General features: G+C 41.4%; 4 protein-coding genes and 1 non-coding gene across 7 annotated transcripts in view; 3 read left to right on the top strand and 2 right to left on the bottom strand.

Annotated features, from left to right (window-relative positions):
- dapk1 (death-associated protein kinase 1) overlaps positions 1–10680 on the top strand; it is an 88383-nt gene extending 77703 nt beyond the window's left edge. For both annotated transcript variants that reach the window (XM_071903629.2, XM_078285325.1), the window contains exons 22-26: positions 432–629; positions 1771–1909; positions 2436–2556; positions 3321–3509; positions 6008–10680. In XM_071903629.2, the coding sequence (XP_071759730.2) occupies positions 432–629; positions 1771–1909; positions 2436–2556; positions 3321–3509; positions 6008–7306 (1946 nt within the window). In that variant the 3' untranslated portion in view covers positions 7307–10680. The remainder of the gene's footprint in view (positions 1–431; positions 630–1770; positions 1910–2435; positions 2557–3320; positions 3510–6007) is intronic.
- Positions 1106–1240, top strand: LOC139915145 (small nucleolar RNA SNORA17). The gene has a single exon (XR_011784804.2). It is a non-coding gene; the product is annotated as a small nucleolar RNA SNORA17 (small nucleolar RNA).
- Positions 10681–16384: 5704 nt separating the features above from the next.
- On the top strand, positions 16385–22721 carry ctsla (cathepsin La). 2 transcript variants are annotated; one of them, XM_071903622.2, is made up of 8 exons: positions 16385–16480; positions 17857–17997; positions 18105–18227; positions 18691–18843; positions 20239–20463; positions 21255–21423; positions 21634–21751; positions 22265–22721. In XM_071903622.2, exons 2-8 carry the CDS (start codon positions 17866–17868, stop codon positions 22362–22364), a joined length of 1020 nt encoding a protein of 339 aa, XP_071759723.1. In that variant the 5' UTR covers positions 16385–16480; positions 17857–17865; the 3' UTR covers positions 22365–22721. The 2 variants fall into 2 exon arrangements, with proteins under 2 accessions (XP_071759723.1, XP_071759724.1); XM_071903623.2 differs by having other exon boundaries at positions 16401–16480; positions 17860–17997.
- Positions 22722–25991: 3270 nt separating this feature from the next.
- Positions 25992–44451, bottom strand: fbp2 (fructose-1,6-bisphosphatase 2). Its single transcript, XM_071903628.2, has 7 exons — positions 44231–44451; positions 40934–41096; positions 38006–38098; positions 36041–36181; positions 34598–34735; positions 27716–27835; positions 25992–26421 (listed from the first exon to the last, which is right to left on the bottom strand). The coding sequence occupies exons 1-7, from the start codon at positions 44401–44403 to the stop codon at positions 26236–26238; spliced, it is 1014 nt and encodes a 337-aa protein (XP_071759729.1). The 5' UTR covers positions 44404–44451; the 3' UTR covers positions 25992–26235.
- Positions 44452–45804: 1353 nt separating this feature from the next.
- Positions 45805–53591, bottom strand: fbp1a (fructose-1,6-bisphosphatase 1a). The gene is made up of 7 exons (XM_071903626.2): positions 53359–53591; positions 51350–51512; positions 50912–51004; positions 49969–50109; positions 48859–48996; positions 48049–48168; positions 45805–46618 (listed from the first exon to the last, which is right to left on the bottom strand). Exons 1-7 carry the CDS (start codon positions 53526–53528, stop codon positions 46427–46429), a joined length of 1017 nt encoding a protein of 338 aa, XP_071759727.1. The 5' UTR covers positions 53529–53591; the 3' UTR covers positions 45805–46426.
- Between the last annotated feature and the right edge of the window lie 17471 nt (positions 53592–71062).

Genomic DNA, 71062 nt, shown 5'->3' with positions numbered 1-71062 from the left:
GATGCACACTCTTTGATGTGGTTTCCAGTATTTTAGTGTGAATTTATTAAAGTGTTTCTAAAGGCAAGTGATGTGAAATCCATTTGAGAAGCTAAATATGAAATTTTGTATTAAAAGTCTGTGTCTGGATTAGCTTTAGGGTGTCTGGATTTAGCCGCTGTCGAGGAGTGTCTCATCCCTCGCTGACCTGAATTTTCTTCTTGATGCTGTGGGGAAAAACAGCTTGTTAGCATTCCTCATATAAACTGAACTAGCTCATTAGCATGCAGCTAGTGGTTCCCTTTGGTATGAATAGGGAAAGCCAACCATGCCAACATGCTGTTCATTTCAGTTTATTCAAGTGCCAGCACAAAAAAAATCCCACATTGTGAGAAGTGCCTGATGGAAGACGAACTGTATTTCAGTCTTCTAACCCCCGTATTTCCCTGCAGGTGTGGGGGATTTCAGTGTGTGGGAGTTTTCGGGGAACCCGGTCTATTACTGCTCCTACGACTACTTTGCGGCCAATGACGCCACGGCTCTCCATCTGGTCCTGTTCAGCCTGGAGGAGCCGTACGAGACCCAGCTGGGCCACATCACCTACTGGCTCAACCTGCTCAAAGCCCTCACCCTGCCCCAGGACAACATCGGTAAGGAAGGAGGGAGGGAAGGAAGGATGGATGAGATCAAGCTCAGTCACATCATCAGTCATAAATAACCAAACTAGGTCTATCTTGGTGGATTGGTGGATTTATAGTCATTGATCATGTTTACACAGAGACAAAAAATGCCTCTATGGTGTCTAATTTAGATCCGTGTCATGTCTTACCCCAAAACATGCCAATTTTGACTCCTTGACTTTCACCAGACAACACCTTGAAAGTTATTGAAAAGTCATTTAATTTGATGTCCAAGTGAGTGTGTGAACCCTGTCATGTTGTTCTGTCAGGGACGACTAGTTTGACGAAACTCACAATAACCACATGTCAAATATAAACTGGATTACTATGGGAAGTGTCACTTTATAGAATCATGTAAACAGCTGAATCTGTTGGCAGTAGTCACATTGCTGTGTGCATGTAAACGCAGCCAGTGAATATCTGAAGTCGAATATAAAAAAAATGCTTATGCCCCTTGAGGCGTTGCAGCCCAACTATCAGTGTTGCGGCTGTGTCACAAGGTGGCAGAGAGAGAACGGTGTCTGTCTACACTGGGACCCGCAGCACCCTGGGGCCTCAGAGTGAAGCTGACCACCCACACTTTACACATTTACACACATTTACTCTTATCCAGAGTCAGTGGCTGTGTATACACGCACAAACAATACTCTTCTCCACTAAACAAATGTAAATGTCATAACTGGGTTAGAATAACTTGGTAAAGCTTGTACTGCGATTATGAGAAACCTGGTTAAGATGCCTGGCTTCCTCCCATATTAAACTGGTTGGAAACATCTTACTCCTTTCATTTTTGGTTTTAACCCGAACATCATGAGTACATTTTGATGTCGACAAAAAACATGGCAGTGAACAGTGCTTACTATTGAGACTATTTCTTTCCCCTGTACTAGAAGTAACTTATATTTCAGTCACAGAGGGAGGGGGGATGTCCTGTTAACTGGTTTATATATTAGATTATCCTCATTTAACTGACATTTTATTTGCAGATGAGACAATGAGAGCAGGCTTCAACTTTTGGACTAAGGAAACACTGTTCTCACACCTAATGATACTATGTGTGCGTGTGTGTGTGTGTGTGCGTGTGCGTGTGTGTGTGCTTGTCTCTCTCCAGCTTTCGGAGGCCGGATCCAGCAGCCCCTGGCGGTGGTGCTGGTGGCGACCCACGCCGACCTGGCCAACGTCCCCAGAGCTTTTTCTGGAGAGTTCAGCTACGACAAGGAGAGAGCGCTGCTGAAGGAAGTCAGGAACAGGTGTGGGCTCAGACCGCGGCACATAGATGGGTTTAAATGGGATACACTGAGTTTTGGGGTTTTTTCACAGTGAGATTTTATTCAGCCATTTTATTCACCAGAAGATGAATCAGGCTTGCTAGAGTTCCTCATTGAAACCACTGTTACCACTAGACTTAAGCTCATTAGCTTGCAGCTAGTTCCAGTCTTTCGTTTCAGTAAGGTAACAGTGCTAACAATCTGTTGTTAGGATTGCTGAAGACAAATGCTGAAGAAACTTTCCCCCACATTGCAGTGACTGTTGAAGAAAAATAAGGCTAAATTCAAAGTGTCTGGGATCCATTTAGGGTGTGTATGTCTGTGGAGGGGGAGAGCGAAAAGAGAATTTCTCCCTCGGGGATCAATAGAGTCTCTCAAACAAAAGTATTAGTATTGATATTAGCATTATAAACTATTGCACTCCTAATACTGTTACAATGGATGTTCCTCTGCTCCTGTGAAGAGGTTGTTACCTTCTTTTTTTAACATTGTATGTTTTGTTTTTTAGGTTTGGGAACGACCTGGAGATCAGTGACAAGTTGTTTGTGACAGACGCCGGAGCCTCCAACTCCAGAGACATGAAGCTGCTGAGGAGCCACCTGCAGGAGCTTCGCACCAGCATCATCTCTGTGAGCTTTCTGTCTCACTCCGTGTGTGTGTGTGTGTGTGTGTGTGTGTGTGTGTGTGTGTGGTTTCTTGTACTTCTATCCTTGTGAGAACCAGTTTGATTGTTACTCCTTCAGAGAGAGGACATTTTTGCAACGTGAGGTCATTGGTAGGATTCCTCTATCACTTCTTCTCTTCGGTCTCTTCCTCTAAGCCACTGTCTTTTACTGTCTTCCTCAATGAGTACAGTCACATGCACACCAACACTCCTATTACTCAGACCGTTTTCATTTCGTATTTCTTAGTTCTTTTTGCGATATTGCAGAACAACCTGACAGGAGCGTTCTTATTTGCAATCCTGTCCTGAAAGCAGAAGATACTGTCATGTCTGATGAGTCTGATGGACTTTGTGACATGTGCAGTTTAAAAAAAATGACTAAGGTGTTTACATGCACCGATAAATCAAAAAGATTGAGCAGAAATCTGTGATTATCTCTGATTATGACCTTACCCCGATTAAGATAATTGGTGTTTACTTGTCAATTTCTACAGCCGGAGTCTTGTCTTCATCATGTTAAGACTGAATTATTTGCGTGCATGTAAACAAACTCAATCTGTCGTGAAATGGTGGATATCCAAACAGATTCTAAACTGAATCCACAATATCTGTTCTTCTATTCAGTGCTCAGTTTAGTTTAGCTGGCTACTACAAGAGACTCACATAAATAAAGCATGTATAACACACTAAAGCCTCTTATTGATTCCCTCTGTTTCTCCGTCGGTGCAGAGGTGCAGTCCCATGACGCTGCTGTCGGAGCGCCTGCTGGCCGCCCTGCCGGCCTGGAGGAAGCTGAGCGGACCCAACCAGCTGACGTCATGGCAGCAGTTTGTGAGCGACGTGCAGGAGCACATCAACCCGCTGGTCAGCCAGGACCACCTGCGCACACTGGCTCTGCAGCTGCACAGCATGGGAGAGGTGGGTGGTTCACTGGAGAATAGGAACGTTTTCATACTACGGTCCGACCAATCGTGATTCATGAATAAAAAAAACAATTTAGATGTAGCGCGAATGCATGTTAAGTCAATGAAAGGAGGTGAACAGAGTGAGATGGACGCAGCTTTGCTCTATGTGGCGTCAATTAAGGGGAAGAGCTGTTTCACTCAAGTTGAAATGTTTAATCTTGAGCAGTAAGTTCACCTGGCGCAATGAAGTGATCAGCTTCAAACAGGACTCTATATCCAGGTGCCTGTAAATATCTCCCCCCACCATAGTATTTACACCCGGAAAAATGTCCATTCGATTGTGACCAATAACATCTGCACAAAAAGTTTGTAAAAGCTAGATTCCCCAAAGAAGATGATGATGAAGGTGATGGCAGCCAAGCCTGGTGCAAAAGGATTAAAACGCAAGCATGATGAAATAAAAAATATCATGCTGAAGCACAGTTTCAAGTAATATACATTGTCTCGTCATTCCTTGCCATTTAAAAAAAAAAAATTTGAAGAGAAGAAAGACCAAAACCACCAGTCATAACGCTGTGGCCGGAGCCCTGGCTGCTTTCTGCTGTCATGTGGCGGCATCAGACCTGCAGAACTGCCCCTCACTTCCTGTGTGAACGTACAGTCAGAGACACTTCCTGCTGTTTTCTCACATTCTGCGCTGCGGTCGGGTCTCCAGTCTACCTGTGACCCGCACCTCTTGAAATATGTCAAAGTGAAAACAGCGATGTTTTTTTTGGGCTTTTGGAGAGTCATATTCTAGGTATTGATTAACACACTTGTCACTACCTTGTATGTGTGTTTGTGCGTGTTTATATGAAGCTAATGAGTAGCTGCATCTCTGTTTAGCTACTGGAAAATATTTGAAGGAGTAGCAGCTACATTAATGAAAATGAAAAGCTTTCTTGACTCTAGAGCCCCGTAACACCTAACAGTTATCATAAAAATTCCTAGAATGATAAAAAGTTTAAAATCATTAACAAGTAAAGGGAAACAACTACCTTATATTATAATTTTTTATCTAATTGTGAGAAGTGAGAGAACTTTGTTTTCAACTTGTTTTTGTCCAAGTAACTATGGTAAGTAACCATGGTTTTCAACAAGTAGCCATGACAGTTACTAATAAAACAATGAGGATGTCTCCAGATATGACAACTGGCTCCCATTTTTATTTAAACTTACACCTTGCATTCACTCTGATGCACATCACAACAGAAATCACATAGAAGACTTTTGTTGCATTAACAGCCGCACCACTGCTGTTTATCGTTGTGAAACCTCCATGCTGGTCGGTGTCTCTCTCTCCGCCGGCAGAACAGAGGGGGTCAGGTGGACTGAGCTCGTGCATATGCATCGAAATAAACGGCGATATGATTGTTTTTGATTTAGGCTGCCTCCTGGCTAATTCTGGCATATTTACAGTATTGTTTATTAATATGCACTGTCCCTGAGAAATAAACTGAATAAATAAATAAAATAAAAATGATATAATTGTATAGATTCTACTTTAGCTTCAGTTAGCTGCAGTTAGCTTCAGCTTACATGCATGATATTGGTCAGCCTGCTTACTGTGTGGGAGAAACGGGTTCCCGATCTCAGCGGAGAAACAAGATGGCGGAGAAAACGAAACTTAAATTTCTGGCTCTGTGATCCTATGATGTGCCACGTGCCACGGCCGACCAATGGTGTAACTTCATCACTCAGTCAGTCAGTCAGTCACTCAGTCAGTCAGTCACTCAGTCAGTCAGTCAGTCAGTCAGTCAGTCAGTCACTCAGTCAGTCAGTCAGTCAGTTAGTGAGTGACAGACATTCGCGTTTATAGGGCTGGCCCCGCTGTTGCGCTCCAGCCAAAAAAAGGTTTTCACAACTCTGACTTATTTATCAAAGCTGGTCTTAAATGCCTCACTGTAAGTTCACCTGTTCTGCCACTAGAGTTCACTGTTTATTCATCAGTACTTGGCAAAACCATATCTTTTGCTTCCATCTGCTAACAATTTATAACATTCTGGATTACTTAATGGCAGGAACATGTTGTTTCCCTGTTTATTTACGAGAATGCCTCTGCTCTGGAAGGCAAGTGAATAACACTCCAAAGTTTCAAAACCATTTCTGTATGGATTTTGTGTTGTTTTGACTGATAAAGAAAACTGGGTGTTATACAACATGTTCATAGGAGGATTTCCTCTGTAATCCTTTGTTTTTTTTGGGATCTCATTTTCCCCTACAAATCTTTTTCTGTCTCAATATGTTTCACCATGCTTAACTCTCTTATGCCCTTTCCCTGTCCTCCTTCACTCTTAACACAATCTTTCTTTGATACTCACCTCTCTAACTCTGGTTACTTTTTCTCTCTCTCTCTCACTTTCTCTGGGATTTCACCGATATCTTTCTTATGACATGATTCCCTCTTTCTCTCCCACTATCCTCCCTCCTTCCTTTCCTCCTCCCCTCCCTCCTTTCCTGTCTGTCATCCAGATCAATATCATGCAGAGTGAGACGGTGCAGGATGTGGTGCTGCTGGAGCCACGCTGGCTGTGCAGCAACATCCTGGCCAAGCTGCTGTCGGTGGAGACGCCCAAGGCCATCCACCACTACAGGGGGCGCTACCGGCTGGAGGAGGTGCAGGCACTGGCGCCCGAAAACGACGTGGACGAGCTGCTGCAGATCCTGGACGCCATGGACGTGTGCGCCCGCGACCTCACCAACCCCTCCATGGTGGACGTGCCCGCCCTCATCAAGACCAACGGCCTCCACCGCTCCTGGACCGAAGAGGAAGAGGAGGAGGAGACGCTGCTCTACGGAGGGGTGCGTCTGGTTCCTGCCGAACACCTGACCCCGTTTCCCTGTGGCCTGTTTCACAAGCTGCAGGTCAACCTGTGTCGCTGGAGCCACCAGCAGAAGCCTGAAGAAGAGGGAGGGGAGGAGATAGATGGAGATATCCGCCTCTGGACCAACGGTGCCAAGGTCAGCCAGGCGGGAACCGAGGCCATGATCCTATTGGTCAACCACGGCCAGGGGGTGGAGATCCAGGTGCGTGGGCACGACTCCGAACGGGCCAAGTGCTACACCTTGTTGGACACCATCTGCAGTATAACAGAGAACCTCCTGGCCTCCACCCTGCCTGGACTGCTTACAGCCAAATACTACCTAAGTCCTCAGCAGCTGCGGGAACACCACGCCCCCATCATGATCTACCAACCCAAAGACTTCTTCCGCGCCCAGGTGCAGCGCGAGTCCTCGCTCACCAACACCATGGGCGGCTACCGGGAGAGCTTCAGCAGCATCCTGGCCTTCGGCTGCGCTGAGGTTTACCAGCAGGGGACTCTGGGGACGGACATCCACATCTCAGACGTTTGCCTGTTGGCTCGCAGGAAGCTCTGCCGCATGCTGGACCCTCCGGACGCTTTGGGGAAAGACTGGTGCCTCTTGGCCATGAACCTGGGGCTCACAGATTTAGTGGCCAAACACAGCGTCGGGACTCCCAACGGGACCGCCGAGCTGGACTCGGGCCCGGACGCAGAGCGGGCCTCGCTGCAGCCCAGCCCCACGGCGGCTCTGCTGCAGGAGTGGAGCGGGCGGGCGGACAGCACCGTGGGCGTGCTGATGGCCAAGCTGAGGGAGCTGGGCCGCCGAGACGCGGCCGACTTCCTCCTCAAAGCGTCTCCTGTTTTCCGGGTGAACATGGAAGCGCTGGGCGGGGCTGCCAACGGCTACGTCCCCACCTGTAACGGAGGCACGTCCTACAACTCCATCAGCTCGGTCATATCCCGCTGAACTAAACCGGGTTCGAGTCTGCTTACTCTCCTGGCCAAAAGTTAGAGTTGAGCTAAACTGATGTGAGATGGGGGTTTCCCCGGCACCAGGACAGGCACAGACCTCTGTGTTAACGAACATGAAGTGCAATCTTTACCAGACGGTCGAGCTGCTCGCTCCTTGATTACTCCATTAAGTTGCGATGGCCTCTGAGCCAGATGTCGTGTTCGTACTATCCATGCCTGTATTGCTGACCCTTCCCTCCACTATGAATGTTTTGGATGAGCTGACTGTCCTGAGCTCCAAAGAGGAATTCTGTGCTCGACTGGTTTTTATTATCTGTCCTTAATCTGTTGTGCTGCTTTTTACACACCCTTTACCCCAATACACACCCATTTACAACTCTTCTTACAGATAACGGTCATGAAGCAAAGAAAAGCTGAATTTTTAAGGACTTACATCAACTCTACATGCTGGAATGGGCCCGGTCCATAAAGATGGCAGCCTCGTGTTTGGATAACTTGTTTCATATCCGTCCTCCAATGCAAACTGAGGACTCAATCTAGGAGGCTGCCATCTTTAAGCGCCCCGTCCGTCACAGTTACACATATTAATATCACCTTCCTAGCTTAGATTTTACCGATGTGACAATGGCAGTTCAGTTCAACGCTTGATAAGATAACGGCTTTTTTCAGAGTGCCTTTGTGGCCTTCTACCTCCCTAAAAAAGCACAATAATCCTGTTGATATAGAATTCAGTAGTTCTTTACAACCATTTGAAGAACTGTGCCTTGTTGACACTAACAGAAAAATTTAATAAATTTCAGTGAAACTTAGCGAAGCGGGCAAGGTGTCTGCCGTTAGTGACGCTGACACGGAAAGGTATACCTGACATTATTTTACATTTTAGCCAGGTAGTTGAAAAGGAAAGGGTTAATGAAGACAGAATGAAATGAAGAAAAAACAAAAGCCCAGCTCAAATAGTTCATTTGGGGTTTTTGGGTTGGAAAACTGAATTTCACTGGCAAAAACATTAGCAATGCTGAAAAAAAAAAAATTATTAGGTTTCCAGGGTGTTCTGTTGTGTGTTTGGGTGCCAAGTCAGATGAAATCACAGGTTTCTCCCCTTTCCATTGGAACCAGTGTAGAGTAGATGTGGTGCTGTGTGGGAACTGCAGGCAAAAAACTTCATTAATTTATCATCGGTGAGTTTGTTGATTTCTACAACTAATTTCCATGGAAGCTGTTACAATACAGCACGCTTGTATGTGCAGAAGTGTTATTCCTTCTCTCAACAAAATGATCAGAAATGAAAATCTTCAATATTATATATCAATTTACACTTAAAAGCCCCTTAATCATGTTCCGTTTACACGAGGAGAACACAAGCCATTTGAGCAAAATTGTGTTTTTTTTCTACAGTAAAATGTCTTTACTGAAGACTTTTGATCTCTGCAGCACCAAAATTAAATTAGATCACATTGTTGGCTTCAGAGGGTTTGCCACACATCATTATGGAGCTAGAAAGCCAGAAAGTTTGACCTAGAAACCATCATGGCAGACAGGGTAGAGCATGGCACCAATACTGCCAAGCTGAGGCGTCCCATTCCCACTGGGACGGCCCATACTAAAACATGTATGCACTTATGGTACTGTAAGTCGCTTTGGATCGAAATAGCCGCCAAAACAGCAAATGATATAAGATAAAAACCTGAATTCCTGAGTTGTGTTGATGTTTAACATTTTTCTAATAAGAGGAGAGTGGATTTGCTGTATCCAGAGCCGTCAGCGACAGTAAAAACACGCCTGACGCTGCACCTTTTAATGCTTTCTAAAGACATTTTCAGCACGAGTGACCGGTGGCGCGTCTACAATCAAGTTACTGCCCGCAGTGTCGAGTTTGCACACCGGGCGTCAAAAAAGCTACCGCTGGGCAAAATTTGAGCTTCTGTCACTATCGCTCTCTCGGTGTCGGTCAGCCAGGTGCGGCTTCACCTTCTCTTTCACTTCTCTCCAACACCAAGCTCAGCCCGGCTCCGTCAGCAGGTTTCGGGTGGCACAAATTGAGTGTATTGTTGGTTGAAATGGCCGAAACCTTACTGACTGCAGATATCCTGAAAAAAACGTCTAATTTTGACATTTTAACTCTTTAACAATAGCTGAGGTTTTCCAATGTGTAAAACAAGTTGCCCTAACCTGGAACCACAAAACCACTTTTTCATAAATTTTTATACAATTCATGGGTGTTAATGGTGGAGAAAATGAGCCTTTTTTCCTGGAAAGTTTGACTTTTTGGATATGGATGGTCTTTTGAGGACAGTGTCAGCTTTAATAGTGATCGATATACCAGATTGGCTCTTTGCCAGCCAGTACAGTATTCCCTCCCCGCTTCCATCCCCAATGTTAACAACTGTTCAGAGAAGCAAACTGTTTTTAAAGGCTATTTCAAATGCTTCTCTCACTTCTTCTGTCTTAGCCTGAACTTGCCAATGTAAACGATGTACTTCTACCTGTGATGTAAATACCTGAAGCCTGTTTCTGTCTCTTCAGCTTCCCCTTGCTCTACCCATCATTTTGTGTTTCGTTTTCAGCTCCGTTGAAGCTTTTTGTCCAAATAGGTTGTTTTGCAACGAGGCAAAATGAATGTACTACACATCTTTTCTGGGGTTTTTGTGACGTAAAAAAAAAACGAAGCAGCGACACGGCGAGAAACTCTTCGCTAAACTCCACACTGAAGAAACGAGCATAGAAACACGATGAAATGGCCCATAATGGTCAGAGATGTGATTTCAATCCATTTTATTTTCTTATTTTATTGAAGCTGGGTTGAGTAAAGTCATTGCCAATGTTGTGTGCCTAAACACACGCGTCGTTCCTCTATTATTGCCTTGTACAGTATACAAGCCGAAAAGTGATGTTTCTGAAAGGGAAGTGAATATTATGTCGTTTTTTTTTTTTGTTTCTCTTGTTCAAAAAAGAGGCACATTGTTTTGTTTTTGTAAAAGCTGGGAATCACTATAATATTATTGAGTCTGTCTTCTTTCGGTGTCTTTTTCTGGATGATTCTGACCGAGCGGTCTCTGTTCTCACATCTGAGGGAGGAGAAAACAAGACGGTTTTGAAGGTGTAAACTTGTTCTCAAAAATCCTTTTCTGTATGTTTCAGTTCAGTTCTGTGAATCTACGCAGTTTCAGGAAAAAAAAAAAACGTACTCAACATGATTTTTGAGTGAGTTTCCCCTCGGAGACGCCGGTCCGCTCGTCGCATTGCACAAGTCTTTCTGTTGCTATTTATGTTACATTCCTTCAGCATGTCTTGGAATGCCATGTTCTTAGTACTTCTGACACTTTATAGTGTAATACATTTTTATAATAAATTCTTTACCCAATACTGTCATCTGTTGCCTTATTGAAGACATACATTTTAATTATTAGACGTTTTAAAAGTGCTTCATGTAAGGTAGCATCAATATATTATTACCATATTAATTTTGAGATGGAAAAAACGACTTAAACATGTTCATCCTCTTCAGTAAAGACAAAGACACCATGGAGGGGAAACAGGAAGCATGGGGGGCTTATGGGAAATGTAGTCTTAATTTTGAGGATCACTAACAATACCACTGGTGTGAGATCGAAGCTACTAATGGTTCCAACCGTGGTCTCATTTGTTTAATTATATTGAGGTTTCATTATTAATTTGACAAAGAGTTATTGATGCTTGAAAATGCTACATGTTGCATCTTTAAAGGAAAAAAGTTCATACATCAAGCAACATGACAGATTCTTAACATCGGGGTGCTGGTACCCTGAAGGTTAAAGAAGTGGGCTTGTGTGACGGGTTGCCAGTTTGAATCCCTCGACACGATGAGGAAGTCTGGGCACGGAAAAGAAAAGTACGAACTCTCTCCTCTCCCTCCGCTGCCCTTGAGCAAGGCACTCAACCTCCAACCTGCTGTGTGAATGTTTCTGACTGTGTGAAAGTGAAGCAGGGCGATGCTGAGAAAAAGAACATACTTAATACTTGAAACAGATGAGAACATTTGACCACCAGAGCCGGTGGTGAGCCTCGCTGCTTCATCATGATCATCATGAGATATCGTCACACTACTGATGTCTGAATTTCCCTTTTCAGAATCAGCCTGTGTGGTTTGTCTTGATGCCTCTCCGGCTTTGCTTTGTTCCCTACCAGATTCCAGGCTGTTATTCACACTTCCCTGGGCTCATTATGGGATGGCCTCAGTCTGTCCGCCCACACACACACTCACACACACACACACACACACACACACTCACATGACCTGTCTGTTAGTAGGTTGGAGCATTCAAGGTTTGTTTTAACTTGCCCTTATTGCTGAGTGCCAATCACCGTTTGCAAACATGTGCATGGAAAGAGATTAGTGCCAGCAGAGACTGCATTTGAATTGCAGAAATTTGAATTTGTCATGCTCATATTGCACTGTTGAATTCAAATAATTAATTTGTTGAGTAAATGAATTAAAAAATGTAATCTGTAAGGCACAATTCTAAATTGAATGTGACGGCTTCATGGATGGCTTGAACATCACAAGCCATCATCACATACGCTCTCTGATGTGGTTTCTGGTCTTTTGGCACAAGTTCTCCACCGAAATGTAGCGAGTGAAGGTGAAGAAACAAGATGAACTTCAACTAGCCGGTGAAAACTATTAGTAGAACCAGTTGGCTCTCTGATGTTGTTGGATTGAATCTTTGCTTGTTTTTCCTAAATCCCTGGATCTGTGTCTCTACTACTTTATCTGAATTGAGGAAAAACTAAATTTGAAATGACAGTTAAAAGTTACGTTCAATAATGATCATATTCAAATTCAAAAGATTGCATTCAATTTCAAATTGTGTCTTACAATTTTAATTTTTGATTTCATTTATTCAAAAAAATGCATTTCTTTTAAAACAATGGTTCAATATGAGCGTGACAAATTAAAACTTAAGCAATCCAAATGAATCTCTGCTGGCACTGATCTCTTTCCATACAATTAATCATTTATTCACGTCCGCATCGATAAACAGCGGCCCAAGACTTCAATATTGAGAATCCAAAACATGGATCTGTGTCACTCGACATGAACGTATGGAAATATTAAATCCACTAGATGCACATAAGCAAGTAACATGAAGCAGATCACACTGCAAAAAGCTGCAACTCCTCCATAAATAGCAACAACCAGTGACTGATGACAAACATTACGTTGCCAAATACTTCTCTCTGTTCTCTGACACTCATCACCAGCATGTGAACATTTCCTAAACTACCAGAAATATGACCTCTGGCAGCTGACCTTCTCTGTGGCAGCGTCACGAGTCTGATGAGCAGCAAGGCTTCCTCATCCAAAAAGTACAAGAACACACACAGCAGGCACCGTTAGGTCGTTCTGTATCTGTTTTTAAGGGTTAGGGTTAGAAGTTGTTTTCAATATGAGGAGTTTGAGGGAAATCTGTCTGTGTGAGGACTGTTGGCATCAATAAAAACTAAGACTTCCAGTAAGATCTTCATTAGACAGACAGTCTTGTAGTGTGAGCTTCCTTTTAAATAAACAGACACTCACTGCTGTCGACTGAACCGTCATGCTGTGTCATGGAGACATCCGCTGTCTGTCTTTGTGTGTATGGCAAGGCATGTTATTTCTATCCTAAGCTTTATTACATTGCATTACATTTATTATATTTATTTGAAAGGTTTAGCTTGTTAGATAAAACATTTAGAGTGGCATAAAGCTACAGTTCTGCATTGCTTTCAGTACATGAGATCCACTGTACTCTACTTTACACTTTTGTCCAGTCTGAGGATTACATCACATCATGTCACACTCTTTATACTAAGTGATACAGGCTCAGTCAATAAATCCTCATCAGTAAAGGGGTTTTTGGGGAACATGAACCCAGCTGTCTCTGGGTAAATGTCAGCAGTGAATCTGCTGGGACTGAGAGAGAGGACGATGCCCGCAGCTTTGACTTGATGAGCGCTCGTTTCCCAAAGGGGAGACGCTGATGAATAAGCTGCTTCTCACTGATGTAAAGTCCAGACGAGCCGCACTGAAAAGGCCAGGCATCCAGATCTATTTATCTGTTATCTCTCATGTTGAAGCGTGAGGCAACACCTACTGCTGCTGCTTGATCACAACAGAAGTCTAAACTTTTAGTAAAGGAATGTGTTATTTCAGTGTGGTTAATCTTTGACTTCCTAAAGGGTTTGTTGATGGAAAAGAGGCGTTTAGCAGCTTTGAAATCCCATTGTGATGCAAAACACGACTATAGACTGAAATAATTACCATGAATGCAAGTGTAAAAAAAAGTTATTTGTCTTCAAATTACAATAAAACTCGATTAAGCGTTTCAATTTTTTGTTTTCATTACAGCTTGCCAGTACCTTTGCTAGTAGGCGGAGAGGATTTCCTCATTTGTGTTTTTGTATTATCCAAGCAAAATACCTGACGGATCAATATGTTAACTAACCGCTGAGCTGAAGCTGTGATGTAAAAGCACTAAAACCCCACAACAACATGGAGGAGTGATCCTGACCCCGGGCTGTGTACGTGTTCGTCGATGCAGGTCTGCTAACCTTTGTCTGGGATGGGAAGACTGACATTATCCAATAAACTTTCTCAGCTGTTTCTGGTGATATGTTAGAAAATAAACATCAGGCCTTTTTACAAAAGGGAGAAATCTATTATAGCTGCTGTAAATTAAATTATACTCAAATTACAGATACTCAAATGACTGATTGGATTACGCAAACATGTTGAAAAAGGCAAGATAGTGAGATTATACACTAATTTAATTTCACACATCTTGAAACGAGTGGCTGCAGAGGATGATAGCGGCAATTCATGTTAAAATTTGTAAATAGGGATAAAATGTTCATTTATCTGCTTACTTAAAATACTCACTTTCATGAACTTGAGAAGCAACAGCTGATTTTCCCATTGAAACATTTAGATTCTGACTATTTACATCACATTTTCAATGCTTTGGCTCAATCCCAGGGGTTTGAAACGTTCTTCACAGATGCTGTAACATCATGGTCAGTAATTGTACATAAAGGGATTGCAGCTTGGAGGAGTAACATTTCTGCAGGACACCAACAACATTCAGTGGATTTTAGAGAGCTAATGCAAATGTAGGGATCTTATTACTGATTGCAGTAGCTGAACTCGTATGGATCTGTTTGGTAACCGTTCAAACTCTCACGCACATGTCAGCCTGTTCAGCAGTGAGAGAGCAGCCAGTCACCGTCATGTGTCGGCCTGATTGAGCAACAACAGGATCCGCTCAGCCGTGCGTTGTGTTGTGTGCGTTGCTGAAGCTGCAGAGTGTTTTCTGACTCGTCACTGGAAAGAAAACGATGTATTTTTGGTATATTGTAATGATGCCATGGGAACTGACCGCACTGCTGCACATACAGGCACTTTGGAAAGTCACGTATTCTGTAATAGTAGCATGTGTGAGCATAAAGCCTTGATCCACGAGTATAAGACATAGATATGATAATAAACAGATGGGGAACCGGTGTACAAGTCAGTAGAATATCAGTCAATTTAAGATTTTGTTTTATGTTTATGGTGTAATGAGGTCTAATCACTAGGCCTACTCAAAGCTGGAAACCAGAAACTTGCCCCATTGACATAGAAAGTTGCATTGTATTTGTAGCCTCACACAATGTTTGTCTGAGCAATTAGATCCAAATGAGCCTCACAGATCTAACTAACGAGTCCTTTCAGTGTTTCCCAGCTCATTCGTTAAGCAGCTGGACATCAGTGATCAGTCTTGAATGTTCAGTAGAGCAGACTGAACTATACAACAGATTTCAAGACTGAAACTTAGTGGTGTTCCTCTTAAACTCTAAATATTTCTCTTACTCTCTTTTTTTTTTTTTTACCTTGAATGATATTCTGCAATCAAATTCTGTCAATCCACATCACAAGAGATCTGTGATCCGTTTTAAAAGTGAAAACCAGGTTTCAGCTGTTACTCGTTTGCTTGGATTTGGATTAAAGATTTTGGGCCCTTTCAGAATACCAAAGGCCAAGGTCCTGACTTTTGTCTCTTCATTTTCACTCTTCACTCTCGCAAATAAGATGCAGTACAAATCAGTTATAAATTCACAAAAGAAAAAGTTGGGTTAAAAAAAAAAGCTAAATCACCGTTTCATAATCTCATCAGTCACAGGAAGGTCCAGCCTGATGAACGCAGACTTCACTAGTACCAGCACTTCCTAGGAATCCTGGCATGAATCACAGTTTTGCTGCTTAAAACATGAATCATCAACTATCACTGGGAATGTTATTCATCTCAACTGTTTTATGTAGCTCACTGTATGCAAGATACAGTCTTTGCCGACGCATGTGGGGGGAAAAAAATCATTACCTGATATCCATCATTCAATGTCTTGTTGTTAGTGTTTGCATTTTAGCAACCAAGTACCCAAGTTTCTTTTTATTTATGTGCTTTTAAACTCTTTGTTTCAGCAGTAAAATGTGAGTGCATGTGTCTTTCTATGAGCATTTTAGCACATTTTCTTTAAAACCTTGTTTCCCAAAGTGTGGTCTGGGGACACCGAGGGGTCCTTGAGAGATCCTCAGGGTTTCCCCAAGCCAGACGAGGAAACGTTTCATTTAAACTTTGAAGTATAGTAAAATCAGAAAATGTTACGGGAAGGACTGGTCAGACTCTCCCTGCTGTTATCTCCCCATCTACAGTGGCCGGTTGTGTGACAAATCACATCCAACCACAAATATTTTCCCTAGAATTCTTCTTATCTCATCAAAAATCTTATCAAATATGGATCCATGGCCTTATAATGGATCTATCAGCTGTTCCTTGCATGGGAATATTATCCATAAAAAAAAAAAAAGTAAAAAAAATAAACCCAGAGTAACTAGGCTTCCTCCTTTTCTTTAGCATGACCAGGCACTGAGAACACAACACTTTGTTCTTTTTTCAACCACACCATTCCAAAGGGAGCGAATCACGTGCTCCTGTGTCACATGTTTGATGACCGCACTCGTCGGCGGGGCGGGGCGGGGCTTCGGCGGCCATAAACAAGAGAAAGCACCAATCAGAAGGCTCCGTATGCTGCCACCGAGGCCTTTATAAACTTTGTGTACCTCGGCGAGAGGGGCTGTTTTCTTCATCGTTATCATCTTCACCAGAGGGATACAGTAAGTTTCACACTCAGCCGGATTGTTTTTTAACGTTTGTTCTTGCTTTCTTGTGCTTTTCCTTGGCGAAAACAGTAAAAATTGACGTTTAATTTGGTGTTACAAAGCAAAATCTAGAGGAATATCGGCGTTTCTTCGGGTATTTTTCAGCTACTATGCCATGAATAAACAAAGACTCCTTTCAGAAGTGTTTACTCGGGTTAATCGATTCGTTTTGTTTGTTTTTGGGGTCTAACATTACGACGATATTTTAGCGTTACACAACCCTTGTATCGTGTTTTATCCGGCTGCCTTTGTCGCCTCTCCTGAATAAATAACAGCCGTTGCTATTTTTTTCTTCTACGTTATAAATAAATCAAGAAAAGCGGTGGCATCGGCGAATAGCGGATCCGGTAGGGGAGGACCGCTATCCCAGATTTTTTAATTTTACTTTTCTTTTCGGTTTCCTTGTCGTGGTTTCGGTCCCTGTTTTTCTCTGGCTCGTGATCCCGTGACTGGAGCAGACAAAGCAGGGCGGTTTCATCAAGTTTCCACTCAACAAATCTGCAGGGAAATCTCATTGGATGGCTTAGATGCAGCTTTAGTTTTGCATACAATCTCTATTATATTAGCCATTATGTTAGTATTATCATGAGGATCCTGTGGCCTTATTTTACTGATGGGGAAAGTCTGCAAGAGGCCTGTAGCCTGTTAGTGGGAATGCTGTTTACAACAGACGGGAACTGACTGTACTGTCGGGAATGTGTACTGCAGCGTCATGCAAGTCTTCTTCTGCATGAATCATGGAAGTACAAGCTTTGAATGCACGACACTAAACATCGAGATGGTGTAAATTAAGGGAGGAGAGGAGTATTTTAAGGCAAAAAAGCATAAATTGAGAGAGTTGATGTGTTTTTATGTTAATGGGGTTTGTCTGCCTTTAGGGCTGCAAGGGTTAGGGTTAGGCTAACGATTGTTTTCATTATCGTTTCATCTAGAGATTATTTTTTCGATTAGTTGATTAATAATGTAATCTATAAATTGTAAATAAATAAATAAATAACGACAAATGCCCATCACAAGTTACTAAGTGAAGTCTTAAAATGGCTTACTTAATCTGACCAGCAGCCAAGAAAACCCCAAGTATTAGTTGTATGATTTTAAAACAGAGAAAAGCATTTGTGAAGGTATGACCAGCAAATATTTTTTACTTGATAAGTGACAAACGATTATCAAAATTATGATCAATTAATCTTCTGATCAGCTGTTGATCAACTAATCGTTTCAGCACTAGTTTGCCTCATCAATAGCAGCTGGAGACTACAGCTTCACCACTTTAACCTGCAGCATGGAGGAGAAAAGCGTCCCAACATGTCTTTGTTCCTGTCCCGTCCCAGTAGGAAGCCATGATGCTGCTGCTGCCCCTCGCTGTGCTGACGGTCTGTGTGAGCGGCGCCCTCTCGGCGCCCGGCCTCGACCCGCAGCTGAGCGAGCACTGGGACCTGTGGAAGAGCTGGCACAGCAAGACGTACCATGAGGTGAGCTCCACACATTGAGCTTCTTCCCATTTACAGCAAGTCATTTTGATCGACCCACTCGTGCAGAATTCCTGGTGCTAATGGTGACTGAATGATGGTTTCTGCAGAAGGAAGAGAGCTGGAGGCGAATGGTGTGGGAGAAGAACTTGAGGAAGATTGAAATGCACAACCTGGAGCACTCCATGGGCGAGCACTCCTACCGCCTGGGCATGAACCACTTCGGGGACATGGTAAGATCACAACAAGAGACAGCGACTCATCCTTATTTCCCCATTTGAACCACCGATCAGGGTTCCTGCAGAGCTCTGGAAAGTAGGGAAAGGTTTGGAATATAGCCACGTCTTAAAATAGACATGGACACGCACCAAAAATACTGAGGAAGTTGTGAAAAATGCAGGAAACTCACCATCACACTGTGCATTCCTTCCCCCAGACACAGGCTGTTCTAAAACTTAAGGTGCTGCATTTTCTAAAACTTAAGGTCTTGAAAAGCATGTAACTTTAAAATGGAAAGTGTGCAGGAACCCTGACATATGCTAAAATAAACCAATACACCGTGAGAGTCTGTGCCTAACAACACCTCTGTATGGAGCTTTAGATGCAAGTGTCCGCTAAATACATGAGTTATGTTATGCAGGGTCTGCTTCAAGATGGCTGACATTCACTCACCCGCATTGTGTTTACATTGCACAGACGCACGAGGAGTTCAGGCAGGTGATGAACGGCTACAAGCACAAGCAGGAGAGAAAGTTCAAGGGATCCCTGTTCATGGAGCCCAACTTCCTGGAGGCCCCGCGCTCCGTCGACTGGAGGGAGAAGGGCTACGTCACTCCCGTGAAGGACCAGGTAACACTCCCTTCCCTCCTCGGTTTATATCTGTTGTAACGTCGCCCTCGGGGCTCCGTGGAAGCCACACCTGATATGATTAACCGAGGCGCGGTAAACATGACGGGGCCTGAAGGAGAAGTGTCGTCAAAAGGTTTGACACGTGATGATACTGACAGACCAGGGAGTCTGCTGTTAAAATAACAAATAGGCAAACCTTTGTAACACCAATAATTTTATGACTTTTAGAGACAAAGATTCAGACGTTGAAGGCACAGTTACAGTTGCAGAGTCGGGTATTAAATTCATTGGCATGGTGTGGTGTGAGTAATCTGATGTCATCTAATAAAGATGATGGCAGAAAATGCACTATAGTCTTTGAAAAAACAGGGCAGTTGTTGCCATGTTATGCACTCAGGAAATGTAAATGCTCTGTTCATAAGCACAAACAGTTATTTTAGTGGCTATATTAGCATTACAAAACATTTCAGTACAGCATGCACTGATATTGGCAGTAATCAGCTGTAAAGGAACAAGGTAAACATGATTTTAATGTACAAATGTGGACAGTCCCGTCATCATAAATGTACTTATACTGTACTTTAAGCAATGAGGGCGTTCTGTCTGCAGACGTAAATGTTTGTCTTGGAACAGAAAGATAAGCTGGACATTTATGGGTTGTTTTGTTATCTGTGCTTCACACACTCCTCCTTCTCCCTGAGTGCACAGTCTGTTCCCCCCCCCCACACACACACACACACCCCCACACCCCCTCTGCATACATTAAGCCTGTTGTCTGTAAGCTGAAACCAGTCCAACCACCGCTCCATAAACCAGGCCAGGGTGCAGCAACAGTCTGTCGTATACAGTATGTTCAGTCAACTTACTGGTGCATACAATGTCCTGTAAGGAAATGGAGCCGTAAAGTACGCTTCCTTCCTGCTGTCTCCAAATGGACTTAAAATCTGTATTAAAAACTTCAACTCATACAGTTTATTTCATACAGCAGTGAACAGACATGGTTAACAACAGTTTAGGGTCGTGAAAAAGAAAGTAAATAACAGAAACAAGATAACCAACACCTGAAAGGGACATAAGAGCAGGGCAGGTAATGTTAAAGTGTGTTGGGTTTAGGTAAGGTTTAAAAAACATTCATATGACATGTAAACTCTGCAACAAACTTTCAGATTTCTATCCATTGTCAATCACTTTGTATAGTGCTGTAGTGACAAAGAATACATATTTTGGGGAAACAGTTGTTGCTGAGATTTTGAGATGGCACTGTTGTGAGATAGTTTGCTTAATGAGACAAGAACTGTCGCCCAAATGTGAAAAATGTATTTCAGTGAGCAGGTACTGTTTCTTTGTCCATCATTTGCACCATCTTAACCCGACCGTCACCGTGTGCTCCTCCAGGGCCAGTGCGGCTCCTGCTGGGCCTTCAGCACCACCGGGGCCATGGAGGGCCAGCTCTTCAGGAAGTCGGGCCAGCTGGTCTCCCTGAGCGAGCAGAACCTGGTGGACTGCTCCCGGCCCGAGGGCAACGAGGGCTGCAACGGCGGCCTGATGGACCAGGCCTTCCAGTACATCGAGGACAACCACGGCCTGGACTCCGAGGACTCCTACCCGTACCTGGGAACTGTACGTATCTCATGGGGGGCGGGGGCAGCGGAGGGCTCAGTGTACGGCAATATGGAATATCAATCTTAAATGTCTGTTGTATTTAGACAGTTGTTAAAGGGGCATGAAGCACATTAAGTAATCTATGATCTTTGTTGATCCTTATCAGCAACTAGTAGGAAGTACAAGAACATTCGGGGATTGAATCTGTGAAACAAAATGTATATATTAGGTTCAGGAATATGATTCAGTCATGCTTGTTTTTTTGTAATTAAATGTTTTTTATTTTTAAATTTCCCTTTTAGGGGGGTGAATGACATACATAGGAGCATACAAAATAGTACAGATTACATTACATTTCACCCCCCACCCCCCCCCCCCCCACCTACTGTCCCTCCCTCCAAGGGGCTCACAAAACAGAGTGATCAGGTCCTAAAAATAAAAATAAAAGTAGCAATATCCAGTTAAATGTAAAATAATCAGGCTTAGGATATTGAGTACATACAAAGTAAAATTGCAATTATACAAAGAAGAAAAAGAAAGTCATGCTTGTTGATGAGTGCTAATAATAAACAAAGCAATCGTTAAGTTACTGGTATTGATCAACAACCCTATCAACCCCCCCGCAGACATATTATGGTCACTTTGTGCTCTGGGGCAGTAAACATCGTACTCATTGACCCTCTTAAGTCTCTTCCACAGGGATTGATTATTGCTTTTTGGATCCATTAGTCTGTCTTGGCGATGGTCTGCCTGGTTTTACTTGTTGTTTACCCTCCTGCTCACCCTCTCCTCCCTCCTCCCTCCTCCAGGACGACCAGCCATGCCACTACGACCCCAAGTTCAACTCCGCCAACGACACCGGCTTCGTCGACGTCCCCAGCGGCAAGGAGCACGCTCTGATGAAGGCCGTGGCCTCCGTGGGACCCGTGTCGGTAGCCATCGACGCCGGCCACGAGTCCTTCCAGTTCTACCAATCAGGTCGGTTCTTGAGTTCTGTGAAAATGTGAAACGTCTCATAGTTTTCCCTCATAACCAATGTACCAATGCGCAAATGTTGCATGGACTAGTTAGGGATTTCTTGATTTCTTCTTCTTTCAAGTACCTCAAATATCGGTGACAAAACACATTTTCTTCTGGCATATGTCACCCATGCTTTATATGTGGCTGACTGGATTGTGGGTATTGTAGGAATCTACTATGAGAAGGAGTGCAGCAGCGAGGAGCTGGACCACGGCGTGCTGGTGGTGGGCTACGGCTTCGAGGGACAAGATGTGGACGGAAAGAAATACTGGATCGTCAAGAACAGGTTAGCCAAAAGATAAAACTCATACTGCGATATTGGAGCGTTAATACTGCATGAAATGAGCGTACTTCCACATGGGCCAATGCAAAATTCAGGAGCTTAGCAAGACCTGAGCTTTTCAAATATCCCATGGTGTTTTTATTTGACACCAGAGCGACAAGATTCAAAGTATTCTCATTACCAGGGCATCCAAGGGTCCTAAAAAAAGTCCTGAAAAGTCTTAAATTATCTAAATGTAATGTCATAGAAAGTATTAAAATGTCTTAAATCCAGTTATTAGAAGTCATAGATTATTTTCAAAACTAGAATGCATTGAACATCACACATTGATGATATATAATAGTGTAAGAGTCTCTAAGTATCTATTTTTCCTTTTTAAAGTATTAAATTTGGCTCTCTGAAACCTGCAGATACACTGATTCCAACTGTAGAATAAAGGTAGCACACGAAATTCATGAAGCACCATGTTGAGCTTTATTCTGATCGATTCTTCTTCTTCTTCTTCTACTCTTGCAGCTGGAGTGAGAAGTGGGGAGACAAGGGCTACATCTACATGGCTAAAGACAGGAAGAACCACTGTGGAATCGCGACAGCAGCCAGCTATCCTCTAGTCTAGCAGCCGCGCCGGTCCACTTTATAGAGCTATAGTGTTTTATTGCAATAGTTTGGCTGGAGATGGCCGTGCTTGTATTACAGCCTGAATGAGGCTTCAGTCGGAGCGAGACGTTGTCAGAAGGTTCTGCGATGTTTTATCGAGAAACACTGATTTTAGGGAATTAATGCCATTTTCTTTTGGCTGATTTTTATGCCACTTTATTCATTTAAAAAGATTTTAGTTTAGTGTTTTTTCTTTGTAAATATGTGTATGCTACTTGGTAAGTGGTTTCTTAACAGTTGCTTTGGTCATTGTACAAATGATTTTTTTTTTTTTTTTCTACTTTTACTGTGATCAATTAAAAGTTGTGAAACACTGGTTTGGTGTTTGGACTTTGATCTTTTAGTGTATTTACATTTAATCTTCTTCAGCTGGGCTCAGTCTGTTGGACTGTGAATGTAAAGTTAGAATTGAGTTAATCACTGAAATGCAGTCATTGTATTTCCATGGTAGTAGAACTGGATGTCTCATGACCAGCGCTCATGATAAATATTCTTTGTGTTAATCTTGACAGTCTATATGGGGTTGTTTAGACAAATTAAGACATCAGTTATTAGACAGGGATCACTCTCTCTTCCACAAACCACTCTGAGCTGTCTGTAGACGACACTGAGCTTCCCTCTGCTCTCAAATCATTCCTGGACCCGCTCAATCCTAAACACAGTTCTTGCCAAAAAGGAGAAATCAAGGAAAAAACAAGTGTAAATTTGAGCCACCATACAGAACGTTTCATGTTAATTTGGCACCAGCTCATCGGTTGAGTCTTTATCTGTGCTGCTCTGTTGTTGATCCCGACAGCGCTGCGTGTTTTTCTGCAGAACTAACATGTCTGACATGTAGAGGCAAGACCAAGTCATATGATCTCTTGTTTCTCGCATCAACACAGCCGTGCTTTCTGATGTCTGGTACGAGGAACTTAAAGGATTATTGATTCTTTCACAATGGTCTATATTCATAAGGCATCTTACACCAGGACTGTTTATGTGGGGTGACTGGAAACATAACACAACACACAACATGACCATATAACGCTGTCTGTAAAACCATAAACATGACTTGATAAACTTGTCAACACTCTGTTCCCATTCTAAAGTCCTACAGCTGTGACTGAAATATAGATAATGTACAGCTGACATCGAGGTCAGGTGCACTTCAGACATTTGAAGGCAAGATACCAATCACCAAAACATTTTATATTTTTTGCACATTTTGCTTCTATAAGATTAAAAGTTTTATGAAACTAATAGCAAAGACTAAAAGGTTCATTTGAATGATTTTTCACCTTCATACTTGATTATGAAGCAGGAAATGTTTTTTCTGGGGATATAGCTATACAATTTCACATATTGCTTCATAACATTATAGTTACTAATTTATAGAAGCTTTATGCCATTTTATATGTGTGGTAATTTAGATAATAGGTGAAAATGCATTTAAGCTCACAAAAAAAATGTTTACCTTTATTTATACTCACTGAGATTAAAAATATATTTTCAAGAGACCAGGCCAAGAAACCATCATCATGTAAACAGAAAAGTTGCAGAGATCATATAACAAGATATATACAGTATGTATATGTATAAGTAGATATACTGTGTTGAAGTGCAAAATTAAAAAATATGAGCGCTGTAAAGACAGAACTGCCTGCTGTATCAAATCATAACTCAGTCGTCTGGTGTCCCTTTCTAGAGGTTAGGTGCCTTAACATTTTCAAGTTATTTTAGGTTAGTGTGTGAGTGTGCGTGTGTTTTTGTACTATATTTACTTCCCTGAGCTCAGTCCGGGCTGATAGTCAAAGCAACTGGAGGAACATGTTGTGCAATCTGAAAAGAGACAGCTGCTGCCAGTGGGGAAAAGGAGGGAGTGTGTCTGAGGGGAGAGAGAGAGATTAAAGGAGTAGTTCACCCCAAAAATGAAATGCAGTCATTAACTACTCACCCCATCTCAGTCTAAACTCTGCTGAAGTTGGTAGGATCACCAAACACAGCGAGTTAGCCCCCATCGCTTCTTCTCAGCCTTTTCCCAAACTAGTTTGACCGACATGAAGACGAGTAGATAACGGCTGAATCTTCATTTTAGGTTCGACTGTACCTTTAAAGCTGCTCTAGGCTGCTTTAAAGTCCTTGTGTTCTTTTGAATCCTGCTTCAGCTGTTAGATATTACATCAAACGTGTCATGGAGGACAAAACAACGCAACACGAGAACACAGAGTGCATACTGAGGAAGACACCAGAATTTCATTTGGGCAAAATAATGCAAAGTGTGCGGCGTAGTGGGGAGGGGACGCTCTGCTCTGTTGCAGCACTTTGTGATTTAGATTTTTACATAAAAACCTTGCCTAGTTCAGCTTTAAGGCTGTTCATAACAGTGAGTAACGTAAGCAGTATAAACACTTTAACACGTGTAACCTTGCCATTGACTTCTGCTGCCTTCGGTCATTGATCCAAATAAGCTAGAGAGAGAGAGAGAGAGAGAGAGAGAGACCTGCCTGTTTGCTTTAGCACTACCCTATAGACTGGACTAAAAGTTAAACATTTGGCCCATTTGGGAGCATAAGTTGCATATGTTGACCATTGATCACTTCAACAAGGAAAGTCCACACAGTTAATAATGAACTTAAATCTCTTCACATCAGTATTCCTCAGATCAGTGATTTGCTTCCAGGTGCAGACGAGACACAAAATAACAAACCTAGAGTGTAAGACTAACAATGTCTGAAAACCTACTTGAGTTTTCCATAGAGCTGGTTTAGTTTTTACCAGAAGTGAACTATGTGAGGTAAACTATGGGACAAACAAATACCTCTAAGAGTGATATTCCTGTTATTTTAATCCAACATTTAAAGCAGCGGTGGACTTGTTTGCACCACAGCTGTAAAAGACAAAAACTCTGCAACGGCTGCATAACAAATTGTAGTTTTAATCCCTTTTTACACCAGAATTGGCAAAATAAAAAACAGTACAGCACAATTGGGTACAGCTTCAATCGTCAAACCATTTTTCAAACTGTAACCCTGAAACCAGTATCAGAGCATCTGCTTCATAAAGGTTAGATAAGAAGGCTTGTAACCGGAATTGAGTTCCCAGAATCCCCGGATCGATCACTGAGGAGCTCTTGAGCAAGGCACGCAACTCCCAACTGTCCCGGGATGTTCTCAGCAAAACCCTTCCCAGGATAAATAAAGATTTATGTAAATGATCAGTGAATAGGTAACTGCATTCTTTCTCTTTCTTCTTGTGAAAAATAATGGTAAATGCTTGTATTCAACATCCTTGTGCAACTGTCTGCAGTTGATCAGCTCTTTGAAGCAATGAATTCGTCCTGATTATGGTCTTATACCTTCAAAGATATTCTCATTTTACAGGACAAAACAAATTTACTGTCTTTTTTATGGGAAAATGTAATAGGGATGGGACGATATATCGAAATTCAATATATCGCGATACAAAAATGTGACAATACGCATCGTGGGGCAGAAAAATGAATCGTGATATTAGCTCCATTTTATTCTGCTGTATTAATCACAAATGAGACGGCTTGACCATCACAATTTCACAAGCTCTCCATCCAAATTATATTATTTGCACTTTGTAATGTCATTTTTAAATTGTTGTTTACATTCTAGCAGCCAATGTCATCGCTAGAAAGATTTGTGCCTCAGAAATAAACAGAATTCTGCACAGTCAGACTTTTATCATACGAATCGTATCGTGAGAAAAGCATATCGTCCCGTCCCTAATATTTAATGACTGTAAAACATCGCAGCATGGCTCCACTCTTGCTCTATAAGAAGTCCACAGACAAGCTGAGAGGGGAACTGACTTCAGAAACTTTACTGGTGCTTCTTGACGAAAGCCAGGTACTCGTTGACGTCGTCGGGGGAGCCGACCACGAAGGGCACCCGCTGGTGCAGGGCCTCGGGCTGGACGTCCAGGATCCTCTGGGTGCCCGTGGTGGCGACGCCGCCCGCCTGCTCGATGAGGAAGGCGATGGGGTTGCACTCGTACAGCAGCCGCAGCTTTTGGGGAGAGAGAGTTTAAAGGGGAACACTGGTCAGTTCAAATATACTGCTTTCCTATTGTTTCGGACAGGATTTGTGAAAGGTCGTAGGTCCAAAACGGGTCCAAGTCCTCCCGGGTTTGGCAGCCAGTCAAGTTTAGCTGGGATCCATATCAGCCATCACCCAGTCAAAGGCTGTTAGCAGGCAATAATGTTTTATCATACAGTATGTTTATGGTAGGAAGGCATGCATGCTCTTCAACGACTTTGTTTACCCAGCAGCATGACAACGACATTTTCTGTAAGCCGACTTTCTACACTTTCGCAATAGCTTTTACACAATTTAGCTGTCGGGTTGAAAACCTGGTATCTCCAAAATATAAACTTTTCAGGAACAAAGAAATGCAGCCTTATTTTTATATTGACAGCCATGCATTTTTGAGTTTATCCAAGTGGGTTTTGAAAGCGTTTCATCAGCCCAAAGGTTGGAAAATGTCTGTATCCTATAGAGGAGCATGTGATCTGTCAAGTGAAATTAAAACCTGAAAATCACCAAAAGTTGGAGTTTGTTTTCTCTCTCTCTCTCTCTCTCTCTCTCTCTCTCTCTCTCTCTCTCTCTCATTTGCAAAAGAGAAAACAGTCACTCAGATAACAAAGTGCAGTAAACCTCTGTAAAGACTGTGTCACTTGGATCTGGGTCATTATGAAACCCCATTCTGGACAAACTTGTGCTCTCTTTAAAATATACAGAGTTCACTAACGTTAGGCCACAGATAGCATAGCGTCAGTACAGTACAGTTCATCTGGTGATGTACAAGCCATGGTTCAGCAGGTGGATCAAGCTGCTGTGTTTCATAGAATTTATTTGAATGTTTTGCCAGTAATTTGAATGTATTAGTGGTGAAATACTGTTACAGCTGATAAAAGGGTCACAGAGTCAAACTTCCCAGGAGGAAGTGGCTGAGAGATTGTAGCTTATCTTCATGGCCAGGCTGGACTGTTTCTGACCGGCGTTTTATTTACCACAGGAAAGAGAAAACTCCTCCAATTTAAGGTTTTGCTATTGCGGCACTCACTGTACGTCATTCTGGGTGTGAGTGTCAAGTAAACGCCTGAAATACAAACGAAAATAATCTCAGATCTGTGTGGTACGGAGAACCGGTGCTCCATCCAGTGAAAGTTGAACAATTTCCATGGTTTGAGTTGAAAGGTTGATGGGTTACTTTGTTTTTTAGGACATTTTATGACCCTGTGGCCCGTGAAGCCCATTCAAAATATGCTGAATTTAAGCATTAAGCCCTCGATCTGGTTACCTTTCCCTTGGGGCTCTTCTCGTTGGCGGGGTACATGAAGATCCCTCCGTAGGCGATGGTGCGGTGAATGTCTGACACCATGGAGCCGACGTACCGGGCACCATAGGGGGCGCTGCCATCCTGCAAGGGGCGTGACATGGAGTGAGTCGGATTTTTGATCAGTGTTTTGTATTTTAACTCACTTCCTAAAGGATAATACCTGTGTGCTTTTTTGTTTTTTTTCTGCACACAGTCAGCATAGTTGGAGATATCAGCGCTCGTTTTCCTCCCTTCATTAGAAGCCATTTGCTGCCATTTATTCTTCACAGTAAATATGAAGCCTTCATTTGGTTTGGTCAAATGTTTGTGTCAAATGTGTCAAACGTTTCTGTTTTATCGTTATTTCATTGAGTGTTTTCATCTCAGTGTCACATCTATGACTTTTTATTTAGGGCGTCTTTGTCAGGTTTGACACCATAAAGTTTGTACTTTAAAAACAGCAAAAAAAAAAACAGCAAATTTTGCAAAATGATTCAGGGAAATGTCTTTTAAAACATGTTTTATGCAGCTTTTATTCCTGTTGCATTTCATTCTTCCATAACCCTGTTTTTACTTCATGTCTGAATTTTCTTGTTTTATTGCTAAGTACTTTCTAGGGCTTTCTAATTAAAGACTATCATTATATTACTACTGAACAGCTATAGCAGTGGTTCCATGTTAAACCTATAATAATAACAGTAATAACAGCTGATCAATGAATTCTGTTGTGGCACTGAGGAACTACAGAAACATCAACCTTGGAAGAGAAATGTCTCTTCTGGTACCAAACCTAAAGAATTTTACACCTGTAGGAAAATTTCACTGTGTGTGTTTTAAAGTGAAGATAATCCCGACCCAGCCAAAACCTTCTCATGATCCCTCTGTTTCCCTGTCAAGCCCACTGTGATAATTAATCATTAAAGTATTTCACAAAAGGACTGTTGACAATGCGGTTCCTATCTAAAGTGACTTTTTCCTCAAGAAGTAAAAACGGCGTTAGGCAAACAGTGTATTTTATATTTTCTCTGGAGCTCAGCAGGTCAGGGTCAAGTCGAGTCTGAACATATATACAGAATATATACAGACACAGAAACTGACTCCCAAAGCAAGTCCTGGAAATGTGTTCTCACCGCTTTGACAACTCGCTCCTAAGTTGCCTTTTGCGGAGGTTAATTTCCATTAAAGAAGAGCGTTAGCTGCCTGTATTGCATTTGAATGTAAAAGAGAAACCCTGCAGATTGTTTAACTGATTCAGTGAAACCCTACACACACACACACACACACACACACACACACACACACACACCAGTTTGCTCACAAAGAAATAACAGTAGCCTAGATATGGATACCCCAAATATTTAAAACTAAACAAAAGACCATTGTGTATGAGAGTATCTTGTGTATAGTATAATATTCATCCTATTTGGAACAGCTAGCTGCCCTAATCTTGAGGGAAATGACCACTCCACTGATTCTCCACTGATATGTATTTGTTATTTTTCATTGGTTGCTTATAATGTTGGCAGTGTAAGGATTTAAGTTTTTTCTACTGAACTCATTCTAAGAGTCTCTGGATCTAAATACCTGAAATGAAAGCGACTGTAAATACTCTCAGTTCTGTGTGATGTAGAGAAGTGACCCACGCAGTCACGACCCACAGAGAAACAATCCTCTGCAGACTGCAGGTTGGAGTTTTAGTTCTACAAACATTTCTCAGAGGCAGAGCTGCTCTGGAGGCAGAAATGATCTGATTGGTTGAGTTAAACCTCAGTGGGCGGAGCCAAAGAGCCACAGTTTTTCAGTTTTTCAGAGTGCAAGTTGGCTAACTGGCAAACTTGAATGGCAAAGATGAACTGGTCAAAATAAAAAAAATGGCAATGACTTATTGGTTTTTTTTTCATTCATGACCATGGCATCATGATGTTGAAGGTCAGCAGCTAGCTAAATAGCTTACCTTGATAGCTATAGTTTGCTTGAAGGTCAGCTAGTTAACTACACTGAACAAAAATATAAAAATATAAACGCAACACTTTTGTTTTTGCTCCCATTTTTCATGAGTTGAAATAAAAGATCTAAGACTTTTTCTATGCACACAAAAGGCTCAAGGCACACCTGTGCAATAATCATGCTGTTTAATCAGCATCTTGATATGCCACACCTGTCAGGAGAAGTGCTCACTAACACGGATTTAAACAAATTTGTGAACAAAATTTGAGAGAAATAAGCCTTTTGTGTGCATAGAAAAAGTCTTGATCTTTTATTTCAACTCATGAAAAATGGGAGCAAAGCCAAAAGTGTTGGGTTTATATTTTTGTTCAGTGTAGCTAACCTAGATAACTTAGTATGGCTGGATTGCAATTTTTCAGTTAGTAACAGAGCGCTAGGCTTCATAATATTAGCTTCCTCCTCTTATCTGTTGTCTCTTTCACTGGGCTTCAGTCTAATGTTACTTAGCCCCAAAAAATCTGGTTCTTTGCCTCTGCCCACTGAGGGTTAACTCCAAAAAGGTGTGAATGTGTAATTTGAGAAAGTGTCTGTTCAAGTTTTTTGTGGCTAATCTTGTGCTCGGTTTACTTCACACAGCTGGTATAAACACCCATGCATTACTTAAAGTCATTACTCATTATTGTTTTATATATTCCAGGAAACTACAGTAGTTACAGAAGCAAAATGATAATAATGGTATCTCAAAACTGGCCAAAATCACCATTTTCTCCTTAAAGTTGAAGCCACAGCAGATGTGTTGTGTTCAGAGCGATCCGACCTGATCCTGAGGGAAAACAAAACAGCCAACAGACTGATCAAAGTTCTCCTGCAGCAGCTAGAAAATAAGCCTCTCTAACGAAGAGGCCCGCTGCTTTTACATAAGCCTGCTGAAACAGGGCTGCTATTATTTGGGTCAACTGGACTGTCACAACAAGAACAGGCCAGCTTTGAAACCATTGTGGTTCCTGTATATCTTTCATTATCAAAATATCTTCTGCATTAATTTATTTCACTGGTTTTGCAACTTTTCAACACTTAAATGGAAGAGGCATCCAGGTCCTCTCTCATTGGACGAGTCTTTTATGAAACAAACAAAGTAAAGTAGAAACTGTAACTCAGGTTAGAGAGTAGAGTCTGAGTGAGCACCGTGTTTCAGACCGGCACAACGTGATGCAGAGTCATGTGCCTGCTGAGTCACGTCCCAGTCACCATAAGGGTATGTGTGTGTGTGTGTGTGTGTGTGTGTGTGTGTGTGTGTGTACATAGTAATTCCTGAAAGCAGACCCTCCCAAACTACACTACACTCACACAGACTTAAAAAAAAAAAAAAAAAAGCAACCTGGTCACACAGAGGCAACAAGAAACCTAAAAAAAGGGAACAGAAATTGAAAAGGAGTGTAGAGAGAATTAAGCTATAGAGTGTGTGTGTGTGTGTGTGTGTGTGTGTGTGTGTGTGTGTGTGTGTGTGTGTGTGTGTGTGTGTGGGTGGAGGGGAGGGGAGGGGGTGAAAATAAGTCACAGCAAATGCGTACATAAATGATATTGAAACACACTAGTCACATCCTAAAAGCTCAACTAAACATTACAGAGAAGTCAGATCCTGACTAAGAAGCAGGACTGCTGATCTAAAATCACTAGTCAGCTGATGTGACTTGACTTGACTTGACTTGACTTGACTTGACTTTGTTGGGTTTATTTCTGCAGGGGCAGTGAGTGCACCTTAATATTTCTGTAGCTGTGCCAGTTTTAACCAGACAGACAGTGTGAAGATCACTTCTGCTTTTGGCTTGAAATGGAACAAAGATAATTTTACCATTTAACTTTACCCAAGAAAGACAAAACTGATTCTGCATCCCTTCTCCTCCTCTGACAGGTGCAGTAAACCCAGTCCCGGTCCAATATTCACTTTGACTTTTTGCCTTAGAACAGTGGTTCTCAACCTGGGGCTCGGGATCCTCCAGGGGGTCACAAGAGAATTTTTTTGGGGAGAGGGTGAGATGATTTATGGGATAGGAAAACAACATATAACACACCATGTCATTTTATCATCATGTCAGGGTGTCCCGGTGGCTCGGTGATCTGAGGCGCGTATCATGTAAACATCCTGGGTTCAAATCCGGCCCGGGACCTTTGTCACATGTCATTCCCCTCTCTCTCCCAGTCTTTCCTGTCTGTCTCTGCTAAATACAGGCAAAAATGCCCCAAAAAAATATTATTATGTCTGATTTTTCTGTAATTTTTGCTTTTTTTCTTGTAAAATACTGAATAGTTTTCAGTCTCTAGGCCTCATCTGATAATCAAATGAAACAACCTGAAAGGGGAAAATCATTCTTTGGTTGAACTGTTCCACTCATCATAAGTAGACATCGCTTCATTTTAAGGGATGATAAGCCAAAAAGGTTGAGAACCACTGTCTAGGAGCATAGCCAGTCTAAATCTACATCAACACACACAGCAAACAGGCAGTGAATGCTCATCTGAAACACTGACCAGTGTGGTTTTAATGCAAAAGATGAGATAATGAAAAAGAAAAAAGATAACCACACACACACACACACACTGGATTCACACTCCTTCAGCAACATTGTGGCCCCAATTCATCCTTCTTAGGCAACTTGTTCCCATTTCATAACCCCACACACACTTGACAATGAGTAACAGAGGGATTACTGTTGCATTACTGTGCAGCGGTGTGCTGCGCTCATCATGGTTTAACTGAAGCGTAACATGGAGACTGGGGGTTATGGATTTTTGGCTGATACAGATATTTTTGTACAGAGGCTGCCAATAGCTGATATTTTGTGACAGCATTTAAATTTGTCCAATTTTCATGCCAATAAATTACATGTATTCCAAATTTTCTTTTTGTCAGGGTAGAAAAGCCTCTGAAACAGCATCTAGATCATCATGGGACACTGAAACTCTCCATTGAAACCCAGTCTATAGGGCTGGGCAATAATTCAACATTATTGTTTTTACTGTCTTTCAGTGGAATGATATCATGATGATATGGAGATATTTTGATATAGTGATATATTCTGTCGTCTAAATTGATGATAACAAGCACATTTTATTTAAAAACCCTGATTTTAAGGAATATTATTGTTTTGTTTGACAGTTCAATGCGATGAACGTGCATACATAAGCCTTATCGTAATATATATCGATATCGAAGAAAATCCTCATGGTTATTGTGATATTGATTTGAACCATATCACCATATCAGCACAAACCCAGGCTAATGACATTATTTTAGGGTTATCAACTCTGGGAAACAACCTCGACATGAAGAATTAATTTATTGCAGGTTTTCCAGACATTACTGGCTAATATTCAATATTGAATAAAAGACTAATATCAACCCGGTATATCGGCAAATCAATACATCAGTGTAACCCTAATCGAGGTGCTGACTAACAACAATACTGATGTTTGTGACAGTTCCAGAGAAGCGCTGAGTGTGCATCGTGAGATGAGTTTCCAGATGAGCGCGTCCTGTTTCCTGAGGAAGAGGCTGCTTCCTGCGGCCGTGTCGCCATCCTGCAGCTCAGCTGACCGGCTGTCCGCTCCGCACGCTCTCCTGACAGCCAATCACATGCCTGGCCTGCGGTGGTTTCACATTACGCATACGCACTTACTCTAAATTAGCTTAATCTTAATTTAAAGCAATAATCGCATCATTTTCATATAAAAGAACAAACGTGAATGGCAAAGAAGGAATATAAATAAAAATGGCAATGAAGTTTCTTTTTCATTCCTTCATGACCATGACATTCATGATGTCAGCAGCTAACTAACTAGCTTACCTAGCTAGCTTTAGGCTAGTACGGCTAGTTTAAACTTGGAAGGTCAGCTACCTAAACTAACCTAGATAACTTAGTATGGATAGATTGTATTTTTTTCACTTAGTAGCAGAGCGCTGGGCTTCATAATATTATCTTCCTCCTCTCTTAAACTTGCCTTTTTCACCAGACTTCAGTCTAATTTTACTTAGCCAGAAAAACGGTTTATTTGGCTCCGCCCACTGAGGTTTAACTCAGCCAATGAGATTATTTCTGGCTCCGGAGCAGCGCTGCCTCCGAGCGCCATGGCTGACCTGTTGTTGAAATTTAGACTCTTTTCACAAACATGGCTGACGTACTTCTGCTTCATCGCAGATCGGTTCTCACCACTGGCAGCAATTTTAAGAAGCGAACTTTCTGTCGCCTCCCTGTCTGATCACTTATGTTGTGTTTCAACATAGAATACACTGACATATCTTTCTGTTTCTGTTGTCAGGTGACTGCAAGTCAACACTATAAAAAAGTGATTTGATTGAGGGTCACAAAATGCTAACAGGCTAACCAAGGCTAACGGTCATTTCTGCGCTATTAGCATTTTGTGGCCTACAAATAAAACTCCAATTTGCTGAAGTTGGTTTTGTGCGACCAACCAAAGGTATTCATGTGAACTCATCCTACCATGGGAAACGCTTTGTCAGGACTCACATGATGAGGATGAGACGGCTGTTTGTTTGAAACTCTGCCTGAGGATTAAGCATTAATACAGCGAGTGTCAGCAGAAGTAACTAGACGCTGTATGAGGAGACGAGGCCTGTTTCAACAGAGTGCTGTTGTTGTACAGCTTTGGTTCAAGGTGTCAAATTCAAAACACAAAACAGGAAATACATGTGTGTATTTGTGTGTCAGGTGTGTGTGTGTGTGTGGGGTTAGTCCATAAATTGTTTAATTGTGTAAATGCGTCAAATCTGGTCATAGAAACAGACTTTCTTTAGGGATCTAGGGTATCCATATTCTAACAACTAGTGATTCCTTTTGAGCATATTCGCACTGATTGTGTGTATGTGTGTGTGTGTGTGTGTGTGTGTGTGTCTGTCACCTCGGGGTACTTCTTGTGCTTGAGGTACTCGTTGATGGAGGGGTGGAAGTACTTGGCGTAGCCCTCGTTCAGACTGTAGATCTTCCCCTTGGGTTTGATCGTCACGTTCCTCTCCGTCAGGATGAACTCGCCGATCGCCTGGGGAGCAAACACAACGTTTACATATGAAATAAATCTTGTAAAATCTATTAAAAATGTGTGCAGGGTAAGACGCAGTATAACATATCAGCAAGTCATGTGAGTGTAGAAGGTGATAAGGCTTGTACTCAGTGATGAAGTGGTAAATAAAAGGCGGGTGAACTCTGACCTCCAGTCAGCGATCATCATAAGGTAAACAAAAATCACTTATATCCTCTGAAAAGCATTAATGTGGGCTTATTTTTTGCCTTAAAAGACCCTATCTCCACACAACTCATCAGTTTGATACTACTTAATCTGATTTATGCTATGAATTTTACATCATAAAGTTTTATATCAGCATAAAAAAGTGGTAAACTCAATTCCGGCATATAAATGTGAGTTCAGGCGGGTTCACCCTCCGCTACAGCGCTGCTTGTCCTGCAGCATGGAAGAATGATTGACAGGATAATACAAGTTTACTCAAACAAAATAAGCTACAGGGCAATAAAACCATATAACAGGAAAAACAATAACAGAGGCAGACACTAAGGGAAGGGCAGTGATGTTATTATGAGCAGAATAATAATGATAGAGGGAGAAGCAGGCTGTGGAAGACTGAGGCAAGACAAAACACTAAAAGGTGATGAAACATGGGCAAATTTGGGAAATTAGAAATATGTTTTTACTGAAAACAATGCATGAGTTTGAAATCTAGCCAAGCTTGAGCAGAGAGCAAGCTAATCAACATCAACCAATCAGAGACAAGAAAACTAGTCAGGTGATCTGTCCTCAGGCCTAAAATATGTTCAAAATGGTCCAACTGCTACTAAATAGAAAACACAGCTAGGAAATAATAGCTGTGATTCTTTTTATATAACATTTAATCTAGCAGGCTAGCTAGCTCTTGGATGCCAAAGCTGTACATGAGCCTGTAATACACGTTATGAAATTGTTAAAATAATTAAATTATTACATTTTCAGTAGAAAAGAGGAGGCCAAGATGACAGTGATGGCAGCAGTATCTGTTATTTCATCCAATTTCACTCCTCCAACTGTCAGATCTGTCAGTTGCCATTGCCGATTGCCCTCATTGCCAATTGCCGGCAAATTTTGCACCAAATTGGCCCTAAAAAGTTGCCTGTCTATCATCACCTTCACACACATCTCTCATTTACATTTAACCTTTTCTCACTTCAACACGCAGAGTTTCCCGTCTTACCTCCTGTCATCCCATCATCACTTTTGACACACAGATCTCTACGGAACGGTAAAGATATTTCATTTCACCGAGATAAAAAAACACACACAGACTTCAGCACTCACGGGGTCGAGCATGAAGAAGTTGAGTCCGGCTCCGGTGCTGAGGGCCACCAGCGTGGCGCTGCCGTACAGAGCGTAGCCGGCACACACCATGCTGCGGCCGGGCTGCAGGGCGTCTTTCTCTGTGGGCTCGTCCTCCGACAGCTGACCGGCCGGGGGGGGGGGGGGACACAGAGAAGAAAACTGAGTGATAAACTCATCCAGAGGGCTTTAGTTTCTGAGATATGATATGATTTGAGAAATATATTTTACTGCAAAAGTGGTGGAATCAATGGACAAAGTGACGCCACAACGATTCTGAATGTGCTGAAAACAATCTTGATTTAGGAGGCAAGGGTCAGATAAGGCCTTGTAATTTAGGACTGGATGCTCAGAACTGAATGAGATTTGCAAAATCTACTGTGTAGAGTCTATTGTACAAACCCTGAGAACACCAACTTGATTTCTCTTTACTGTTATGAATTACAAGCTTCTAAGTACAGAGAAGCAACAGGCGAGAAACCCATATTTTGACTCCAATGGTAAATTCAGTCTAAATCACAGCCAGTCACCACAGTACTGGCTGTATAGGTATCTATTTATACACATTTATTTATGTATTTATTTATTGTGAAGTTTTATTTTACAATGAAAAGTCAGAACAGACATACACTTAGAGGGCAGATCTCACTGTACAACATACAAACAAAGCAAAACATAACAACAAACAAACAAAAACTATAACCTATAAAATACCTAGTTATACTCTGTCTAAACCAAACTCATGTGTTCAGCTTTTTTTGCTTCCGGTGTTCAAAACACAGAGCCCAGAGTGCAATATTTTCCCCATCTATATATTTCTGTTCCATATTGCATGAAAAAGAGACAGATTTCAGAAATGTATGTTTTCAAATCCCTCTATACATGGCTTTTATTATTTTGTGTTGTGTTATGTTTAATGAAACCAACATGAGCGAGTCGAATTCCTTATATGTGCAAACCTACTTGCCCAATAAAACTGATTCTGAAGATGTGAGTAGCAACACTTCAAGGTCTGGAGGAGTTCAATTTATCCATATAATATCTATAATACAGCATTACTGATTACTGGTCAGCATACATGACCATATAGGCCTTCAATCATCTTTTCTACACTAGGATGCTGTGTATGAACTCCTGATTGTGACTGCAGTTGAGAAGTTGATTATAAACTTGGATTAGCTGGACAGCAGCGCTCTCCTGTGTTTTTACAGTGTTACTGCACTTAGAGTCGAGCTGTGTATCTGTCTATTTATATATACATATATATTCACTTTCCCCTTTTTTACTCTCCCTACACTTTTTAATATTTAATCAATATACTTATCTCATCATTTCTTGTTATTTTCTAAAACATTGTTATATATTATACTCTATTTTATGTATGAATGTATGTATGTATGTATTTACTTACTTACTTACTTGACTTACTGTATTTACTTATTTATTTTGAATACATCCCATATACATATTTCCACCTCTTTTGTAAATGGACCTGTGGAATTTGAATTTGGAATAAATGTGAAACTGCATAAGATGTAATTAGTCCTATATTCTTATTTGAGACTTTATCATTTTATACACAAGATAATGACCGGCAACTTTGCTCCTCACGGAAATTTTAACTTTTAAAAAAGCATGAACTTGACTGTATTACTCAATGTTATGTTGACTGAAAAAGGTTTTTGTATCCTTTGCTAGTACAGTGCATGCTTTATGTGTTGGGTGAGTTTCATGACCTTTGGCTCCTTGAAACCTCTTAAAACCCTGTTGCATAATGTCCAAAATACATGGATATGAATGACAAAAAAAACGACATTCTTTTCCTCATTCCTTGAAAAACCTGCAGATATGTGGTTTTTTTTACTCAACGGCAGCAAATATGAGCACATGCTGATAGCAGCAGGCCTTTCAGCGCCTGGCTTGTGTGTCTCTGCAGGTCAGACTCACTCGTTTGTAGATGGCAAAGATGGTGCCGATGGAGGCCAAGCAGTCGATGTTACTGGAGCCGTCCAGCGGGTCGAAACACACCACATACTTTCCCTGTGAGGAAAAAAACATGAGGTAAAGGTTATTATGGAGACAGGAGCAGTGATAGAAGGCGTAAAACAAACACTTTACTGAAGAAAAAGCAGAGAAATCCTTATAGAAGTTGAAGCCTTGCCTTGAAGATTATCCTCAAGTTCAACAATATGAAGTTCTTGCTGGTAAATGCTCTCAAAAATCAAAAGTAGCCTCAAAAGGCAGAGGTGGGGACTCGAGTCACATGACTTGGACTCTAGTCAGACACGAGTCACAATTGTAATTGCATGAGATTTGACCTAATGCATAAAGAGAACACGTGAGACTTGACTTGACTTGGGTTCTGGTGACTCGGGACTTGACTCTGACTTGTACTTTGATGACTTGAAAAGGTTTCTAAAGTCTTGACTTGAGATCTTGTGTTTGTGTAAATGACTCAGATTGAAAGTGATGAGATTTGTTCCAGCAGACGACTGAATTTAAATTCTGTTTTCTGAATTTGTACGGAATGATTGAATTTATTGAAGTTGAAACTGATTATAGAAATCAAACTCATGATGCTCTTACCAAGTTTTTATCCTATTAAAACCATATTGCATTGAAAAGTCCTAGATATTTAGTTTTCTTTAAGATATTAAATTGATACTGGACTCTTGATTTGTTCTGACTTGACTTGGTGTTCTACATTTAGACTTGAGACTTGACTTGAGACTTGAGATGCGACTTGGGTCTCAAGCAAAGTTGACCTCTGACAAAAAGTGATAGAATTAAATGTTTTTCTCCACAGGTGGCTGTCTTGAACTTAAAAAGTGTTATTTTCCTACACATGTGTTGCCATAAAACCTTTTTTCTTCCAAGTAATTATCACATTTAGGTGCCAGATAGAGTTAGTGGAGAAAAAAGCAGAAATAATAATACATATAAAATGAAAATACTGAGTAATATGAACTAAGGTTTCCATCAGAAGATTTAAAAAACAAAAAACAGAGTGAGTCATCCAGTTGTTGCTGCAGGCTTGAAAGTATTACTGGACAACTCTCTCAGTCAATGCTGAATAATTTACAGCTGGGCAGCCAGGTGTGTCATCCAGTTATTCAGCATGCAATATTTATTCAGCAGACTTGAAGTCCATGAGGGCAATTTCACATTTTTTTATTTATTCAACATCAAACTGTCAGAAACGACTTGTTACCAGACTTTAAAGATAAAGATTTAGATTCCTTAAACATTTTGCAAGATCATTTGGAAGTCTTAAGAATTGTATTTACTGCAGTATGTACAGCATCATGGTGTATTTATGGAATCATAAGTAAAATTATACAGTAATAAACCATTACTCTGTAGCACAGTATGTTGTGTATTGCAGTTCTACTGCAGTAGTTACACTTAGGTTAACTTATTCTATTGTATTTACTATTGTATGTTGTAGTATTGTGGATCCTAAGGTAATTTGAGAAAGACTACAGTATACGACACTACAGTATTTACTATGTGTAGTAATTTGAAGAATACTACACTGTACTACAGTATTTACTACAGCATAGTATAGTGCAGTACAATCCATAGTGTAGTGATTGGAAGAATATTAGTTTACTGCATTATCCTATAGTATGCACTGTAGTATACTGTTGTATTAGTTTTAGTATTAGTTTTACTTTAGAATTATTTTTGGTATTATATATTATATATATGTACGCAGATATATTTGTATGATATAAGTATATGTACACTGATATATTTGTATCATATAAGTATATGTACGCTGATATATTTGTATGATATATGCATATGTAGCCTGAGTGGCACATATTCAATATTCTGGATGAATGGTACTCTATGTGACATGTACACACTGTAAAAGATGTTCTGAAACTCAAAAGCAGAATATACCTTACATTAGTTAAGTGCTACTCTATGTATTGCAGGCTTAGTATGAGGTTTCATGTGTGATCAGTTCAGACTCGTCAATCTGACCTAACAGTCCCTCCGTCCCCCCTCTGGTCTGGAGGGTTTAGAAGTGAACCCAGATGTCAGGCAGCACTGGCTGCTCTGACAGTTTCAGGACGTCCCAGTTAGTTCAACAAAAAGACTTTAGTTTCACTCTCATTTCAGTTCAGTTCAGATGTTGCCACAATGAAAATGAATAATTATTTTGGTTTGTTCACTGTTATTGCACCACCTAAAGAGCAGGGTTTTGTAATATATTATGACAAAAATCATGTCTTGTATTTGTTTTTATCTATTTTATTTTATTTTAATCTATGTAAAGCACTTTGCAACATTTGTTTTGAACATTACTATGAAAATGTTGTTTCCCTAGGACAAAAAAAAAATCGAATTTATTGGCTAATGTGAATCTTTTTGGAGGTTTTAAAGCTGCACTAAGCAGCTTTACACTTGGCGGCCTGAAGTAACTGAGAGGTAACTGTTTGAATTTCTTTAAAGTTTGAAGGACTTCATTATCCAGAAATCATTTAAGGAGATATCAGTAAACTGTACACTCCTCTGACCTAAATTTCTTCTTTTCAGCAGCTAGTGGAGGTGAAAAAAAAAAAAATCAGCAGGTTAAACCGTTGCTGATGAGTCCAGCTTTCTCTGGACGGAGCGCTCACTTTGATTTAGTTTGGATTCGTCACTTTCTGTCTGTCAGTGAGATTTCCAGTATCCATACCCAACACCAGAATTTAACTTAAATTAAACTTCATTAATCCCACAGGGACATTTGGGCAAACAGGACGAATCTACAGTGTCTCAGTAAGTGCGGATGTGACGCTCTTCTTGCCTAGAGCAGCTTTGCCATGAAAAAGCTTGGCACCCGTCACCATGCGGTGCAGTTCTCAGTTCACACCCACCCACCCTCTTCTCCTTGGGGGTGACGATGAGCTCCTTGTTCTCCTCTGACACCATGCAGCAGGTGCCGTAGGAGGCCTGCAGCATGTTGATGACCAGGTCGTTGGACAGGACGTCCAGCTTCTTCACATCGTCCCCCGTCACGTTCACCGAGCCCGCCAAGCCCTGCCTGCACGGACCAATCAACAGCCAGGATTCAGTCAGACACGCAGACACTGACAGACAAATATCAGTATTCAAAAACCCATATCGGTTGAACCCTAGTGAGCAAAATTGTACAGGGTGTATAATAAAATGCCACGGTTTTAAAAAACAAAATGGCACGTCACATCATGGTTTAAAGGTTTAGTTTAGTATTTTTCAACATGTCATATTGTTGCCCTGGCAGGTCAGTATTGGCCTGTAGAGCAAAGTTCAAGGGTTTACCTCATGTCTTAAAGTGCAAACATTAGACTCTACTAATACTGAAACACCATTGGTCGGTTTGTGTCCATCAATCATCTCCATTTAGTTTCAGACAAAGTTGATTTGAGTTTGGTTACATAATTTCAATGTGTGGCCGCTTCGGCAAATAATGATTCATTATGTCTGAGTTGGCTTGTCTTCAGTGATTCTCCTTAATGTGGACCAGTGTGTTCAGTGCTACTGTGGGAAGATCAACTTTAGACCTCTAGATTTCAGAAAGAAAATTGGATTTGTTTTGGGCGGGTTTGGTGTAATGTGGCTTTAAAGAGATGTAAAGCTGGCCTGAGTTATTTCTGTTCACCTGTAATGCCATTCCTCCTTCCTCATACATGCCTGCTGCCGGCCTTCACCTTAGCACACCAGCTGTCACACTTCACATTTATCACTGTGCACAAACTAAACAGACTGGACCTGCAACACTATAATGTTCAGGCAAGAAATAGATTACATGAAATGGAACTGCAGTGATCTTATTACAACAAAAGGCAAATTATAATCCGTAACTGTCACTGTAACAGACGCAATATCAGATTACAGATCGTTTTCATGAAAAAAACGGGTGATTATGTGTCGGATTACAGACAAACACACTGAAAGGGAAAAGGCCATTTAGACTGTAGACACTAACATCATTTGTTAATGTTCCACACATTGAAATGTTCTCGTTTTACAGTCCAACACTTTCTCTCTGTCTCTCTCTTTCTGCTGCAAAACAACACTGCAACACGAGTGCATCCTTTCTTTCTTCAGAGATGGGTTCATATTAGCCCTGTTTTAGCATCTAGACACTGTTTGCCTGTTAGTTATAGAACTGATTTTACATTTTACCTTCCACTTTTAAGGCTTAGCTAGCTCCTCTTATCCATCTCTTGCTGCATCTAAGGCCTTTAAAACACTGATACTGCCCTCTTGTTCACTCTGAGAGACAGTTTTCAGTCAGCTTGGGAAACTCAGTCTCCTAAATGGCCCATCTATTAAGTACCATTTTAGGCCCCGGTCTGCTTTCTCTACACCACTTCCCTTTGGCCACATAATCTAATATAAGATAATTCTATATGAGATCAAGATAATGCTGATGGCATATAATTATACACCTAAAACCTGTTGATTCCAGTAGTCTATCCTCCCTTAAAATGGCCTTGCAGACATTAAATGTTGGCTGTCTCTAAATTCAATCCAGCACAATGAAACACAAGTCCTTTTATGCTCAGTGAATCCACAGAATTCATTCTCAGGAACGCTGGCTGCTCTCCAATGTCAATTCCTCAACAAAGAATGGGTTTCTGACTGGGAGGTAAACGTCGACAATCAAATCAAAAAGGTTGTGCAATCTCAATTTTTGCCATTTAAGAAATATCTATGAGATAAAGTCAGTTTTATTTCCTGCTGACATTGAAAAAGCGACCCATTCTTTTATTACTTTTGTTGAAATGCACCTTACTGTGGAATCAGCCAAAGGTCGCTATTCTGCACACAACGCAGCAGCAAGGCATTACATTTAAAATGTTTTGATACGTGCAGGAGGCGGCCAAGATCAACGTCAATCCAAACTAGCACAACATTTTCACACTATGATATTATAACACAGTAAAATTCATACTGAAACAGCTTTGGAGACTGTTTTAAAGTGATATCAGGAAACAGCTATGGACGGCTACAGATGTCTCAACTGTCATTTTGGAGTTTTATTTGCACTGGGTTTCGACCCTGCTGCAGGCCGTCGTATCAACATCTAGTCAACGTCAGAATGTTTTCTGGTTGACTTCTAAAGCAGTTCCCTGTTCAGCCACTGCAGATATACCTGATCTTTTATCACCTTATGAAGGGAAACAGCCTCAGGTCATTAGGGAAATCACTCTGTTTCCTGAGATCTCCTGAAGGAATAAAACTACAGGTGTCAGGCCTTTACTTGAATTAAGGCCTCTCGGTTATGGATTGATTCCTCCGAGTCCCTAAAGCTCGCAGGCTCACTGTCTTCTATCGAATCTCTGTTGAAAACTCACTTTTTCAGTTTAATTCATTGTTTTATGAAGCTATTCACTGCAATTTTTCACTCTTTGAAAAGTGCTCTATAAATAAAGTTCTTATTAATGCTGTTGCTGTTATTAAACCTCCCATGAGCCCAAAGCCAAGGCTAAAAACTAAAGGGTCCCTTAGCCATTAGGGTCATTAGGCTTTGAAATGCCAGCTGCCTTAGACACACAAGCTTCCAAAACCAGTGACATTGTTTGACACAGTTTTACAGAGAGGCTTTTATATAGTTTGGAGCAATTGTAGTGTAAGTGAATGGGGCTGAAAATCACTTGCACCATCTTCCAAGCAGTTTCCTGTTGCACTGCATCACAAACTATATACGTAGGACTCATATGAGTTACCTAAAGGTTTTCTTCCTCATGAAATTTTGCATTGATTACTAACAAACTCTAAGGAAACTCCACTTCTAACTTATAAAGGACCAACAGGCTGGCCTTCAACCTGAAGAACAAGGTTCAGGCCTTCATGTTGCCTAACTTCTGCCCTGCTGAAGTGTTTTTGAGTAAGACACTGAATCCCTAACAGCATCCAGGGATACTGACCCTGACCTCTGACCTCTGACCTCTCTATGAGGGGATGCAAGAGAAAAGAGAATTGCAGGGATCAATAAAGTATCACATTATTATTGTTATGAAAGATCAAAACATTGGTGCACATGTTTCTGTGATTTCCCAGTTCATGATTAATCAGACCTCTAAAGAATCTAGCACAGCTGATCACAGATATCTATCATGCATCTATCAGTTATGTAATGCTGTATATCTGAACAGAATATTGATCCCCAGTAAGTTGCTCAGTACTTACAGGTGGGCCAGGCCCGCCTTGCGCACAGCGGAGGAAATGGCCTTGATGGCGGTCAGCATGGCGTTGATGAGCTGGGTCAGCTCGCCGGTCGCCCCCTTGGCCTGCCGACCGGTCTCCATGACGAACCGGGTCAGGGTCCAGACGTCCGTGTCAAACGCAGACTGGTCCGTCATGTTGGGTCCTGGTCCGTTCTCAGCAGGCAGCAGTGTGTTTGCCGGACGGAGGACGGGCAGTGTGTGAGCGACCTCATTACCAGCCAAGTCCTTTTCATTCCCAGAGCCAGAGGATCTATTTGTGAGTTCAGCAGAGTGGAAGAAGAGTGTGTGTGTGTGTGTGTGTGTGTGTGTGTATTTGGGGATGGGTGAGGGGGTATCAGGTGACAGCTGTAGACTCTGACACAGTCTAGTCCTGCACAAGCCAAACACATCTATCTGCTCTTTTATTCATTTATCCAAAAAGCCTTGCAACATGTTGGACAAGTGCAACTCAAAACTTAAATCATATGAGATCTCTTGGCTAAAATTCCCTATATTATAACTAAAGGGCTTCAGCCTCCTGTTAGTGTGGCTTTGTTTGCACAATGCATGAACATAAGAACAGTATTGTATGGTGAGAATAGGGACACACCTTTCTCAACACCTTGTCCGAGTTTGCGTGAGGAAAAATGAAGTGTATTGTGTAGAAAAAATCCTACTTTTTACATAGTTTAAGAGACTCTGGAAGTTTTTTTTTGCAGGATACAATTGAATTTTGATGCTTTGAGTGAACTGGTCACTCACAGCTGAACAAGTATGTACATCAGCCTTGTAATCACACATTTTTTCAGTATATTTCACCCACTACTACATCAAAATAAGTTATATGATTTGGTTTGAAGATAATTTTGAAGCCTACTGATATATACCATGATATGTTATGGTGTTAGTTCTTTCACAACTGCAGTAAAAGACAGTTAAAGAAGACAAGGGGATTCGACAGGGAAGGGAACTGAAGCAATAGACTTGCAGTTTCTATGTTTTAGCACAACAGTGACTCAAGCTGGACTCAAATGTCATTAGGGCTCTGTGCACTTCCACTGACCTTTAGCTTAAAGGTCCTCTGGATAGAGTATCTGTGAACTTTAATAGACGGTACGTCTTCTGATGCATTACTTCATCTCCAAAACACTATATATCCATTAAGTTCTTCATAGTGTTTGTTCATTTTGGATCAATACTCTTCAAATAATGTGTCACAGAAAGAAGAGCAGCAAAAACATCTGTAAAGATTCTGAAGAAAACAATCCATATAATGAAAATATGATTGCCAAGCTGTGTATACAGGGTGCAAAGTAGACTTCATTTTCTTGAAATACGTAAAAAATGTTCCTGCAAACTACTACAAAACAGTTTAAATGTCAACAAGATCTAAAATGTTGCATCTCTACCTTTTATGATACTAAGAGAATAAAAAACCTCAAACGTCTAGGAGTGAATGAACAAATCAACTTTTCATATTAGTGAATGAGTGAATGTGTTTTTGGAGATGCAACGCTATTTTGCAAATACAGATTTCAAGCAATAAAAACACTGATATTCTGCTCTTTGACTCATTTTTATTCATTTATTATTCAAAGACTTCATCATACCAAACAGTAGCTGTTCAAGGCATAAAGCTTTGTTGCATAGAGGTTCAGGTTGCATTTGGTCCTTCACACGTAAAATGCCTGACCATATTATAATCAAGGAGGTAAACCAAGGAGGGATAGCCTTCAATTTTGTGGAATCAAGTACATTTGTCTTTGGTTATATTTTTTGGCACATCTTTGGTCTTTTTGGTTATAGAAATATGAGTGTGTGTGTGTGCGTGTTTGTGTGTGTTATCTAGCTTATGGGTCACAGTTGTCTTCGTTCCTTGCTTTGCACAGTGTAAACTTACAGATCTTCCATCAGCTTTCTCTACATCATGTGTACATCGCTGTTTATGTGTGCAAACCTCATAACTCCAAATTTGGTTCATTTTGTGTTTTCACTTTAATTGAAGGATCACACGGTTGAGAAAAGTCTCCGACCTCTTGGGCTTATGAAACCCTTTCAAATCCCCTCTGGATTCTGTCAAAAACACATCATCAACAAACTAAACACAAGTCTATTTTTCTCAGCTCCTGACAATTTGGAGGTGCGAGGTTTTCACCCGGGAGCGGCAATATGTGCGGTCTCATTTCTTGGCGTGCTTCTGGTAGATGGCGATGTACTCCCGCACGTCGTCGGGGGAGCCCATGGCCACGGGTTCCCGCTGGTGGATGCTCACAGGCTGGATGTCCAGGATGTCCTGGGAGCCGGTGGAGGCCATGCCGCCCGCCTGCTCCATGATGTAGGCCATGGGGTTTCCTTCATACAGCAGCCGCAGCTTGGAGGAGAGAGGACGAGTTCAGAGTCGAGTCCCAACATCAAACTCTCCGTAATGAAAATGTCTCATGAGTAGGGATGGGACGATACATCGAAATTAAATATATCGTGGGGCAGAAAAATGAATTGCGATATTAGCTACATTTTATTATTAATCACAAATGAGACGCTTGACCATCACAATTTCACAAGCTCTCCATCCAAATTATATTATTTGCACTTTGTAATGACATTTTCAAATTGTTGTTTACATTCTAGCGAGCCAATGCCATTGCTAGAAAGATTTGTGGCTCAGAAATAAACATAATTCTGCACAGTCAGACTTTGTTGTCACTGACCTTTTATTTATTACAGCGTTTCGTGGTTGTTTTTGAATCCATATCGCGTATTGAATCGTATCGTGAGATAAGCATATCGTCCCATCCCTACTCATAAACCTACAGTAGGCGACTAAAAAGCTGTAAAAAAGTAAATCTAGAAAAGCTTATGGGATTCCACAACTCAAAGACGACTTGCAAGATGACAGAGGGGAATAAATAAATAAAAAGATTTCCAATATGAAGATATACATTTGATTAACCAGATTAGCTTACCGGCATTCCAGGCTGGCTGTTAAAGTCATGAAAATGAGACAATTTTAGCAACATTTGCTTTACTTTGTCCTACATGATTTAATATCTATACTGGCCAAGTGAAAGCTGTTGGCAGTTGTATTTTTTATTTCTTTCTATCGCCTATATTTTGACATTTAAAAAAGGAAAAACACACACTGACATCCTCTCTCTCTCAAACTCATTACTAGTCAACAGCGCTCTATATTCTAACATTGTGACATTAAAATGTTTGGGTCAGTCTTGCAAATACTTGGAGAGAAGGATGTGGAGAGTGAAGACACAGCGTTGTGACACTGCCTTCAGCCTGTTCTCATGTTACCAGTGATACAGAACAAAGAGTAAATGTAGCTCTCTTGATGGAAAATGGCTCCTAATATTATAAAGAACAAATAAGCAAGTGAAGGGGAAAAAAGCTACTTGACTTCTTGAATGCTAAACATGCAAATATGGGGGTTTTCAACAAGGATTTATGGGTAATTGTGGGAGTTGATGAGGTTATTGAGCACAAAATACAGTTTGTGATTTAAATTTGGATTTAAGAAAATTTGAGATTTTACACATGCAAGTTTATGCCTTTATGAATACATGTTTTGATTGCCCGGTGGTTTCATATCCACTCACACACAAAAGCACTGGTTTGTACTTCTGTCTCACTGTTTTCACCCATTTTTGTGTCCTTTGTTTTCTGTAAAGCACTCTGTTTGTAAAAAAAGGGGTAATTATAAATCAACTTCACTCAGTATTGTCTACATGAGCCCGCTGGTGTATTCAGAGCCAAGCGGATGCAGGTAATGCAGATGCAGCAATGAGACCTTACCTTTCCCGTGGGGTTCTTCACGTTAGCCGGGTACAGGAAGATTCCTCCGTACATCAGCGTTCGGTGGACGTCGGCCACCATGGAGCCGACGTATCGGGCGGCGTAGGGCTCACTGCCATCCTGCAGGTTCAAAATGTAGCAGAATCATCAGGAAGACATTTCAAGACGCACCGGATAAGATTTCGATTTAAAAATACAGCTGTCTTATCAGCCTGTATCACAAAGTGGAGCTGCAAGGGTCCCATCCCCACTAATTGACACGCTGTACATTAGATCTTTTCCTCTCTCATCTCTTTGGTTTCCTTTGGTATAAAGCATCACAGACCGGCCTGGTTGGTAAACATGAGCGCGCTGTGTGCAGTTTACTGACCTCATGTTAAAAGGATTTCTGGATTTTAAAGTTCAAATTTTTACAGTTACCCCTCGCTGCCATTTGGGGCTGACAATGTGTAAAGTTGCTTAAAAGCTACTGATTAAAAACATTTCAATCCACTTCCATCCCACTGAATTCTGGAGTGTTTGGTTTACATATCAGTTGATACACAGGAATAACACCAAGAGGGGTGCTTGTGTCCAGAAGGTTGCAGGTTTGAATCCTCAGACCAGTTAGGACAAACTGGGCAGGAAAAGTGAATGAATAGCCTTCTCCTCCTGCAACAACTACCATGAAGACGCCCTTAAGCAAGGCACTGAACCCCCAGCTGCTCCAGTGAAGCTGCATGTGTGTAAACTGTACGAATGTGAACTGTATGGGTGTGTGCACGCTCAGCAAAACCTCCCCGGATAAAACTCTCATCAGGGGTGAATTACCTGAGGGAACTTCTTCTTCTGCAGATACTCTGTGACAGCCGGGTCAAAGTACTTGGCGTAGCCTTCATTCAAGCTGTAGATCTTGCCTCGCTTCTTGATCCTCACATCTCGATCAACCAGGATAAACTCGCCAATCGCCTGACGGGCAGAAAGCAGCAAATGCTATTAATAAGTTCAAAACTTCATGTGATTAAGTCTCATCTTTGTAACATTTTTGTTAGCCTGAGATTGTCATTTGGCATAAGTTAGAAGCTGGAACTACTGCCTTCTTCACTGGATCTTTTTCCACTAGTGGAGCAGGGTATTTTAATTTGGGAGTGACTTTACTCTAACAGGCACTGAATTATACCATTTTTGTTGAATTCTCAATTCTGATTGGCCAGTGACGGCATTCTGAGGTCTGTTATTTCTGTTTCACATCATATCAATCCGCAGTCAAGAACTCAAGTCAATTTTGTTGATTTGTAGCCCAGATGTTTTTATGGTTGCAGTTCTGTGCTCCTGCCTTTTTGGCAGAAGCTTGTAAATTACTTTCGCTTGTAAAAAAATATTTTAAAGGAATATTTTGTGTCAAATGATTAATGTATTAGTAGCTGTGTCATAAGCAGGATAATGTACAGGGAGGCAGACATTATTGATCACCCACTTTGTGTCAAGAACTTGAATCATCCTCACTGGGGTTCATTTTGCATTAATGACCGACTAGGTGCAATTATCCCTCATGTGTCAAAGATCAAAGGCTACTACACTTCCTCAAAGACATCAAGCTATGGTTTCTGATAGCTATCCTCAGTGATCTGAAAGTGAATTTTGTGTGAAATGGTCTAAAAAAAAAAAACTGGTTCTCAACCAACTTCACCATTCATTTGTTTACAAGAACACAATTAGAGAGTAGAAGAATGATTTTTGATCATAGTTTCACTGTTATCTCTCTACCTACAGTACAGATAGTCATGAAATTCTGGACAAAATCAAATCTAACAATAAAAATATTCACAGATTTAGGTCCGAAAGACAAAATCTCATCAAATGGGGGTCTGTGGCTCTCATGTGGACTAAATTAAGGGTCCTTGATATGAAAAAGGTTGAGAATCACTGGTGTGAACTGACCGGGTCGAGCATGAAGCAGTTGACTCCCTGTCCGGTGGAGAGCACCAGCATGGTGGCGCTGCCGTACAGAGCGTACCCTGCTGCCACCAGGTTCCTGCCGGACTGCAGGGCGTCCTTCTCGCTCGGCTCGTCATCTGTGGTCTGAGGGGAACAGAGGGGAGGGTCGCATCGACAGGTCACGTGATCGTATCTCCACCGTTTCTCATTAGAGCAGTGTGTGCAGAAATGTGTTCAGGAAGGTTAGAAACAAAGGAAGGATCTCTGCTTTCACTTGTAACAACGGGAGAGCGTGATAAGGATTAGACTGATATCGGTTTGCTGATATATCAGGTCGATATTTGCCTTTTATTAAATATTGGATAACGGTCTGTGAGTGCCGTCCACCTCGGATATGATGGAGAGCTACAATAAAACAGTTAAACCTGCAGATGAAATTTCACTTTCGTTGCACAATTTATTCATTCATTTAATTGTTCAATTTGTTTTTATGAATCACCTCTTCATTTACAGGTAGTAATCTATCCCATTGTTCCCCTGCCATTGAACAGGTATGGTGGGTCACCCAGCTTTAAAGAGCTGCTAACACTAAAAGCATTTCATTAGTCTGGGTTTTAGTGTCCTATGATGGCCTAAATGCCTTTTTAAGAGGCTTCTCCACCCTGACAAGAAGAACATTCTGGGGGAAAACACTGACAAATTGTAATCTTTTGGCATGAAAATGGTAACATTTAAAATATATGAAATATCAGTACAAAATATCAACTATCAGCGACTAAAAATATCAGTATTGGCCTTCAAAAACCCACATCGGTCAAACACTACTGAATGATTACAAATTTATACTGGCAAAAGTTATGTTATCCTGCCATTAGAGGGAACATGAGAAACATGAAGATGGACATTTTATCATGGAAGTTTTATGACTAAGACCTGTCAGCCGTACCTTTTTGTAGATGGCAAAGATGGTGCCGATGGAGACGAGGCAGTCGATGTTGGAAGATCCGTCCAAAGGATCAAAACAGACAATGTATTTACCCTGGAAAAGAAGGAAATTCATTAAAACCGTTTAAAGAACTGAATAATGTTATCTCTCTGCTGGTAACAGTAGCTACCAGCGGCAATTTAACATGCGCTTCATATCTGCTGGAGCAGTCGAGGGGCCGCTCTGGGACAGTGATGATAACAATTTGAAACAGTAGTGACTTTAAAAGTTGACTTTTTAACAAAGTAAGAGCTGCTTGGTGGATCAGATACACGTGGAATCCACCAGCAGACCAAAGTGATTCAGAAAAGGCTAAACTTCCAGCAGCAGCAGGGAGCCCTGCTCTTATTATACTGTTATAATATATAAACTAAACTCTATTCTTTCAGACCCGCTCACCCTTTTGTCGGGCTCGATGATGATGGCCTTCTCATCCTCCTCAGACACCAGCACACAGGAGGTGAAGGACGACTTGAGCATGTTGATGACCAGGTCGTTGGACAGAATGTCCAGCTTCTTCACCTGGTCACCTGTGACATTAGTGCTGCCGGCAATGCCAAACCTGATGAGACAAAACAAGATAAAGACCGTGAGACTGATGGTGAAAACTGTCATGTGACATAACGGTTTCTTGTTCTGGTGGCACTGAAACGGGCTTCCATCAGAACCAGATCCTGCATGTCTTTACTCTGTGTACTTTCAGGTCTAGGTGTGTGGTAAGACAGACACGGTGGTTATTACATAATCACACCCTCTTAACCCTTCATGTTCATATAGTTTGTACAGTCTTTGCTTCATATCTTGGTTTCCTCTTCATTCTTTAGCTGACGGTTCTGCTTCTCCCATTTTTGAGGGAAGACAAAATGTGACATGTTCAGTGAAAACAACTGTCCAAGCTTTAATATTCAATCATATTGAAAACCTTACGTTTTAGTCCAAATGGCCTTAAAATGCAAGTCTAATGAGGTCAATCTGGACCAAAACATCATGTATAATATGATCAAACTGCTAAAGCTTGGGCAGTTGTTTCACTGAGGGAGTGTTGCACCTTGTTACTTCATTTAATGCTGCGTTCAAGACAGCTGGGAAACTTCCTACTTCCTACTTCCGAATAGAAAACGGCCATCCAACGCGTAATACCAGTTGTAACTGGTTCCCCTGCTATTCTTTTGTCTTTTCCCATCAAAATTAACCAAGGGTTCCCAAAGCTTTTGATGCTAAAGACTGGGAGAGTGAAACCTCCGACCAGAACAGTCATTTCCATAACATGTTCTCACTGTCTTATCTCTACTTGAAATAATGGTGACATTTTGCTGGGGACCCTTGAAACCCTGTCAAAGACCCCTGGGGATCCTCGGACCTCGCTTTGGAAGCCACTGAAATACAACATAGGGGACAACAGTGACTTTAAAAGTTGACTTTTTTTCCTGCTTGTGATTCAAAAAAGCTCTTAAGTTATGTTTACTGACAAGCAAGGCCGTTTTAAACAGCCTGAAACTCAATGGCAAGTCCTGCTTTGCATCAAGATTAAAAATAATCTGACATCTGCAGCCTTCAGTTTAGGTGTGAATGAAAATAAATACTGCGAGTGTAGCATGACACTGCACTTCTTAACTGAATTGGTGAGCTGGTGATTGAGCAAAGTATTGCACAAACTAACTTTTGAAGTTGAGTCTGAATCAGAACCACTTGATTGCCCAAGAAAGCTTTGCACATAGAAAAGGATTCAACTTGTTGGGCTGCTGCTGTAGGTCACATTAATATAACACAACATTTTGAAAAGCAGTATATAAATAATTTAAAAGTAGAAATTTGGGGAATAGGTTTTTGTAATATATAGGCTGTACTATATATTTTAAATAGGTAAATCCCATTGAGATTAAGTCTCTTTTTCCAAGAGAGACCGGGCCAAGATGGCAGCAGCAAAAGGAAGTTAGAGACAGACAGGACAACACATAATAATGAAACAAAGTATAAAATATAATAGAACAGAAAGAGAGAACAGAAAGAGAGAAAGACAGAAAAGAGAGGAAGTCAAAAAGTAAAGTTGGATAGAAATCTCTCTTCTGTACAGGTGATTTTCTGTTGGATCCTGACAGTTAAACATCAACAACTAGGCTACCTGTTGCGGTGTCAAACATGCAGCTGGCATTAATCCGCTAAATAAACTGCATGTAAGAAAGATGAAAGTGGGCGTGGCAGTTTCAGGTATCGGCTTCCTGATTGGCGCACCGGGAACCTGTATCTCCTGCTCATCTGGTGCCAACGTGGATGGGATCTTCTGAAACTTCATGCATAAGAAGTTTGAGGAAGCAAATGAAAAAAAAAACGAATAAACTAACTAAAAAAAGACTTTCCAAAACGCACCATGTTTTTCACTCTTCACTCACTGCGGGACGTTTACTTACAGATGGGCAATCCCAGCTTTACGCACGGCGGTGGAGATGGCCTTGATCGCCGTGCACAGCGAGTTGAGCAGCGTCGTCAGCTCTCCGGTGCCTTTCGCCTTCCTGCCCTCCTCCAGGACGAACCGGGTCACGGTGATAACATTGGTGTCGATGGGTCCTTGCTCTGACATGGCGGACAGATGATGATCTCCAGCTCCTGCAGCACCGGGAGTTCAGTCAGGAGGAAACGCTGCGGGACTTAAATGCGCTGCAACGCGGAACTCTCTGGCCGGAAAACACACACGCGCAGCCAATCAACCCGCTGCAGCGGAGGAGGTGTGGCCCCGGAGTATGGAAACACTACCCGCTTTGTGTGCAATGTGTTGCTGTCTGTGTGCAGAGTGGCGGTGATGAACTGATAGTGTTACCAACAGGAGGGATGTGACCCGAAGAATAGACGCTGCCATGCCTGAAATCGAGCTGAGGCCAGGCGGCGGCGCGTTGCGAAAGCGGCTCGTGTGCTTTCCGCGGGTCTGAATGCGATACGGAGAATGTTTCAGTGTTTCGGGACAAATTTCACAATGTCACCTTCTGGAGTTTGTGTGTGTTCACATTCCTGTCGGTCTTGGGGAGTTTGACGTGAGGATTTGAACTTTTCATTCTTCAACTTTTCTTCCTATACCCCATTTACCCCTGGGATCAATAAAATCTATCTATCTATCTATCTGTAACTTATCTCATCATTTTTTGGGTTGTTTTTTTTTATAAACAAATGTATAGATATTAGCCTATACTTAACTCAAAATGCAGATGCAAAACATCTACAGTTTGTAAATGCTGTAAAAGCTCATGTTTATTTGTCACAAGCTATGAATTTCACAGTTAAAAATACCCTGAATCTAATAAATCACTATGTAAATAAAGCCAATAGTGGGTGCAATTATGGATTGAGCCTTTAAATGAATAAGGTATCACCTTATTCATTTTCATGGTAAATTGATAATAATTGTCATCTTTTTTTTTTTTTTAATGTTATAAGCCCCCCCCCCCCCCCCCTTTTTTTTTTTAAATCTCACCTGCACAGATTGTTGATTGCATTATTCTCTCCATGTTATCATTGTAGGCTATGTTATCAGTTTTTTTTTTTTTTTGCTTCTATGTTTCATCATCACTGTGAAAATGAACCTGAGCTTTGATGAAACTTAATCTTATGTGATAGTTAATTAATATGAATTACAATGTAGGCCCAGGAGTAAGCTTACCTCTGATTCATATATCTTTTCTATTGTCATTTAAAGATAAAATAGCTTGGTATTAGCAGAAATGCGATAATTAACCGACAAGTATTAGTTTAGCCTAGGTATCACATATTCTGTGGAATATGCATTATAATAAATTTGCTATATTGTGTTGAATCTATTTTCTACCACAAGATGTCGCTCTTCGCCAGTCTACGTCAGTTAGGACTCTGACTCTTTGCCCTGTCCACAGCAGAGTGTTTGGGTATCACATCATTCATCTTTATAAATGAGCAACAGATATGAACATTTATATCACCAGTTGGTCGTGTTTGTTTTATATAACAGATAGTTCCGGTCTTCAGTTCTGATTGGCTGAGCCACGTTCGAAGCCGTTGGAAAATACCCAATAAACGCACACCTGTGACAGTTGACTAGTTCATAAATTTATATCAATATTAATGCGCTAACGGAAAATGACCACTCACACCGTTCCTTTACTGCCCAGGAACTATATTATTTAGCGGAAGAGTAACATTTAGCTACCATTTTTTAAATTCTCATAACAATATGAACATAAAAGACTTATTGAACATTTGCGTTCTTTCGTTTTTCCTTTCAGGGCGTGTTATCACCGTTTAATAAAAGCGATACGCTGATGCTGTTCAGTGACAACCAGATAACGTTAGTTCCCCTCAACTAGCTTACTTGTTTTTACAGGCTAATTTAATGCATATGCGTTTCCCTCGAGTAATTTAACTTCAGAACAGATAGGCTACAGAGTTTATAGCCTTGTGGTTTAGCCATAGGCTGAAGGTTTAGCCCTCGTTAGCTCGGGTATTGAAACTAGGCCAACCGTGCAGGTAAGCTACACCTGTGCTAGCACTGACCTTCATATTGGGCGGAATAGGCTTGTCTGGCTACCAACTGCGCATGACCGCGGTTCAACAACTTGCTGAAGCGGACAAGTACAAAGGGACTGGTGGTGCAGAGAGGACGGGCCATATGCCACGGGGTTAAAGTGATTCCATCCAGTTTTACGTTAAATTATTACCTTAAACGGAGAATTCATCCGCCGATATTTTGACTGCGAGACAAATCAACTGAGTTAACAGAGAGGAGGAGTTGCGCTCGTGTCCTAAAAGAGCCTGGGAAACAACTTGGCGTCGGGTGAGTTCAGCTGTAAACTCTGTCGTAGGGAGCTTCTGATAAATAAACAACAGGAATATTAATTTCCTCTCAGATGATGAGACTTGTGTGAATGTTTTCTGTGCTAAAAATGATGCATGAACCCCCCCTGGTTCAGAGTTGGTTCAGTTCACTGTGTGTTCAGTGCGTTCGTGTTTTCTATCAGACAGTCCTGCAGCGACCAGAACAGAAAATCCCATGCAGCGTTGCTGGTTTGATTGGAATAGGATTATCTTTATCTCTAATGCTGTTTTTTTTTTTATTTTTTTTTTTTACTTTCCCTTAATGCAACTATTTAATGTATTTTCGCCCAAACAAGCTTGGTTGCAGTGAACAGGTGTCATACTAGTATTAGTGGTATCTCGCATGCTTTGTGGTTGAACTTTGAGCTTTATAGTGCAGGGAAATAAGGTATAAACATAATATTATGGAAGAAAATGTTTCTTTATTCAATTGGATTTATAAAAATAAAGCACAGATTTTTAACCTGGCTGAATTAGGTTTAGTGCTTTCCACATCTGTCAAGTTTTCTAGACATTGACCATCTTTCTTCTTCTCTGGTAATCAGTCACCCTTACCTATAATCTATATTTTGACTCATCTTTACCCTGGCATCAAGAACTTAAATGAGGTTTTATTAGAGATTTTCCATGTCTTCAGCATCCCCACCTCAGGCCCCCACTAGGATGTGATTTTTTTTTTTTCCAGTATACTCATTCCCATTGTTCCCTCCCCATAGCCCTGAAATACAGTGCTTGAGTCTAACAAAAGCGTCTTTATAGAGCGTTGAAAGGGACTGTCATCAACTTTGAAATGTTACAGACAGTGTAAATGAAACCGCTGTTGGTCATATTGGAGACAGTGCAGCCCCTCAGAGCCGCCCGCCCGCCTATAACATTTCAACAAGGAATCACTCTCCAGCAGTGTGTTGTTTTTTTTTTTTTCACCCTCTCCTTCATGATGTGGCATGCCACTACCTATTTTCTGTACTGGCGGAGGCTGAGCCAGGCAGATGATAGCTCTATAAGAGATGTGTGTGTGTGTGTGTGTGTTGGGTGTGGGTGGGGGGGCGACTGAGGCATTTTGGGATTAGAGTAGTTGGGGTGTCCACAGGGTGTAGATTGTGCTAAGATTTGGACCCATATGGTGGTCTCTATTGTACTTTTGGGACTGGTCTACAATTTGAATCCTTTTTCAGAGGCTTTTCTACCGTTTTTTTTTTTTTTTAAAGAGATGAAGCAGTGAATTGATATGTCAAAGGAGGAATATGAGCTCCATGACGGCTGTTTTAATGAAATTCTTGGGCTTCCACTGTGGTATTTCTGACATATCCCCAAATCCATTTTTCTACACTTGGGTATAATAAGCCCATGACAGACAGCGCTTTCATCCAGGTGGCCAAAGCAAAGCATAATCAGACATGAAAAGAGCCAACCTGGGATGCCTTCAATGAATCTGATGGGTGTTTGAACTATTGCTAAAAAAAAAAAATTGCTTTCATGATATTCCACTGTTTTCCACTTATCCTCCACCTTGTCATAGCTGAAGGGATCAAACTGTGCTGAATCATGCTTGTTAGGTTTCTCTGGGGAGTGAAAATAATAGTGTCACAGTGATGGGCAGAAACTGTGCACTATAAATGATTTTGACCGTCCATTATACTCCAACACTGTTCAATGCTACAAAATAGTCTGCTTATAACTGCGTATCGTCTATCCTCATTACTTTGTTTTCTTTGATTTATGCCAATAATTATCCTGACTTTTTGTTTTTAAATCTTCAGACTGGGGATTCAGTAACCTGAAGCCATCCAATGAAATTCAGGCCTGCACCTATCACCTGCCAAATGCCAGGAAAATTAGCTTTTGGCAGATAAACCAGTTAACATAATGCTTCAAAGTGCTCTCCTGTAATGTGAGTTCTGTTGCACTTCATGATGAATTATAAACTTGATCTGTTGTATCAGAGTAAGAAAGTTAACACAGACAGTACCTGATTCTTTACACAAATAGCATTGAAAACTGGCAGGGTGACATACAGTATCTCTATGAAAGATGCCAGTTACTTATTTTGGCTGGTAAAAACGATTCTTTTTTTTTATTTTATTTTTATTTTTTTTAAAGTTTACCAGTCCTTGGCAGGTGACCCAAAAAAGTTTATTTTGGACACTGCAGCCAGCAGCACAGTCTTGTTTTGTCTCGCCAGTCGCCACCATGGTACACGGTGTGTGGGACATCATGTCTTCGTTGTGGCATCTGCCTGTCTGCCTGTCTGTCTGCCTGTCTGTCTGCCTGTCTGTCTGCCTGTCTGCCTGCCTGTCTGCCTGCCTGCCTGCCTGCCTGCCTGCCTGCCTGCCTGCCTGCCTGCCTGTCTGTCTGTCTGCCTGCCTGCCTGCCTGCCTGCCTGCCTGCCTGTCTGCCTGTCTGTCTGTCTGTCTGCCTGCCTGCCTGCCTGCCTGCCTGCCTGCCTGCCTGCCTGCCTGCCTGCCTGTCTGTCTGCCTGCCTGTCTGTCTGCCTGTCTGTCTGTCTGCCTGTCTGCCTGCCTGCCTGCCTGTCTGTCTGCCTGTCTGTCTGTCTGCCTGCCTGCCTGTCTGCCTGCCTGCCTGCCTGCCTGTCTGTCTGCCTGCCTGTCTGCCTGCCTGTCTGCCTGCCTGTCTGTCTGTCTGTCTGCCTGCCTGTCTGTCTGTCTGTCTGTCTGTCTGTTGTGAACACAGTAACTCAAGAACAACACATGACAGAAACTTCATACTGACACCACAGCTCCCCCTTATAGAGTCGATGATCTGATCAGATTTCGGAGCACCTTGCTGCATACATTTGCATATCAATGAGGAAAAACTGAATTTCTTGCAACTCCTTAAAGCTTTAAGATACAGATATTAATACCACCCACGTGCAATGTGAAGACAAGTATGTTGACATTGAAATATTTGCCAGTGCATTAACCAGCTTCATTAATGACCATATTACCGGTTATGTTGTGTATGGTGATTATGGACGTAAAGCAGCTCAAGTGCCTCTTGTTTATTTCGCTGACATTTTTGAGCTCAGACCTGCATGTACTGTAACAAGCTTAGTGTTAATCTGTACATTGTGTATGACCGACAACATGCGGAGCGTTCCACGGCTTCTCCCTGGTTTCCCACCAACTCACAGAGGTTTTCCTAAGCAGATCCGGTGCGAGTGCAGCCTGGTGTTGCTTGGTACATCAGGCTTAGCGGCCCTCTGGGTACACACCACCGGCCCGTGTGGACAAATGGCAGAGGTCTCTCAATTAACACCTATCCGGGACGACCCTTCTGTCCACAGTGATCAAAGCCGGTCTCCCCCACCCACCGCCTCTCTCCAGCAGGACTCCCATCCCTCCATGTTTGTTCAGAGGAAATGACTTCCACTCGGCTGCGCTGTCCGAGCGAGCGGGCTGCACGTCCGATCCGGCCTTGCTGTGCTCGCGCCGGCCGTCCGGTTTTGTGGAAATCCCATGCCGCGGTGTTTTCCTCTGTAATTTTATGTACAAGAAGTGGTGCTGCTGAGTGGTAATTTTAGTTTTGGTTCCACATCTGTGCATGGTTTGGTCCCGTTTGTGCTTCTGCTGCATGTTTCGGCGCTAAAAATAATACGCTTCTCAGTCTACTTTATCTTTAAAGCGATTAGGACGGCGCTCGCTCTCGTGTAAAACGGGAAAATTGGCGCTTTTGTTATTTTAATTTCATATTTTCTCCAGCTGTGGTAGTGACTTTGTTGCTGTGGTGGAGCTTCACTGCTGATTTAATGCAGAGTCAACACTGCTCACTGGTCTGAATGTTTGACTGAGGAGAAGAAGGGAGTTAGCACAGCTGCTCGGGTCTTAAAGTGTGGGATGAAGACCCACACGAGCCTCAGTGATGCCCTGTTATTACAAGATCAAGTCTACTTTGAACAGTAGATCTGCTGAAGCTGACCAATTAGAGCCCCCCCATAAAGTCAAGACTTGGCTGAGAGCTTTTAGACACATACTGGTTTGATGAATGATGAACGATAATCTGTTTTTTCCCCAAATATTTTGTTTAGATATTAGGTCTAAATAGCAAGGGCCTACTTATTCTGTCATGTTTTTGGATAATCTAAAGTTTTATGGCCTGCATGGGAGCTTTGAACATAATTGGTACAGGAGCATACCATCAAAGAGTGATAGTATGGAAGACTTATTGAAAGCAATAAAAAAAAAAAAAGCAAACATTAAAATGATCAGGCTTGAGAGAATCTTTCCCCAACTATTCCCAGTGGACTACCAGCTCTGCGACACATTGTTTGCAAATTTACCAGGAAGCGATTATTGGAATGATCAAAGCTCTGGCACAACTTTTTCAAATCTTTTTAAATCCGGACTTTCTGGATTTATCGGCTTTAGAGAGTCAGAGCGGTGTGAGGTGGATTGGGAGACGTTTGTGCTGGCTAGCTTTGGCTTACACATGCATTCATAGATTGCAAATGTTTTAGAATCTGTAAGACAAACTCTAGAAACTACAGTCTGATGTTATGGTATCTAATATTTGATGTTAACAAATGTGAGTGCAGGTCTTCACTGAGTCAAAGCAGTGGTTAAAGATGAACATTTGAATGGTTGATCATTGTTTTCTGATATCAGATCCACATTTGGATGAACATCTAATAGCTGATGTATGTACAGTATATCTTTAACATATCACAATGTCTCATTGATGTTTGTTTTGGTTTCAGAGTTCCGGTTCTCTAAACTGAGTGCCAGGGTGTAAATTTTATGCAAATGTTGTGGATCAGGATGTTCGCAGCATAGGGATCTTGGCAACAGAGTGGTAATGTCGTAAAAAAGTGTTGCTATATGGCAGCTCTATGGGTAGAGCTTCATTTAAAACTAGGAGCTGTCAGAGAGATTGACGGTCTGAGGTTTACTCAGCCTGCACTTTTGTGCCAAGGCAACAATTTCCCCTCCGTGTGACATCTTCATTGTTTTCTGTGTCACAGGGAAGCCTCAAGGGGAAATCTAGGAACTTCGTCATTTTCCGTAATTGGTGGCCAAGCAAAATTTTCAAAGTGAACTATTATGAACTGTTGTTTAATAGCAAACAACACAGTCACCAAAGCTGTAGCCACACGATATATCATGGAAAATTCCTGAATTGAATAAAAGGAGTGATTATTGAATAGTGCCGGAGGAGGTTTGGTTAAAAATTTGAACAGGAATCATACCAGTGATTGGCAAATGACTGAAAATGTAGATTCCATCTCAGTAAAGACAATGATAATGTGAACTTGTGCAAAATTTGGCAGCGAGTTCAGTGCAATCACACCCACAGTTTGTTTTCTTTGGTCTGAACCACAGTGGAAAAGTTCACTTTGTTGCATTTTTTGTACTTGGTTCACTTAAGTTCATATTGCCCAATTATAAGCAATCTAAGACTTGTAAACAAAAGTCACGTGGACTCACAAGCAGCTTGTTTATTGGGCAGAGTTTTGGTAACCAGTTAAGAAGAAATAGCTGCATATGAGCACCAGTTGCCCTCGGTTCATGTTGTTATGTTAAGTCAACATCCGTCTCCTTGTACTTCTAAAACGTTTTTTCTGTAGTTGGTTGGGATTTCGTTCTCACTGGAAAAAGACAGAGACTCTCATTTTCAGGTGTTTTGGTTCCATTATTTGGTGCCACCCGAGTTTGAATGTCATTATTCTCACCAACCAAACTTAAGGAGTAAACGTGGCAGAGTGTGAATAAACCGCTCCAAACATGCCTGGTGTGAACGCACCCTTAGTGTTAAACAGTTAGAATCCAATTAAAAAGGATCCTGGAACTTATTATATAATCTACAAACATCTATAAAACAAAAAAATGTCCCTCTTAAAAGCCTACCTTTCACGCTTGCTTGTTAAAGAGCTCTTGTGCTCTTTTGTGTCCAAAAAAAAAAGCCTGATGAGAGGAAGCTTTTGTCTCTGACGGTGGGCTTGATGGCCCCCTTTTTGCCTTTGAAGCCTCAAGCTGCAGAACTGAAGCTCCTGTCAGCGGCATCTGCTGAAGCTGTGCCCAGGATTAAGTCAAATTCTTGCAAATTCTCCCTTACCTTCTAGCAAAGAGTTTCACCGAGTCCTTCAGTTCTTCTCACAGCTGCCGCAGCAGGATGGGACACATTTGGGTCCTGATTTCAAAGAGTTCGCGAACACTCGGCTATCAAGAACCTTGACTGAAAGATGTTGTACACTTTCTGTCATCTGTCCACAGCCATCAACCAACAGATACGCAAAATTTTTGGCTCAAAAAGTATGTCAAATATCAAAGCTTTTCGCAACTTGTCACCGAAGCATTCTTGACTGAAATTTTGCGTCTCCATGTGACAAAGAAGGGTTTTTATTTATTTGAGGACCCAGGTATCCCGACTGTATTGTTTGATTGAATTGTGCATGCTGGAACTCGTGTGTGTGTGTATGTGATTTTTGGTGGGAAGAAAATTGACTCTGGGCGGATGAGTGGGTGAAGGCTTTTCACTCTGCAGCTGGGATTAACCTCAGCTAAACCTAGAAGTGTGTTTCACAGAGATGTTTTGTTTCCTATTGTGCTGAGCCCTTTTCTTTCATTCATACCGCTTCTCAGTTATCACGTGCTGCTCATATCGGAGACGACCGTTGCGTCAAGCATCAAGTTTCGCATCTTACTTTAGGATTTAAATGAGGTCGTTAAATGGTGATATGTTTTCTTTCCAGGCTTTCAGCTGAACCTTTGTTCTTTTCTCTTGATAGATTGCTGTTTTCCTTCATTTTTGCATTCCTGATCACATCCCTGATAAATACTAACTGAGTTGTTTGGATACTCACTATTATTTTTGTCCTTCCTGTAAGAACAGACGAAATATAGCCTGGAAAACATTTTAGTCATCAGTTTGACATTCATAGTTGGACACTTTGACCACTTTCTCCTTCCTAATTGTGGTTTAAACATCCTATTCACACAAAAGAGAAGCCTAACCAGTCTTGGACCTGATGCAGTTAAGTGTTTTTATTTGTTTTTGTGGTACAGACCGACCAACCTCGGTCTATTAATGCCTCCTTTTTGAAGGAGGAGCGCTCCAGCCTGGGACCTTCTCAGTCCCATGGTGGACGCTGTAGTGATTCATGGTGTTTGTCTGAGATAATAGGAGGATTCAGGGAATTAAATTAATTACATGCTGAAAAGATGCCCCCTGAAGGAAACTCTGGAATCACGCTGCTTGACAAGGCTTGTTGTAAATGATTGTTTTGTTGGCTTGTTCGTAATGGAGAGGAGTGGCAGAAAAACAGAAGTGTGGTGAGGCAGGGAACCTCAAAACACCCAATTATTCTTCGCTGCCTTACCCATGCTTGAAGGAGAACACAGATGTTTTTCACTTTCTTCATTGCTGAAAACGGCCAAAACCTTGATATATAGAAAGTGAAAAAGCCTTGAGACGAAACTCTTAAATGTCCAAATGCAGTAAAGTATGTTTTTACTGCAAACCAGCTAAAGCCGTCGGGATTTTGTATATTTTCCTGACGGATTATAATTCCCACATACTTATGAAACTCCATGGTTGTGTAGCTGAGGAAGAAATGGCAGTTTGAAGAAGCAGCTCACCCTTACCTCGTCATTCCCCCCCTTTAAAATAAGCGAGCGAACGAAAGGCGAGTCATGTGGAAGAGGGAGGAGTGAAGAATCCCTCCCATTTCTTGTGCGTTGAGCAGAACAAGGCAGGTGCAAGGGAATTCAGGCCTCAGTTGATATTGTGATAATCCCTCAGCTATGCAGGCATGCAGGGACTTTACTTGTCAAGTTGAAGCGCTCCACAAGAAGGCAGTCTGGGTGTTTGGACTAAGCCAGGACTCGACCCTCTTATCATAAGGAGTAACCAGCCGTTAACAGCTGGCTTACGCTGCATTGTAACTGTACTTAACACTCATTGCGCATATCTGTACAGATATTTGCCCTGTATTGTACTGTATAGTATTGTATATTTTTTTACATTTTTCGTATTCTTATGAGATTTTAGAGAAATTCCTTGTACATTGTACTTGGCAAATAAAGATTCTGACTCTGCTTTGCATACCAAAAATGGTAAATCTTGATTAGTCAGTCTGATGTGAAATATGATTGATTTACTTTTTGGTTTACTTTTTTCCCCCTACGCAGAAGAAGTTTAGTGAAAACTTTTATCCGTAAAGCAGCACTAGGCAACTCTGCAAGTTGGAGACACCAAATGGCAGACAGAGGTAACTGTTTGGAAAATTTGAACTTCGTTACCCAGAAATCCTGTGAGGTGACGTCAGTAAACTGCACACAGCTCGCTCATGTTTACCAACCCGGCCGGTCTGTGACGCTTTATAGGAAAAGGAAACCAAAGAGACGAGAGAGGAAAAAGATCTAACGTTGGTGAGTCCAGCTTTCTCTTACTGCTGTTTAGGAGACAGTTTGGATTTCACTCAGTTTTCTTTAGTTTTGATTCATCACTTCGCTTGGGTGGAGAAGTGACCAACACCAGAATTTCATTTGGGCTCATAGGTTGAATCTAGGGCTGGGCGATAATTCAATATTATCGTTTATCATCTTTCAGTGGAATCGTATGGTGATGATATGAAGATATTTTAATATCGTGACACACATTTCTGCTGTCTAAATTGATGATGACAAGCAAATTTTACTTAAAAACTCATAAAATGAGGTATGGTAGGAATATTATTTGAATATTTCTGTTTTGTTTGACATCACACCTAACATCACCATTCGGTTCAATGAGATGAACATTAATTTGATTATTTAACATGATTTTGCATACGTGAACCATATCGTGATATATATTGATATCGAGAAAAATCCTTATGATTATCATGATATTGATTTCAACCATATCGCCCGGCCCTAGTTGAATCTACAGTGTCTCTATTAGTGTGGATGGGACGCTCTTCTCTATTGCAGCCTCTCTTTGTGATTTAGGCTGATAGGACAGGTGTATTTTTACATAAATATCTCACCTAGTGCAGCTTTAAACCCGAGTACTGTTGGAAACGCCCCTAATTTCTCCACGCTGCCATTATACCCTGGACTGCACTAAATGTACGTTAGAGAAGCTGCCAGCGATGCCTCTGTTTACGGCTGAGAGAACCCAAGAGCCACCGGGCTGCTCATGTTACAGTCTCCCTCACTGGCTGGTTAGCATTGTCAAGTTACACTGTGTGTGTGTGTGTGTGTGTGTGTGTGTGTGTGTGTGTGTGTGTGTGTGGCTGTGTTGTGATTGGCCGGTGCTCTGCCGTGTGAGACAGTGCCGGCTGACGTCTCCATGCTAATCCCTCACTTCTCTTCGGGATGTTTTCTCACTGGTTCTCCTGTCATAACTGGGAGCTTTCTGTTATTTGACTTGCTGCTGCTGAGGAGTGAAATGCATGCTGGTAATAATTTGGAGAAAGAATTTAAGACCTAAGTGAGGTGAGTCCAATCCTGTCTTTTATAAGTTAAGCCTGAATTTGGGAGGCTTTGGGAGGCATAATTATTTACTTATCGAGTTACACATTTAGATTCACATAACTTGCTAATGCCAAAACCACCTGCATTATTTATATTTCACATCATAGACTAAACAGCATGTTGTTTTTTTTGTGTGCAGTGTACAGAAAGTATGGGAAAAAAATTATCCAGCAGTTAAGAAAGTGTGACATCAATCCCATTTCTGTAGTTGTGACATTTTACTTTTTTTTTTTTGTATTGAGCTGAACTGCTGCTGCCATAGTTGTGTCATCGAAATGCTGGAACTATGTGGTAAGAAATGATTGGAGCCGGAGCAGCACAGGTGACGTCTGTGACATGGTGTGAACTGGGTGAAGGGTCTGGTCAAGGTTTGGGTGGGACGGTGGGGGGGGGGGGGGGGGTCTGTCTTGTCTATACAGCTGTTACTAAACCATTGCATCCCAGTGAAGATCTGACCAGTAGCCCTCAGACCTCAAGTCTGGTTACAGCTACAGGAACATGTTGGCAGAATTCGACACTGGCACATCCGGCTGTGCAAGAATCGATCTACTGGCATTTTTGAGCATTAACTTTCTTAATGTTATGCTGTTGGCTGATGCTGCTTGCTCATTTTTTGATAAACCTGGTGACATTATTAATCAGGAGGGCCAGGAGCCTCTAAATCAGCCATAGCACTGAGATTAATGCGTAGATTTATTCCATATTACAGTGGAAAAGTGCTCCAGTGCACAATGTGAGGATAAAAGCAGAGCAACTGTTTCTTTCATCTGTGCTGTTGACTAGGGCTGAACAATTAATCGAAATTTTATCGCAATCGCAATATGGCCTACTGCAATTTTCAAATCGCAGGAGGCGCAGTATTTGTTAAAGGCGAAATGTGTGTCAAAATACAATTTTAAATTAAATATTGTCGTGCTGCAGAGATGTCCTGGCCTACACATCATATTCTACAGACTTAAGAAAACATCTTTGTTTGGTACAGATCCCCGCAAAAATCACACCATAATCATTTTAATGCGTTTTTCAATGAAAATGAGAATAATGATGTAAAAATTATCATTCCCTCTAATATCGCGAATCATATCGCAATTGCAATATCAGTCAAAATAATCGCAATTAGATATTTTTTAAAAATCATTCAGCCCTACTGTTGACAGCAACAATATGGAATAAATCTACGTTTTTGAGGCTCCTGGCCCTCCTGCTTTTGTGTGCGGGTCGTATTATACTGACAGACTTCAAGGTTTTTCTTTACCAAATATAAACTTTTAGCTTTTGCTGCCACAGTGCGCCGTACTGTAAATACGAGCCGACTGGGGAAAAGCCTGTCGGCCTCGTAATGGTAAATACAAGTAGGACATTTGAGAATTTTTTGTGGCGTCACGAATTCAACACAACAACACGGGCGGCAAACATGGCAGCCAATCCACCGACGTCTGTTTCTTTTGCTCTTCAAGGTCTTTCACAAGAAGCTAAATAAGTTGATTGTAAAATACCTTGATTGATAACAAGCAGCAATTTTCTAAAACGATAGTCTTTGCACAACCGTATGTATGTGCCAGGTGCGTCGGAGGAGAAAGATAAAGTCAAAATCTGTAGACTCCCGCACACTGTCTTCCCTTTTATAAGGATTTTATTTCAAGACACAACGTTTCAGTCAAGTGACCTTCGTCAGGGATGACGTCGAGGATCACTTGACTGAAACGTTGTGTCTTGAAATAAAATCCTTGAAGAGAAGACAGTGTGCAGGAGTCTACAGATTTTGATAACAAGCAGCGCTTCAACTGACCTTAGAAAGCCCACATCCAAGATGGCAGTTGTAACGAGTTAAACATGAACTCTTCCAAGTGTTAGCGAAGCGATGGCATCCTGTTCTTCCTCTTCTTCTGATATGATATGAACTGGGCGTTAGTACCTAAAGTCGTAGGAAGTTCTCACTGTCGGGTGAATTCACTAATAATACCGAAGCAGGCTTTCAAATCGGAAACAACACTTTTTTTTTTTGCCAGTTATAAAGCTCTTCGTGGCTGGATGCCTCCTCCGCTGCTTTGATTCGGTGTATAAACATCTCCTTGAAGAAGGTCGGGCGTTTTTTCAGCAAACTGTTAAACTGGGGCAGTAAATTGTTTCCTCTTGCGGTCAGTGGGGCTTTGTTTACAGTGGAGGTTGACTCCCCGGTGACACCATTGATCTTATCTGCTCCGGTTAAAGCTACTCTCCACATGAAGGCCGGCTGTCTGCACACCACATGAGGAGCGTTTTTAATACGGGGCTGCGTCTGCAGGAGGCCACGTTTCACCGTCCCACTCTGATTAGAGAGAGAGAACGACTGCCGTGTGATCCTGAACTCAACATCCTCGTGTTGAGGATGTTGACGAACCGAGTGAATGTGTAGGGTTTGGTGTTTCCCAAAGGTTTTGCGTCAGTTTTTCACATCAATGTATTGCATTGCATTTTTGCCTTGTGCTTTAAATTAGGAATAAAGTTTCTTTTAGTTCCAGATACGATTTCCAAGTGATAAACATCAAGAAAAGATTGCAATTCTCCAGATCGACAAGGCTTTATTTTCCACTAGAGAATTTTTTGTCATACTTAAATGGTCAGTTATAATGATTATATAATAATTAATACATAGAATGCAGCTCAAAGTGCTTTACATAAAATACACTAATAAAGTAAATGGATTAAAACAATAGATGATTGTATTGTCGTAAGCAGTTGCATGACTAAGCACTCAAGTATTATCCAGTAAAGGATGAAGACATTTGAACATCAATGAAAGTGAATGCTGAGCATCCCTTCTTCTACGACCGCTACCTTTCACTCAATAAATCATTAGTCATAAATAATCATAAATAATTAGTTCACATCAGACAAGCAGTGCCCCAAAAACCAGACAAATACAGGAATATAAGACGCAGAAACGGGGCAGGACTTCTATGTGTCTTGCTGCTGCTCCAGCGGGCGGTGAACTGTGTCCGCAGTGTTTGGCTGCGTGTCTCCAGTTCCTCATCGCCGATCTGTGGTGAAGTCAGCCTGACAATGGCCCTGCAGCCTCTCAGGTTTCAGTTTCCACAAAGTGAGGGGCAGATCACCGTGGCAACGCTGCTGTCCACGGGTTCCCTGACCTATCCCATGTTCCCCCTCGCAACAGCGCTGAACACAAGGCGCCGTCCTCCTGCGGCTGCTCAGGGGATGAAGCTGCTCAGGTGTTTTAGCAGGTATCTTAGCAGGTATCAAAGAGGGAGTCTCCCCCCTTAAAAGTTCCACAAAACCCTCATTAGGAATAAAAATGGAAGAAGCCTTGGACGGTCTGGCGTTCAATGGGAGTGAACGAACAAAGATTAAATGTTGATAACATGAAATTTATGATCTAGGATAAATTTTGCCTGTCAGACCATTAAATACAACGTTTGTTTCCGACCATGCACTGTGATTGGACGAGAGGTGTTCCATGTGTATATAACCGCAATAATATGAACTTTATAACCTAATAACTCCAATGGTATCACTTCACCTTGTTGTGAAGCAAACATGAACGTCTATTGCTTAGCAACTACTTTTTTGTTGGCGGAGGACAAAGTAAAATTACTAAATTAAAACCCAAAGCTTGTATCTTTGTTTACTGCTTGATACTGTTGTAAAAATGTTGTATAAAAGCAATAACATAATCCAAGTTGTGCTATATTGTGGTTATTGGCACCAGTGTAAACAATATAGCATTCCCTCTCATATGTTATTGCTTAAATATGGCCAACTGTAGATGCTTGGCACTCTTTGATTAGCACTTTTAATCTAAGAGGAGGAGCCATGAGACTTTATTTACTGGAAAATCTCACTGCTGTGTGTTTACTGTCTAATAATAATTTGCAGGCAGTAGTTCACCAAACCAGTTTTATAAGCTGTGGAAACTTGGCCTGCTTTGTTTATTCAAATTAGAGGGATGCTTGCTCTCTGACAATTAATTTGGCATCAACGTGAGTTTTAAGAAGGATGTAAGTCAATGTTATGAGTTATTTTTGTTCAGATTAGGGATGGGCCAATAACCGGTATTACTGTATATCGCGGTAAAAACAATAACTGACTGAGTTAAAGTGGATGCAGACCAGTAGCGCTTTATTTGAGACGCATTTCACTTTATCTTAGATGCTGTTATTTTGACTTTTATTGTATAGTCCAGTGTTGTTTAAAACTATCCTTAGTTTCTATAAGCTTAAATCAGCATTTTATAAGTTTGTTATTCAAGAAAAATGTCAATTATTGAGATAATATTGTATATCAAGTTAATTTTGGTCAAGATGGTCGTAATATGAAATTTTCATATCAGCACAGGCCTAGTTGAGATGATGGGGTGTGATGGGGATCAGTTCTCCAATGAGCTTCTCTTTGATAGACATTTTAAAATAACTGAAAGTAAGACATTTGAAATAACTGAAAGTAAGACATTTGAAATAACTGCAAGTAAGACATTTGAAATAACTGAAAGTAAGGCATGGCACATGTTCCTGCCAGGATCTGACCTCATGCAGCTGTGATTAGGAGATAACGAAGTGACATTATCCTTTTGTCCAGCCAAGCAAAACAGTATTTTCTATTATTTGGTATTATACTTATCCAAGATGTTTGACAATGTCATCATGTCTGCTGTTTATCGTGGATACTGTTGATGCAACTACACCTGCTTCCCCTCCTCTCTCGTCTGGCTGTTTTGCATATTCAGTGACATCTGCTACCAAACCCCCCCCCCCCCCCTCCCCCCCCCCTCTGCTTCCCCTCCAGCGTCACTGAAATAATAGCAGAGGATGGGTCACTACTCAAGTCAATATTTGTTCATGGACAGGCGCTGTCGGGCATACTGCCTATTGTATGTTAGTAATTACAGAGAGACTTGGTGATGGTAGAATTAAAATGAAGGTGTTTTCCTGTGCAGACTCATTATATCCATCACTTCTTTGTCCAGAGGGAGAACTGGAGGTAAACACATTGACCAGGACCAACTCATACTGTTTATAATGCAATACGTAACCTTATTCCAAGCCAAAGCCCAGGTGATACATAATCTCTGAGAATTTGTTTGAATGTAAATGAGGGATATTAATAATGTCTAGGCTGGCGCTGAAATGGAAAGCGAGGTAGTTGTATCACAGATAAGCTACATGGGCTCATATCTGTTGAGCCAGACAGGCTTAAGAGTACTAGTAAGTCTAAGCTTAAGTACTGGCACACCATTTTTACCCCCCAAAATACTTGAATCTGGTAGGAGTTCCCTTCTCCCTAGGTGATTATTATTTATTTATTTATATATATTTTATCTAAAAGAAGAGTGGTGTTGAACTTGTTGCTTAGGAGCCTAAGCTGTACGATTGGCTGTAGTATTTTATATTGTAATATGGTGGCCGAAATAATGAAAAGTCAGTAGTCAACTTAAATCATGACAAAAGCCAATCTCTCTCTCTCTAGACATCCATAAACATTGTACCAGTTTGAAAGTTGTTAGATTTGAATTAACATACCGACTGACTGTTTAATGCTTCGATATCAGTTTGTCATTTTTAGTTACCGATCTTTTGGAGTATCCGAGGATTGTGACAGCTTGATAAACTGATGGATGAGGATCAGCATTATTTACATAGTGCAAGTGAATTTGTCCCCACTGAAATACATTTCTACACCTGCTCTATGTTTCCTTACGCTCTGAAGCATTTTTACTGCTGAAATCCTTCAGTCCTTTCAGAGAAACTTAGACTGCCTCCTATTGGAAGAGTTTACCACCAAATTAGCAGCTTAGTAATAAATCTTGGTATTAAGGGACATCTGGCAT

Source organism: Centroberyx gerrardi, chromosome 8 (genome assembly GCF_048128805.1).
Source record: "Centroberyx gerrardi isolate f3 chromosome 8, fCenGer3.hap1.cur.20231027, whole genome shotgun sequence".
Lineage (NCBI taxonomy): Eukaryota > Metazoa > Chordata > Actinopteri > Beryciformes > Berycidae > Centroberyx > Centroberyx gerrardi.
This window is presented reverse-complemented; position numbering and strand designations above follow the sequence as displayed.

Excerpts from the sequence above, each read along its gene's own strand:
- ctsla (XM_071903622.2), top strand. The coding sequence starts at position 17,866 with ATGATGCTGCTGCTGCCCCTCGCTGTGCTGACGGTCTGTGTGAGCGGC. Across the intron at positions 17,998-18,104 it reads ACAGCAAGACGTACCATGAG|AAGGAAGAGAGCTGGAGGCG; the intron begins GTGAGCTCCACA and ends TGGTTTCTGCAG. Across the intron at positions 18,844-20,238 it reads TCACTCCCGTGAAGGACCAG|GGCCAGTGCGGCTCCTGCTG; the intron begins GTAACACTCCCT and ends GTGCTCCTCCAG.
- fbp2 (XM_071903628.2), bottom strand. The coding sequence starts at position 44,403 with ATGACGGACCAGTCTGCGTTTGACACGGACGTCTGGACCCTGACCCGG. Across the intron at positions 34,736-36,040 it reads ACTTCTTCATGCTCGACCCC|GCGATCGGCGAGTTCATCCT; the intron begins GTGAGTGCTGAA and ends TTTGCTCCCCAG. Across the intron at positions 27,836-34,597 it reads AGCACAAGAAGTACCCCGAG|GATGGCAGCGCCCCCTATGG; the intron begins GTGACAGACACA and ends CGCCCCTTGCAG.
- fbp1a (XM_071903626.2), bottom strand. The coding sequence starts at position 53,528 with ATGTCAGAGCAAGGACCCATCGACACCAATGTTATCACCGTGACCCGG. Across the intron at positions 50,110-50,911 it reads TCTTTGCCATCTACAAAAAG|ACCACAGATGACGAGCCGAG; the intron begins GTACGGCTGACA and ends TGTTCCCCTCAG. Across the intron at positions 46,619-48,048 it reads TGAAGAACCCCACGGGAAAG|CTGCGGCTGCTGTATGAAGG; the intron begins GTAAGGTCTCAT and ends CTCTCCTCCAAG.